Source organism: Lotus japonicus, chromosome 3 (genome assembly GCF_012489685.1).
Source record: "Lotus japonicus ecotype B-129 chromosome 3, LjGifu_v1.2".
Lineage (NCBI taxonomy): Eukaryota > Viridiplantae > Streptophyta > Magnoliopsida > Fabales > Fabaceae > Lotus > Lotus japonicus.
Genome location: NC_080043.1, coordinates 1,438,603 through 1,493,055, shown reverse-complemented (window position 1 = coordinate 1,493,055; position 54,453 = coordinate 1,438,603). Strand labels below are relative to the sequence as shown.

General features: G+C 37.0%; 2 protein-coding genes and 1 long non-coding RNA gene across 3 annotated transcripts; 1 reads left to right on the top strand and 2 right to left on the bottom strand.

Annotated features, from left to right (window-relative positions):
* The first annotated feature begins 8,621 nt into the window (after window positions 1-8,621).
* Window positions 8,622-9,283, top strand: LOC130749507 (uncharacterized). Its single transcript, XR_009022949.1, has 2 exons — window positions 8,622-8,959; window positions 9,067-9,283. It is a non-coding gene; the product is annotated as an uncharacterized LOC130749507 (long non-coding RNA).
* Window positions 9,284-9,565: 282 nt separating this feature from the next.
* On the bottom strand, window positions 9,566-13,638 carry LOC130749506 (D-glycerate 3-kinase, chloroplastic-like). The gene is given in 12 exon segments (XM_057602870.1): window positions 9,566-10,256; window positions 10,504-10,554; window positions 10,647-10,763; window positions 10,875-10,949; window positions 11,328-11,396; window positions 11,443-11,498; window positions 11,577-11,655; window positions 11,757-11,798; window positions 11,898-11,949; window positions 12,030-12,109; window positions 12,376-12,749; window positions 13,433-13,638. Coding segments are annotated over 12 exon segments (1,326 nt in total). The 5' UTR covers window positions 13,620-13,638; the 3' UTR covers window positions 9,566-10,112.
* A 1,588-nt stretch (window positions 13,639-15,226) lies between these two features.
* On the bottom strand, window positions 15,227-21,189 carry LOC130748908 (cyclin-A2-3-like). The gene is made up of 12 exons (XM_057602157.1): window positions 21,014-21,189; window positions 19,648-19,968; window positions 19,191-19,461; window positions 18,445-18,599; window positions 17,674-17,760; window positions 17,303-17,436; window positions 16,823-16,898; window positions 16,562-16,638; window positions 16,434-16,467; window positions 16,181-16,330; window positions 15,964-16,098; window positions 15,227-15,641 (listed from the first exon to the last, which is right to left on the bottom strand). Exons 2-12 carry the CDS (start codon window positions 19,918-19,920, stop codon window positions 15,588-15,590), a joined length of 1,446 nt encoding a protein of 481 aa, XP_057458140.1. The 5' UTR covers window positions 19,921-19,968; window positions 21,014-21,189; the 3' UTR covers window positions 15,227-15,587.
* Window positions 21,190-54,453: the final 33,264 nt, after the last annotated feature.

Sequence of the window (54,453 nt, the reverse complement as noted above, 5' to 3'; positions counted from 1 at the left end):
ACTTTAACTATGTTTTATTCAGGATTAATATGATGAATGTTTTAGTATCGGTGTAGTTTTTTTGTTTTTAGCCGTAATTCTGGTGTTTTAAAGGTGTTAGCTCATAGAGTGAGTGACGAAATCTGAAAAAAAATTAAATTCTCCATGTTTCATAATATGATGAAGGAGAACTTTAACCAAAATTTATCATGCTAAATTTGTGCAAATGTTTGAGTCTTGGTGGAAGTTTTCAATTTTTGTTCGAATTTCTTTAGTTTTAAAGTTAAATGCCCCTTGAATAAGTGACGAATTCCAAAAAAATTAAATTTTACAAGTTTCATCATATAATGAAGGGGTGATTTAACCAAATTTTTTCAAGCTAAAATTTGTGCAAATTTCTGAGTGTTGGTGTTCTTTCATAAGAACATTGAATGGGGGCAGAGTACCCAAAGTGTGAGGAAAGTGATTTGAGTGTTTTAGAGAGAGAAGTTCTAACCGCTAGAGAGAGAGAGAATAACTGAATTTCAATCTGAATATTTCTCAAATGAGCTCAGAGTCCTTTACAATTGGTAATCGTCCCCTATTTATAGGTGTGGAGTTGGGCTTGACACTACTAATGTATCTTAATGGGCCAGTTGAGCCTCGGGGAGAGAGGCCCAAGTCTCTGGCGCGCTCCCTGTTGAAAGGTTTTTTACCACAACTACTTTCAAATCCCTTTCAAGATTCAATTGTAGTATAGTAAAGGGTTTTGTCGTATCCGCAGAGAATTGCTAATACAAATGTCGTTCTTTAGTGAAATTACCTAAGCAATGAGTTCATCAAAGGTGGGTTGATTGTTTGGTCAAACGTTACAAAATTAAAGGAAAGAAGTAATAAAACCGGTTGTAATCAAGTTGGGAAAACGGTTGGAATCAGAGTTCACCAGTTAACCTCTAAGTATTCTATGATCTCACATATAAACTATGCTCTATGTTTGATTTCATCACACCATGTCTTAACTTCTTCATAGTTCCCTCATGAAAAAGATCATCAACTCACTAACTAATCATCAATTCCTTGAATAATTAAGAAAGCAAGTAGCATTAAACTAAGGTGTTAATTGACTATTGAACTAACCCTATTCCTAGATCTTATATTCAATAGATGAGATTATCTATTTCAGATTCAAGAACAAAGTTCCCACTTAAGCTATCAAATCCAAGATCAAGTTCTAGTTGATCAATCTAAAACTAGCATGAAGAACAAGATAACCCATTGAAATCATCACAAAGAACATGAATTAATACATGAAAATCAAGATGAATATATAGAAGTTAAAAGATTACATCCAATTCCAACACAAAGAGGTTTAACTATCCATTTCCAAGGATGCTTTGAAGCTTACGTAAAGAAAAGAAGAAGAAGAAGATGACCCGTGCCGTCGTCGGCGTGTCCCCAGTTCGACGGAAGGTACAAGAGCCCTCTATCTTCCTTCCTTTCTTCCTTTCCTCAAGTTCCCCTCTTTTCCCAAGTGATTAACTCTCATTTTCTGAATGGGTCTCTGTTTTTCTGGTTCTGGTTCAGTAAGTTCTCTTTCTGATGGGATTTTGGCCTTTTTATATGAAATTCATGACACAGGGCGCTCAGCTCTTTTTCCCATGCGCTGAGCTGAATTTGTTTACCTTCACTGATGGGTTTTGTCTCCAAACCGTCTCAGACCAGCCGAGCACTTTCAAAATCAGCTCAGCTCTTTTAAGACAGAACCATTCCACTAAAAATCAGCTCAGCTCTTTTAAGACAGAACCATTCCACCATAAATCAGCTGAGCACCTTTTGGAATAAGCTGAGCTCTTTTGACGCAAAATCTTCAAAATCCTTGGTTTCTTGCATTTGTTCCTCAAATCATCATTCCTACAACAAAAGTTGAGATTGGAATTACATTTTAAACACTTTCTAGCTAGAATTCACTGATCTATAAATTCTTAGCAACAGAGAGTAACTTTGATATAAATTTTCCATAAATCACATAGATAAGTGCCTTAATAACAATGGAAAACTAGGTAAAATTTGCACTTATCACTCCCTGCCTAAGGCAAAATGCCCCTGGGCGAGGGACCCTGGGGTCTCGCCCAGTCCAGAAGCTCATGAGAGTGTGGGTGCAGATGCTTTGTCGCAAGGTTCTTTTGTTTGGGAAGAGGAGGGTTTTAGTTCCGGAGACCCTATGCTTGAGCTTTCTCCGCCTCGGCCTCGGCCTCGTGGTCGGCCTAGGAAGAAGCGGAGGGCGAAGCCTATCTCCGGCGAGGCTTCTCGCAGGCCTAGGGGTCGTCCTAAGAAGGTTGTATGTGAGGTTGCCGCGTGTTCCGCGCCGGTTGATCCTCCCTCCCCCTCTAGCCAATATTTCACGCGCGCTAGAAAGGCTTATTTCTTAGGAAAAATGGCGGGTTTGGTTTTCCCTAGCAGCGAGGATGAGGCAATTCGAGGTCTGACAGAGTATCTTAGAGACAATGGGCCTGTGGGCGTGTAACGCCCTTGTATCATCGAGCTTTCTTTTTTGGCTGCTAGTTCTTTGTTTGGCTTTTGGGTTTTCTTGGTCGGTGTTTTTTTTTTGGGTTTTCTTTTTTTCTCGTTGGTTTCGCTCTTGGTTGGTTTTCGGTGGGGTTTTGCGGGTTCTTTGCTTGGTGCCCTCCTTGTAGGGGTTGTTCTTTGCTTTTATTCTTCAATAAAATCTTTGCTCTCAAAAAAAAAATTAGCACATTGAGTGAGTGACGAAATCTGAAAAAAATAAATTAAATTCTCCACGTTTCACAATATGATGAAGGAGAACTTTAACAAAAATTTATCATACTAAATTTGGGCAAATGATAGAGTGTTGGTGGAAGTTTTCAAATTTTGTTCGAAATTCCTGAGTTTTAAGGCTAAATGCCCCTTGAATAAGTGACGAATTCAAAATAAATTAAATTTTACAAGTTTCATCATATAATGAAGGGGTGCTTTAACCAAATTTTTTCAAGTTAAAATTTGTGCAAATTTCGGAGTGTTGATGAAATTTCTAATTTTTGGTCGAAATTCTTGAGTTTAAAAGATATTAGCCCTTGGAATGGGTGGTGAAATTAAAAAAAAAAAAATTCAGAGTTTCATTATATGATGGAGTGGAGCGTTAACCAACCTTGTTCAAGCCAAAATTTGTTCAAATTTTTGAGTGTTGGTTGAAATATTCAAATTTTTGTCGAAATTCTTTAATTTTAAATGTATTAACCCTTGGTATGGGTGACGGAATTCAAAAAAATAAAATTTTCCGAGTTTCATCATATTATTAAAGGAAGCCTTAACCAAACTTTCTCAACATAAAATATTGGCAATTTGTTTTGTGTTGGTATATGTTTACAATTTTTTGTCCAATTCGTGAGTTTAAAAGGTGTTAGCCCATGGATTTAGTTGCGAAATCTAAAAATTTTAAATTTTTTCAGTTTCATGGTATGAAGAAGGGAGACTTTAACTATGATTTATTCAGCTTGAGAGGATTGTTCTCATGGTTTATCCTTTTTATAATATAAGCATTTTGTTCTAAAAAAAGGATTAATATGATGAATTTTTTTAGTATCGGTGTAGTTTTTTTTGTTTTTAGCTGTAATTCCTGTGTTTTAAAGGTGATAGCCGATGAAGTGAGTGACGAAATCTGAAAAAAAAAAAATTAAATTCTCCACGTTTCACAATATGATGAAGTAGAACTTTAACAAAAATTTATCATGCTAAATTTGTGCAAATGATAGAGTGTTGGTGGAAGTTTTCAATTTTTGTTCGAAATTCTTTAGTTTTAAAGTTAAATGCCCCTTGAATAAGTGACGAATTCCAAAAAAATTAAATTTTACAAGTTTCATCATAAAATGAAGGGGTGATTTAAACAAATTTTGTCAAGCTAAAATTGCAAATTTCTGAGTGTTGGTGAAATTTCTAATTTTTTGTCGAAATTCTTGAGTTTTAAAGGTATTAGCCCTTGGAATGGGTGACGAATTTAAAAAAGAAAGAGATTTTTCAGAGTTTCATTATATGATGAATTGGAGCTTTAACCATCCTTTCTCAAACCAAAATCTGTTCAAATTTTTTAGTGTTGGTTGAAATATTCAATTTTTTGTCGAAATTCTTGAATTTTAAATGTATTAACCCTTGAAATATGTGACGGAATTCAAAAAAATATATTTTTCCGAGTTTCATCGTATTATTAAAGGGAGTCTTAACCAAACTTTATCAACGTAAAATATAGGCAAATGTTTTTGTTTTGGTGTATGTTTTCAAATTTTTGTCGAAATTCGTGAGTTTTAAAGGTGTTAGCCCATGGATTTAGTTGCGAAATCTAAAAAATTAAATTTTTTCAGTTTCATGGTATGAATAAGGGAGACTTTAACTATGTTTTATTCAAAATTAATATGGTGAATTTTTTTAGTATCGGTGTAGTTTTTTATTTATCTGTAATTCCTGTGTTTTAAAGGTGTTAGCCCATGGAGTGAGTGACGAAATTTGAAAAAAAAAAATTTAATTCTCCACGTTTCACAATAGGATGAAGGAGAACTTTAACAAAAATTTATCATGCTAAATTTGTGCAAATGATACAGTGTTGGTGGAAGTTTTCAATTTTTATTCGAAATTCTTGAGTTTTAGACTAAATGGCCCTTGAATAAGTGACGAATTCCAAAAAACATTAAATTTTACAAGTTTCATCATATAATGAAGGGGTGCTTTAACCAAATTTTTTCAAGCTAAAATTTGTGCAAATTTCTGAGTGTTGATGAAATTTCTAATTTTTGGTCGAAATTCTTGAGTTTAAAAGATATTAGCCCTTGGAATGGGTGATGAAATTTAAAAAAAATAAAGGAAATTTCAGAGTTTCATTATATGATGGAGGGGAGCGTTAACCAACCTTGCTCAAGCCAAAATTTGTTCAAATTTTTTAGTGTTGGTTGAAATATCAATTTTTTGTCGAAATTCTTGAATTTTAAATGTATTAAACCTTGGAATGGGTGACGGAATTCAAAAAAATAAAAATTTCCGAGTTTCATCGTATTATTAAAGGAAGCCTTAATCAAACTTTTTCAACGTAAAATATGGGCAATTTTTTTTGTGTTGGTGTATGTTTTCAATTTTTTGTCGAAATTCGTGAGTTTTAAAGGTGTTAGTCCATGGATTTAGTTGCGAAATCTAAAAAATTTAAATTTTTTCAGTTTCATGGTATGAGGAAGGGAGACTTTAACTATGTTTTATTCAGGATTAATATGATGAATTTTTTTTAGTATCGGTGTAGTTTTTTTTTAGCTGTAATTCCTGTGTTTTAAAGGTGTTAGCCCATGGAGTGAGTGACGAAATCTGGAAAAAAAAATTAAATTCTCCACGTTTCACAATATGATGAAAGAGAACTTTAACAAAAATTTATCATGCTAAGTTTGTGCAAATGATAGAGTGTTGGTGGAAGTTTTCAATTTTTGTTCGAAATTCTTGAGTTTTAAGGCTAAATGCCCCTTGAATAAGTGACGAATTCCAAAAAACTTTAAATTTTACAAGTTTCATCATGTAATGATGGGGTGCTTTAACCAAATTTTGCAAGCTAAAATTTGTTCAGATTTCTGAGTAATGGTGAAATTTCTAATTTTGTCGAAATTCTTGAGTTTTAAAGGTATTAGCCCTTGGATTTGGTGACGAAATTTAAAAAAAAAAGGATATTTTCAGAGTTGCATTATATGATGAAGTGGAGCGTTAACCAACCTTTCTCAAGCCAAAATTTGATCAAATTTTTGAGTGTTGGTTGAAATATTCATTTTTTTGGTCGAAGTTCTTGAATTATAAATGTATTATTAACCCTTGGAATGGGTGACGGAATTCAAAAAAATAAAAATTTCCGAGTTTCATCGTATTATTAAAGGAAGCCTTAACCAAACTTTTTCTACGTAAAATATTGGCAATTTTTTTTGTGTTGGTGTATGTTTTCAATTTTTTGTCGAAATTCGTGAGTTTTAAAGGTGTTAGCCCATGGATTTAGTTGCGAAATCTAAAAATTTTAAATTTTTTCAGTTTCATGGTATAAAGAATGGAGACTTTAACTATGTTTTATTCATCTTGAGAGGATTGTTCTCATGGTTTATCTTTTTATAATATAAGCATTTTGTTCTAAAAAAAAGTATTAATATGATGAATATTTTTAGTATCGGTGTAGTTTTTTTTTTTTAGTTGTAATTCCTGTGTTTTAAAGGTGTTAGCCGAAGGAGAAAGTGACGAAATCTGAAAAAATAAAAAAATAAATTCTCCACGTTTCACAATATAATGAAGGAGAACTTTAACAAAAAATTATCATGCTAAATTTGTGCAAACGATAGAGTGTTGGTGAAAGTTTTCAATTTTTGTTCGAAATTCTTGAGTTTTAAAGTTATATGCTCCTTGAATAAGTGACGAATTCCAAAAAAATTAACTTTTACAAGTTTCATCATAAAATGAAGGGGTGATTTAAACAAATTTTGTCAAGCTAAAATTGCAAATTTCTAAGTGTTGGTGAAATTTCTAATTTTTTGTCGAAATTCTTGAGTTTTAAAGGTATTAGCCCATGCAATGGATGACGAATTTTTTTTAAAAAAAGAGATTTTTCAGAGTTTCATTATATGATGAAGTGCAGCTTTAACCAACCTTTCTCAAGCCAAAATCTGTTCAAATTTTTGAGTGTTGGTTGAAATATTCAATTTTTTGTCGAAATTCTTGAATTTTAAATGTATTAACCCTTGAAATATGTGACGGAATAAAATGAAGAAGAACTTTAACCAGAATTTATCATGCTAAATTGGTGCAAATGATAGAGTGTTGGTAGAAGTTTTCAATTTTTGTTCGAAATTCTTGAGTTTTAAGGTTAAATGCCCCTTGAATAAGTGACGAATTCCAAAAATATTAAATTTTACAAGTTTCATCATATAATGAAGGGGTGCTTTAACCAAATTTTTTCAAGCTAAAATTTGTGCAAATTTCTGACTATTGATGAAATTTCTAATTTTTGGTCGAAATTCTTGAGTTTAAAAGATATTAGCCCTTGGAATGGGTGACGAAATTTTAAAAAAAAAAAAAAGGAAATTTTAGAGTTTCATTATATGATGGAGTGGAGCGTTAACCAACTTTGCTCAAGCCAAAATTTGTTCAAATTTTTGAGTGTTGGTTGAAATATTCATTTTTTTGTCGAAGTTCTTGAATTATAAATGTATTATTAACCCTTGGAATGGGTGACAGAATTCAAAAAATAAAAATTTCCGAGTTTCATCGTATTATTAAAGGAAGCCTTAAGCAAACTTTCTCTACGTAAAATATTGGCAATTTTTTTTGTGTTGGTGTATGTTTTCAATTTTTTGTCGAAATTCGTGAGTTTTAAAGGTGTTAGCCCATGGATTTAGTTGCGAAATCTAAAAAATTTAAATTTTTTCAGTTTCATGGTATAAAGAATGGAGACTTTAACTATGTTTTATTCAGGATTAATATGATTAATTTTTTTAGTATCGGTGTAGTTTTTTTTGTTTTTAGCCGTAATTCATGTGATTTAAAGGTGTTAGCCGATGGAGTGAGTGACGAAATCTGGAAAAAAAAAAATTAAATTATCCACGTTTCATAATATGATGAAGGAGAACTTTAACAAAAATTTATCATGCTAAATTTATGCAAATGTTAGAGTGTTGGTGGAAGTTTTCAATTTTTGTTTGAAATTCTTGAGTTTTAAAGCTAAATGCCCCTTGAATAAGCGCTTAATCCAATAAGTGGTATGAGAGCAAGGTCATGGGTTCGAATCCCCTGGCTAACAATGGGGGGAGATTGTTGGTTTTATTAATCCAGCATCGCCCTTAAGATTTGATGGGCTTAACATGTGTACTACAAGGAAATAAAGTTGCGTCCTCACTAACAACAATTGCTTTTGGCATAGTGATAAACGCTTAATCCAATAAATAAAACACAAGGCGAGGCGGAAGTGACATCATATCTTGTGTGAATATTAAAGCCGGTCACCTTGGAAAACCTTTTCTTTTAGTAATATAAGAGACTACTTTGAAAGTGAAACTAATGAAGGATGAACTCTTATGTATCTTTTTACCTTTCCCATGGTCCAAGTTAACTTCTTATAAAGCAACTTCCTTTTACCTTCCTTGGTAACTCCTCATAAATCAACTTGTTCCATGTCAGCAATTACCATGGAAGTTGATTTTTGAGGAGCAGATCTCACATAGGCATGTGCTCTACTAATTTAGTATGGCTGAGTATGCAGGTTTCTTTTATAGGTAGAAATAAAGGGTTAGAATTGGAGAGGAGCTGAAATTGAGGAGACAAAGCTTCAAGCTAATTGGTGTCTACTGTCCGGTCTTAAATTAGTGACCATGACATCTTCCAACAACCAAAAATCAAAACAGATCAGAAGTTGTCTTTAATTATGATTGGTTTTTGCAGGCAGCTGTTAATTAGCTGTAGGATTAGTGTGTGTGTGAATTTCCATTAAATTGAATGCCACCTATCCACGTTAAACTCTATGTAGAAAATTCCTACTTTTCTAGTGGTACTTTAAGATACATGAAATCACACATACATACGGAAAAACAAATGTATGAATTAATACCTTTTATAATTGATTTTAAAGATAAAACCAATTATATGAGAAGCATCAGTAGTTTTTGGATGTCAAAATTGTTCTATGAAAAAATAAGTCGATCTAAACACGATTTTGGGGTTGGTTTCATTATTTTCCCAACAGCAACCAGTAAAGTCAACCAATTCCTTTCTAACCTCCACAATAAATGATATAGCTGCGGAGAAGCCTTAAACAAGTTCACAACTTTCTCTGCTTTAGTAGATATATATGGACAAAGGTTGTTACATGAATTATCTTCTTCGACTTCAACTACAAAGATATGACAGGGTCTGCACCAGAACAACAGCAGATGTCACGAAACGATCATGTTCAGAATTGCCATGAGGAGAAGGGATGCCTCTATGCTTTGTGAGTTCATCTTTCTTTGGTTTCCAATTCTCTTAATTTTCATTTTCTCCCTTTAAAGTTCTCTTTGTTACACAGAATACACTGATTAATTAAGTTTCTGAATTCAGTTTTTACACGCTTTGTTGCTGCTTTTGCTGCTATGAGGGTTGTAAGTGCTGCTCGAAACGTACCTGCTGTTGTTGTCCCTAGATTACCTTTTCAAAAGGCATGGGTCAAGTTTATATGTTTCATCATTGTTTTTGTACGAAATGATGGTTCTGTGAGCTAAAAAGGAATAATCTTTGAAACACAGCTATTTACTTCAATGAAATTTACTTTTAATGATACTGTTCCAACTTCCATGAACATATGAATCTTTTGGATTTGGCTCATCACTTTAGTGGGTAAAGTAAGTCATCATACCATTAATAGTGATTTACCTAATTTGAAAAGCCAATAAAAACAATTTAATAAATGATGTGAATTGTGATGACTAACTTTAGAGGACATGGACCCAAATCTTTTTGCCTGTTAAGAAACCAAGGGCTGCAGCACAAGCACTAGTAGTAATGTAGTATTCAGGTCACTGGCATGATGATAACCAGGTTCTGCACAATTATGTGTGTTTATATCTCCGTTTGCACTAAAACAAACGTAATTTCACATATCCCAATGAGAATCAGGATTTTATAGCATTAAGTTCAACGTGGATCAATTTTGAGTTTATTGGAAATTAAAAATGTTTAAATTTCAGTTCAGTTCACCGTACGTAAACAGAAGTCAACCTCTCTTTCACGTTCACTGTGTTGGAATTCTCGATTCCGAATTCCAAACCACCCAAATGTACATTCACTGTTTCACCCAAACACACACCAAGTCTTGCAATAAAAAGGAAAAATGTCATTAACTATCAATGACTAGTATCTGGGTTTATATTTGAATAAACTACAAACAGCGTATTTAGTATGGTTCCTATAGCCCTTTATTCCTCAAGAAAAACCAGAAAGCATTAGCCATTATTATCTATTGATAAGAAACTTCTCTATACATTTGAAGGAAATTAGTGCAAATGCATTGACTTATCTCCACTGCTGATGAAACTAGTTGATGCCGAATGGCCATTTCGATTCTCAAAAGAATGGAAAAGCCAGTAATGTCTTATCATCTGGTTATCCTAGACACCTAGGATGGGGTTTCTCCCTTCATCTATTTCAATTGTGAGGAGATGTTGAGGATTTGATCCATTTGGACCCTCCGAGTAAAGTGTAGGAAGGTATGCATTGTATGCCGGCAGGTAGCGAGAAACAAAATCTCTCACCTGGAGAGCACAAATGATGAGAAATCTTAGCTCTTGCATTATTAGAATACTTCTACAATTGATTCTAAAGGAAAAATCAATTCTAGGGAGAAGCTTATATGAGTAGCTTCTCGGTGTCAATTAATTCTGAGGAAGAGAAGCTCATGAAATCATGTTATTAGTTACTAGAAGAAAAACGTTGCAGGCACTGAAGAGACATCATCATATATTCAAATTTAGTTAAACATAAATGCATGCAGCAACAGACCTCATCATCAGACATTCCAGGTTTGCCTGCATCCCTCATTGCAATCTCAGCCTGCAAATTCAAACAGCACAATACACAAATGTTACTACTAGGTTAAGAACACAATTTTTAAATTTCTGAAAGGGGATGCTAAAACAACCTACCTGCAAGCGCCACTGGTAGACACAACTCTGGTCCTTGATCTTGATGACTATCCACGACTCTATATATTTGTCCCATGCATCATAATAAGCTTCAAGATTTTTATTTATTGTTTCTAGCTGAACAATAAGCACAGTTGATTATTTCTTTTTACACAAAGACAATTCATTACCAATTCATCCCCTAAACGTGTATATTAAGAGAGAAAAAGGAACTTTACTAATTCTAACCTGGGGATCAACAGCCTTTACAGCTTCAACTGGAAGGGGCTTGAAACCAAGCATCCAACCCTCAAACAACACCACCTAAAATGGCCACCGTTGCGTGGAAATTGAAAAATCAACACTTTTGAACGGGTATTGACATGAGATAAAAACCAATTTTTTGGTGGCAAGATTAATACTATAATACCACATTACCAGGTGTCTTAGTATAATTTGAGTTCTGGCAGCAAATCCAATTATTTCAGAGGTACATTTCATCTTCCTCAGAGGTCAATGTTTTATTTCTTTTTAATATTAGGGAGGAGGAAAAGTTTTGGTAGTAAAAAACTTAGCAAATTTACTTCAGTAACCTGCCTCTTTTTTTTTTTAATTATCTGTGTTGGATAATTTTTTACCAAGTTAACCTCGCCCATCAGAATTCAGCAGCAGTTTGAAAGTTACAATTGAAGATTCTCTTACATTAAGGGGACCTTCAATTTCTGGCCATGTCGAAGGATCAGCACGGTCACCTCTCCCACTGAATGCAGACTGCAAAGCCAAGTAATTCACCTTAAGCAACTACAAATTCAAAAACCGTTTAAATATTTCAAATTTGCAATTTATCATATCTTGGTAACTTCATTGTCATACCTGGACACTTCAAATAACAAAAAGTCATACTTAAAATACAACAAAGTACAGAGAAAAAATTTGAGGGAAGAGATCCACCTTCTCTTGTCATTTTGGTTAAAGCTGACAGAGTTTCAATAGATAAAGCAAGATCATGGCTTCCTGCATTTCCACGATACTGGACGGAAACAAGGCAAACAAAAATATTCTAGTTGTCACAAATCATAATGTCCCTACATAATACTCTCTTGTGTACTTAACTTGTAGGTGTATAATTACCTCAAGAAGTGCATTTCCAGGATAAGCTTCTCTTAGTTTATTCTATAATCCAAACAAAATTTGTCAGTCAATAAGTAAACAAACAAACTGGGAGCACCAACTGAAAAACCAAATGGGGACAAGACAACAGATTTCATATACCTGACCTTCAGCTGTCAAATAAAAATCATCTATAGATATTGTTGCAGACTTCCTGAAAATTTTTCACATTGGTAATTCATCAAAGCAAAGGATAAATTCAAGTCCACTTCTGCTTCAAAGTTCAGAGCCTACCTTCCATTCATTCTGAAAAGAAAGTCAAGAGCAAAGACAACGGTAGTCTTTCCACATCCTTGAGGTGCACTAAATCCAATCTGAGTAATACAAAATGAAGAAGAATTAGGAGGCCCTTCAACAATATTTTTGAAAAAGAATTCTACAGTTATATCTTTCTTCTTACAGTTTAAGAGAAAGAGAAAGCAGTAGCAAGACAAGGGTTTATACTACTTCTAAGGAGCAAATACAGTTACATTACAGCTTAAATAAACCTTTATAATTAGTTGCATAAAACAAATACACACAGAACAAAGAAATTGTTGAGAGAGAGAGAGAGAGGTGTGGAAGTAAACCGTGTATATACCACTAAAGGAGGTATATCTTTTTCATCTTTGAACTTGGATTGATGCTGAGCGATCTGATCTTCACACCAGAGAAAGACCGGTACATAGTAGTGATACAGCCTAGCTTTTTGAGGTTCTGTCAGGAACAATTCATTAAGCTGGAAAATTTGGCACAGGCGCCGCCCATATGTAATCCAGTTATCGATGGACTCGGCCACCTTCTCTCTTGTCAGACCAAGTTTGTCAAGCAAAGGGCCTGAGCAAATGAATTCAAAGAGGTCTTGCACAGAGGAAACTTGGGCAGGTGTTGATGGAAATGCAGAATATGTAGGACGCTTCCTGTACTCGATGCTAGCAGCAGTGGAACTGTTTTGCAGCCATGAACTTCCATTGCCTGCAGGAACAGTATTGTTATTGTAAATTAAAGATTTAGAAGGCAAAATAACTTCCAACAACATCAGAAAATGTAGCTTTTAAATATCAAACAAAAATTGTCATGAAACAACTATCCCAATAGTTTAAGTTGTTGGGTAAATAAACGTGATTAGTTTTATACTATTCCCAATTAGCTCTTAAGTAAAAATGACAATGTACAAACTCCCCTACCTTATGTTGAAATTCAACTTTTTCATTAGAATAATGGGGCAACAAGAATTGCACACTAGACTACTTGAACATAGAGGATTTGATATTATGTCATGAACCAGTTATCTCAAAAGCTTAAGTCGTTGTAATCCGTGATGGTTTATGATATATTGCTAACAAAAATGGAGCTTCATGTCATTTTCCTCCTCCTAATTTGACTGAAATATCATATATCAAAATTTTCTATCAAGTTGAAGCTTTAACAGTAGAGTCATAACAGAAGGCCTAACAATCTGTTAATGTATGAATTTGTTCTACTCAATGACAAAGTGGACTTTCTTGCATCAATTATCAAGCAACCTGAAACAGTGAAACTACATAGAAAATCTTCATACATTCATATGAAAAAATTATCTCCAGTCACCCATTGATCTAATAAGACTAAATAAATAACAATTGAGTAATAACTCACTGAAATGGAGAAAAAAGTACCTGACTTTGAGAACATGGTGGGGGCAGAGAGGGAAGATAGAACAGAGAAGTGAGGGGAATTGGATAACCAATGTAATGTAGAATTGCTAGAATTATGATGAGGATGATGATGATGATGATAGGAACAAGCATAGTTGTTAATATTGGAACAAGAGAAAGAAGGTGAAATCGTGTTCAAAGTTGCCATTTTTGTGTGACACTTTCTCTCTCTACTTAGCAACAAAAATCAGCAACTTTTTAGATTAGCATCCAGGTAGGTTTTGGCTGGCAGATAGCACCATAAAAAATAATAATTTTTTTTCTACATCGGAAAACCCCATAAAAAATAATAATAATAACAATTAATTGATTTAATTCTGCAATTTTATCTGTTGTTATTGATTTACTATAGCCTTGCAGTACAGGGGAAATTTTTTATCTATGAAAAATGTTTGGAAGAAGAGAACCATGAAAATTCTGCAACCTATCTATTATAATTAATGAGAATCCGTCACAAAATTCGTGTTTGCGACGGAATGAGAATGCGTCACAAAGTCCTTGTAAGTGAGGTGAATTTAGCGGCGGAATATTGGAGCAATTCATTCCATCGCAAATTCCAACATTCATTGTTGAACGGAAGTAGTTGATTGTAAATTTGTGACGGAATTTGCGACAGATTTTCCCTACGTTAGTTTCTATCACTAGAAGTGGCGGAACCAGAAATTTTGGGAAGCCTAGGCAAATTTTGATTAAGTCCCTGTATTTTGCCCTACCTTTCAAATTTTGCCTAATCTCTCTTTTTCTTGGCCCAAAAGTCTACCTGGTCCAAAGAAAAAAAAATTATTGGAGCCCAAGCATAGGCCCTACCAAGCCAGGCGGTAGTTTCGCTATACTAGTTCCACATCAAACCCATGTTTTGTGAAACAGGGATCATGACTTATTGGTTGGAGATTCATGTATTTGCTTCTTGGTTGGGTACTGTCATGGGATAGGTCTGTTAGATTTCAATGCTAATTGTGGTAGCACTGACATGTAATGGTGCTGTAGTTTTGGTGGGTTTGGGTGGGTATCTTGGTTTGTTTTTACTTTGTTATTTCTTTTGTTTGTTCTGTGGGTTGGAGTACCCCTTGTACTCCCTTTAATGTAATTTTTGGCTTTTCAAAAAAAAAAAAAAAACTTTCAGTTGCAAGCAACCCAGCCACACCCTCTCATCTTGGACATCATCTGCAATAACCACCCGGGCGCATAACAAAGAGCTGCGTACATTAGCTGGAAGCCAAGTATATAAATCTAAGTTAAATTACAGCCCCACCATCACAAATATGCAACTTAGCCAAAAATCAAGTATGCCTTATTTTTCTCATTTAATATGAGAAAGAAAAGTTAGACAAATTCTGCTGTTTCCATTGATTATTGATTATTGATTTTTGGTGGTTTTGGATACTCTAGGAAGTTTGAACAGGATAACGATATAATTGTTAAATTTTCAATGTGCTCATTGACTCATAAATATACTAGAAGGTAAAAAGGCTGGTTAATATGCATATCACACACGCACAAGAAATAAGAATCGTTAATCCATTTCAAACAAAGACGTTTTCCAAGGAATTTGCAGTTACTTTTTTTATAGCACCTTTAGTTCTACAATTAGAAGTCCTATAATCACTTATGGTACCAAGCTAAAAGTGTAGCATCACTTGCCGTGCTTTAGATTGTGTGCCCCCACAAATCCAGACATGCTGATAGAATTTGTTTTCCTTGGTTTGAAATGTATCAACTTGGGATCTAAAAACCCAGCATTTTGCAAAAACAAGATAAATGACAAATTTCATGAGTTGATTACATGCACCGACGTCAATAGAACTTCCCCAAGAAGGGGATTCAATCAGTCTAAGGCGTCAGAAGTTACTGTTACACTCTGTCAACAACCACCGATACTTATCAAGTTCCTGGTGTTCAATCCATCTCAGAAAACTCGACAAGAATCCCAATCAGAAGGACCATCAAATGTATATACAGAAGATATTAAAGAATAGCATGGACAAATGAACAATAGTTGGGAGTGATGATTAGATGAGACATGTTTTGAATAAAAGCCAGGAACTTCTCTTGTGTAGTACATATCATCAGTTACAGTTAGGGGTCCCTTGCATTCGTTTGTCAACCACCTACATCTTCAGAACAGAGTTTCAAGCAGTTTTGGTGAAGTCAAAGCTGCTACACCTTTGAACTGAAACAAAAATTTGAACATCATGCAAGTGTAAATGGGTTGACTCAATACAAAAATAAGAATTGGAAATATTATTGCATTGTTTGGAAACCCTTTCTACAATTGATTCTGGGGAGAAACTTTAGTGAGTAGTAGCTTATGAGTCTTAGAATTGATTCTCATGAAAGGTATAGGATGTTCGGATTTGTGTTAGGCATATAATCCAAAACACAGTAACTGAAAAGCTCCACTTCATAGCTTTTTCACAGAAATGATTATGGGACTACCAACCACAGAACCAAACACCTATTTAGTTTTTTTCCCCTATCTCTCTGTGTCATACCTTCTCTTGAGTGTACTTTGTGCGGATTGCAGTTAAAGGGCAGCCATCAATATTCAGCTGTAGATCCTGTAATGCAAGAACTGTGGTTTTCATATCTGATGGTTTGTAAGAGGCATAGTGTTGAAGAGTTGGATTCTGCAAATAATAATAACAATGAAGGTCATGTTTCCGTGATGTAACTTCACATGAAAGGAAAGCGTGAAAGTTAAACACAAACCCAGGGGTGGCTTGACTGATCTAATGTCCATCTCGCAAGAAACACGGCGGATGCGGCAATCATAGACGGAAGGAAATTTAAGAAACCATAGTTCATCAATGTAAGTTCAGCTAGGTAATTGGCTAAGTACTCCAGTTCCAAGCTAGGGTTCTGCAAGTTTTTCATTAGGAAAGTGATTAGTAGTGATACTGAAAAATGAAACAATTTGGCCTGTTCAGGACCAAGCAGGATTGCCCCATATCAATATTTTCACCTTGGAAGAAGCTTGTGCAGCTCGAAGAAACCTCCTAAGAAACCAAGAATGTGTTGAAAGCATGAGGATCTTCAAATAGCCCTTAACTCTGAAAAGACTACTTAAATGATAAAAATGTCAACAAGTACCTGAGGAAAGTTTTTGTTGTGGGAGCAAACAGTTGATATGCAGAGGACTTCAACACTTCAGTCTCCATTTTTAGTACCTGCCACTCACATTACTTATCAGTACATTGCTCCAAAAATTCTAACAGAAACTCCAAAACTCATACTCCAATAATAAAGAGCAGCATATTAAAATAAATAACATTTTCAAATCCCACAACAAAACCCTGCTGAACTAATGTATTATGTATTAACATTTATTGTGAAAAAAGTAATGTGGTATACCTCCTCTTTTGTGTATGTGTTGTCCGTGATGAAGCAGAATTCTTCAATACGTGGGGCATTAATTTCTTCATATTTCCTTCAATCACAGAAAAGAAGACAAACATTTTTAAATGCAGATGCCAAAGAGTTATAATAATCTGAACAATATTAAGTTGAAACATTTGCTTAGTGATTACAGTTGATGCCAACTAGCACAGGGAAGAAGCAAATGTATAAAAACTAAGTTACATCCATCCATGGGATGCGGCATTCAAACAAAGGCTAATCACTTTGTAAACAAAGAAAAGCTCTTTCTTGAATGATCATTCAATGACATGGAAACAAGGATATAGTGCATTGTCCTCCTCTCAACACAAGCATTAAGGAATTGTTTGGTACCACACAACTGCATCAGAATATATAATACACATCTTTGCATATTCCCTGTTGATGAATACATATGAGGAGTAAGAGGCCAACTTTCATGAATTTGTGACTTACGACGCAATTAGCATGCAGGTAATTCCGAGCAGCTGAAGTCTTGGTCTTTCAATGTAATTTTTGGAGAGAAACCAATCAATGAGGTATACAGTGAGGTAAAGAGTGTCTGCTCCCAATTTGTATTCTTCAGAAACCTGAAAATGAAGTTGAACACACAAGGGAATTAAAAGAAGCATGCCCACTTTCTCAAACTTGATATACATATCTAAATTACAGTACAAGTGCAACTACAAATCATCTCCTACACATTAAGAGCAATCTCATTAGTGAATCAACTATGAAACGTGAGCCCAATTGAGTTCACGTTTTTCAGCAAACACCTGATAGTCTGAACTTGTAATCAACATATTAGAAAGTTAAATAATGCAAACCTCTACAAGCCAATCAACCAGTATTGCACGCATGCTTTGAGTGATATCTCGCTGTACTGTTTCCATGAAGCTAGGCCTTCTTGACAGCTGGAAAATAAAATATTTGGTGAACTTATGATAACAGGCAAAATTGAAGAAAACAGATGATAGAAAGGTTATGAACATTCTGCACTACCTTTCTCAAACAGTTAGAAACCGAGTATCTAGACAATACATTGATAAAGTACATGCTTTACAAATCACTGTGTATATTATAGTTAATAACTATGTGCTACAAAATTCAGACAGATTATTTTTTGCCAGTGCAGCATTTTATGCTAATACAGTAGTAGTTATTGATTACATGACATGAACAATCTTCAGTTTAGAAAATTCATTGACAGTAAAGGGATAGCAGTGAAATGAAACCACAGAAATCATCAAGCTGAATTTTTTTTTACAAGCTGCGTTATCTTAAATCTTGTTTAATTATCAGGTTTCATCAAAGTAATGGGTTGATATAAAGAGCCACCAATAAGAAAAATACCTTTTTGTCTTTCCACATACTAGTGTACTACTATTGGGTATATGGAACGAGTTTAAAAGTTGGCAGGAAGAGTAAATATGAATATACTCTTGTAACTTTCAACGCAAAGTTATATTATTATAGACAATAAGCTTATTTTATTATGCTTAATAACATGGCATGCCAAATGAACCCTAAGATTGTACCGGGCATAACATAACTGATGTATACTAATGGCAGAGCCTTTACAACAATACAACACAAACCTCAGCAACGCGGAAGTTGTTGTAGATATCAGTGGCATAGAGGCCGCACAGTTGAGGATCCTCAGAATCAGCATCTATATCAGTGAAATCTGGATCCTGTGACACATTCTGGAGTTCAGCAAGGCTACTTTTCTTGGCTGCAACAGTTTGAGAAGCTGAGACCAAAAAGAAGCAAGTGAATATTAACATCAAATAATTAGAAAGTGGTTTCGTTTATGAAGCCATAAACAAATTCATTAACCCAGTAAAATGTATTTTAACACATAATTATAAATTTTGCCACTGTAGAAGGTTTGAAGCAACAACTGTATATAATATTAAGAAGGAACTCAAGGAAGCATATGATCTTCAAATTTCTCTATACAAGCAAGCTTGATTACTTCGAACATACAATCAGCTGTGTTAGCAATAACAACTGACAGAATTATAATTATTGTAAAAGTGTATATTTCAATAAAAAAACATTTCAACTTGCAGAGCGTGGGCACAACACGAAGCCGCGTATCTATTATAATTGTGCATTATTTACAATGAGATCGCCATTTCAATTTTGCTTTAGACTCCTCAGACTTTAGAAGATCATGTAGTCATTTACAAACAGACAAGTTAAGCAAAATCACTCATGTAGCAACCTTAAAGATATAGCACAAAAACATTAATATTGTAAAATGATGTGTTTAAGTAATGCACAGATCATGTCCTACGATAAGGTATATCACATGCAGGAGAGAAAATTTGAAGAAAACCTTTCTTTTGAGATATCAACGGATAAGAGGATATTCCAGATGTCTGGCTGTCAAACATATTATCATCTGTGCCACATTGTTTGGAACTCGGCCGTAGAAAAGCATTGTCTTCGAAATTAAATGAACACATGGTATCTTCTGATCGAAGCCCCATTTGCGGCAAACTCTCTGCTTTTGAGTCAACTTGATGTCGTGGTAGCCCTCCACCAACACATGGTACCACTTTGGGAACATTGAGTTGAGCCGGCTTAGCAATCTTGCTTTTCTTAGCCTGGAAGACACAAAAATTGTAGAAGAAATGTTAGCGTCATAAGTAAGGGAAGACGAAGAGAGTGCATTTCAACTGATGAGATATGAATCCACCAATAAGTTTCAAGACCAATCATAAGATAGGTTCAAATGTTTTCTTGCTATAAATAGCTGGTGATTGTTCACAGCCAATTGGATGCATAGCAACCTGATTTTTAGTTGCATTGAAGCAGCTCCTGTATGAACTTTCAGAGCAAGTGTTAGAGACATCCTGAAGAACAGCCCTCTTCTTACGCGGAAGACATGTATTATCAGAAACCGCTCTTTTTAGGTTGGCTCCTAGGGGCTGCTTTTCAATTCCTTGTGGTACCCCCTTCAGAGGAGGCAACTGTCCAGATGCACGAAAAGCAGCAGCTCGAGCACGAGTCCATCGAGCAGGAACCTCACCATCTTTCAAAGCGACACTATTATCTTTCTTCATTTCTTCAAGATTCAGAAGAGCTGGACTCTAAATCTTGACTTGTGAATCCTGCAACAAGAAGACCCAATCATGAGCCAGGAAAGAAAAAGGGATACACAGAAGCAGCCTACATTAGAAAACAGTAAACACAGATAGAATATCAAGAAACCAAATACATCAAAAAATCCAAGTCAGGACTTTTAAGGTAAATGACACTTAACAACATTTTTTCCATAGATCAGCAACCTAACACACTTGACAACATTTTTTCCATTGATCAGCAACCTAACACACTTGACACTTGACTTGATGCATTCAGCAGCCTCTTGATCCATGTTTTAAAATGGACAAAGAACACAGCAAATCTTGGATTTGATGATACTATGTTATTCAATTTGAAGCATACAATCGACATCGAAACACCTTAAACATGCTACAAATAAGTTTGAAATTGACATTGAGAATTCAATTTACCTTAAATAGTACTAAGAGTAAAGGTCCAATTGAGTGACAAAGGCACAAAGAGAGCATTCATAGATCACGTTTTAAATTTTACAGCAGAGCATATCAGATTAGTCAAGAAAGATCTCTTCTCTTAAATCTTCCATTTTTGTACGCAAGATATAAGATGAGGGTTACAAACAGTAAAGTAAAAGAACCAAAGCAGAAAGGAAAGAAAACAAAGAAGCTAATTTCAGCAACACACACTATAGAGTTCAGATTAATTTTTTGAACCCCTAGCATTTCTTTGCCCATGCAAACCTACACTCCAAAAACGTGAAGATTTACAAGATTGCTGAATAACCAGTCAACTTCAAAAGCGTAAACAACACACATTGCCAAAAAAAACAAGAAACACAAGACAACAACAACATATGCAGGCTCCATCGGCAACGTGAAAAATGGAAAAGGAAAAAAAAACAAAATGCCCTGTTCTTTTCAATCTTATCAAAGATACCCATTTGACAATGTACACCCAAGATTCAATCTTTTCCATTTTTTTCCCATTTTAAGACATTTTCTCACTGACCCAGATAAGCATTTGCCCCCACAAACAAAACCCACAAAAAAAATGAGCTGAAGAATGTGGCATTTGAAGGAGCTGAAGAGTGACCTGGGGTCTAAGTTGAAACGAGCTCAGCAACTTCCATTGAAGAGTGAAGAAAGGTCTCACTGAGAAAGAAGGAAAGAGACAGTTCCCTAGTGTTGGTTGAGTACAGCTATGGTGAAGGAATAGGGAAAGCGGGATTGGGGTTTGGTTTAAAATCTCAGTGAAAAGGAAAGAGAGAAAGAAAGAAACAAGAAATGAATAAAGAATGTGTTGTTTTGAAAGAAAAAACAATATTAATTTGACCAAAGACTTGGTGGTTCGATTTTTGATGTTGACTCAATAAAGTAAAGGGACACTTCATTGAGTGTGTGAGAAGGCAAATGCTTAGGATAATAGGAGGAGGATGTTTCTGATTTATTGTAAGATAGACCTAAGATCTGCCAAAGTTTTTAAAGGTTGGTTGGTTCAAAACCCTTCCATTCCCTTTATCTTTCTAATCTAGTATGTGGATCGTGATTTGAAAGTTATTTCATGTTCTTCCATGTAGAAATCTTACGTCTATCTCGCTCTACTGTAATTGTGAAATGAGTGTGCTAAATGTCAAATGTATCTTAAATAGTAAAGTTAGGATTCAAACAATCATTTTTAATCAATACGATCTAGCTGACTTCCATTTGGTTTTTAATTCATCTTTGCATATACTCTAGTTCATTCATATCCTTATTATAAGAACAAATTAGAGATATAATTTTATCTTTTTTATAAAAAGCAACTTGAAATTAATAGTGCATTAATGATTGTTTTCACAATATATTTTTATTTGAATGGACTCTCCCCCTTTTCAACTTTTCAATGCATTAATGGTGGAAATGAATTAAAATAGCTAGTGGGTTAAAAGTAAAAGCATTAATGGTGAAAATAAATTAAAATAGCTAGTGGGTTAAAAGTAAAAATAAAATGGGAACTGCGAATCTGAAGGTATCACTTTTTTTTTTTGAAAGTCACATTTATTCTTAATATGTGTATTTTGTCTCAATAAAATGTTTCATTAAAAATTGATCTATATTTCTCCAAAACATTGCTGATATCCCAATCTTTAGTGTACCTAAATATTGTAAAGATCATTTCAATAAGAATTAACAGCAATAATTTATAACATAGACAATTTAAAATGAATGTTGTTATTAAAAAACATTTGTGTACCTTGGGATGGAAACCAACAACTTGTCACAATGTTCATACTATTTTTTTTTGTGTTTTAAGTGTATTGAACGCAGATAAAACACATTCAAACTATTAGGTAAGACATGCTGGGAAAAACATACTAGCAAATTTTCATTGTATTAGTATACATTTATAATTAAAAAAAAAAACAAAACAAATAACACATTTCATTTCTACTGTCCAAATTCAAATTCTCCCTACAAGGCATATTTACGTTTGTATATAGAAAGATAGAGAATGTGAGAAGTAATTCATGGCGGATGTTTAATAATGACTAGATCTTGACTTTAAATTTATCCACATCCCATTTATTTCTCATTTCATTTTCATTTATTTTCTCTTTTTTGCATATGATCTTACTTGGGTCTTCATAGTTTGACCACCCTCTTGGCCACCATAGAACACGCCGACACAATCTATAGCGCTCGTTGACCTAAGCAGACGAAGCCAACTCAATTTAACGACAAAGGAAGATGAAAATTGCATCAGTGACGACAGACAAAACCTATGATAATTGAGTCCAAGCTACATCAACATTGTCCTTTTTCATTATCCGACAAATGTCCTTATTACTAATCTGAATAGTATATATTCATTCCTTTCCTATTACATTACTCATATTTCCTATTTCTCTTATCTCCATATAAAACTTCGTTTGGTTGGAGGGAGGGGAAAAGAAAGGGAAAGAAAACACGGAAATCGAGGAGTGAATTTGGTCTAATGTTTAATCCAAGTTCACTCCTCGATTTCCGTGTTTTCTTTCCCTTTCCTTTCCCTCCAACCAAACATAGCATAAATGTGGATATATTGGATGTGTCATCTAAACTTATCCAAGAATAAGAAGACACAACAGAAACTTCAAATATTTGAACTTTTTTGAATACGAGATAAAGCATTATTAAGAAACGAATGAATTTAATGCGACGAGCACGTGACTTATCTGCTTTACCTCAAGTGTACAGCACGAGTGCCCTTCACGAGGCTTAATCTAGATCCCACACATGTAGGGCAACGACCCTTCCTCTTAAGTCCTCTTTTACACAAGCCTTCCAACATTATTAGTTTGGAATTATCAATTGATTTAATCCCAAATTTAAAAATTATGCTCATGTTTTTTTGTAGTGATGGTTGAGAAGCTCCTCATTAACTAAAATTATAGTTAAAAATAGCTTTTATGTATGAGAAGATAATCCCAACTTTTAATATGCTATCATAACCTACCTTATATCCATTAAAGTGAAGACTATCCCGTATATGAGACACCTGGATATGTTCATCTTTAGGATGTGTTGAAAAGTCACACATTGACTAGAGATATGGTCAAGACAATTCTCAACTCATAAGCAATTTTTTTAGTTGAGTTAGGTCTCTCAAATTCTAATAGTGATGTTTTGATATTTCTAAACATAAGAGCCCATATGTTGGTCATACAATGCACAAGTTATATACTAGTATTATACCATCTCACTAGTCCCTCTGTAAAGGCGGTTCAAATTTCGTTAAAGTCAAGAGGAAACTTGCCTTTCGAATATGACACATTTATTTTTCACTGATGTAACGAGTGTTGCTATTTTGTTTTGCTGAAATGAGTGTACGCTTTTGAGATTTTTTGTGTAGTTTTACTTGCACCCAAAAGAGAAAGTCACAAGTAATTTTATGAGGATTGAAAATAAGTTGACTCCTAATGTGCTAAGTCGTGCAATGTTGCAATTTTACACAACTTGCATTAACCTGTTATAACAGTTATAACAGGTCAACGCGTATTTTTTTTTTAAATTAACATATAACAAAATTTTAATGATATATTTAAAAAAAGATATATTAATGGCTATAACCAGTTAAAATAAGTGGTGTAAAATTGTACCACTATAACAATGGTGCATATTAGAGGAACCTCAAAATAAAATTAAGATTCATAAATATTAAATTTAATATAAGAGGGGGAAAGGGTGAACCAATTCAAAATTACTCAAAGAGGGAAAGTGTGTTAAGCCTTAACCCCACCACCCAACCCCCATTTGCCATTGGTCCCCACTTAATTAATATTTTCTGTGTGTTTTGACTTGTCAGCTCAGAGATAGTGTCAGCAAGTGACATAGAGTGTGCAATGACTATGAGCCAATAGTGCCAATAATACATATTAGGTTTATAATATTTCTATGAATATATGCACGACGTTGATGAAAGTTCTTTATTTTTGGATACAAATGAAAGTTTAAACAACACACACGTGAAGAACATATATGAACATTAAAGTAGGACTTCATTCCTTTTATATTATGACCTGGATCTATGAGTAGATTATATTACTTCTTGACATTTCTTAATTTAATCATCACATGATATATTTGAAAATCCAAATTGGATCGAGTTAATTGACTCCTTTTTTTCTTTTGGCTTGGATATATGAATAGCCGGAATTGATTCTTTTCGCATTAAGGAGCTTTATTTTCTTGGTAATTAAAATTGGCGATGATAAAGTATTTTGTCTATAGTCCTGTGTTATCCACCTTTTTTGTCGATCTCCTAATTGAATATTGATATGTCTACAGTCCAAATTAACACTTTTTATTTGCACATTCGAATTATTTTTGAAATAAAAAAGAGGTTTTTTGGTCCCAAAAAAGCATTTCTCTGGTCCTTGTGATCTTCATTTGCTTTGGGCCAAAGTGCTACTCAAGGCGTTGTCATATTTTTTATGAACCGTTGGGCTTTACGCATTGTTAATTGTTCCTTTGATTAACATCTCATATATCTCCCTAGTTTAACATCTACCTTTCATCCACCATGCTCAAATCCTATAATTAACATCGCACATATCTCCATAGTTTAACGTAGACCTTATGTACTTAAAATTGGAATGATATTTCTCTTCTAAATTAATATTTGTGTCTTTTATTAGACTTGTATTTCATACACTTTATTTACTTCTATCCGAACGTAATATGTTTAGCGAAAGCAATAAGGGATTTTTCAGTACTAGTTTCACAGGACTACTATATTTTTAGATGAAAGTTTTCGGGGGTTTTCTTTTCTTGGTAAGATTGTTCTTTTTTTACCAACAATCTTGGCAGGAAATTAAGTTTTCAATATCATATGATGGATGAATTAAAAAGTCAAAGAGCTGTTCAACAAAAAGAGTCAAAGAGGCCCAAATAATGGCCCACATTCTTTTTTTTCGTTTGTTTCCTTTGGGGCTCTAGCTAGCCCATTTTGCCCCAAAAAAGATATGACCATCAATGAATTTTTATAAAGAGAAAAATAAATACTAGCTAGTTTCGACCAAAAAAAAATAAAAATACTAGCTAGTTTACTTAAGAAGTTAAGATTGTCGTGTGTCAGCTCTCCGATGTACCAAAAAAAGATTGTCATGTGTCGATCAAAAAAAAAAATTGACGTGTGACATCAAATGATTCTAATCTATATTTAGACAATTATGATTTTTAATAATATTTATGTGCATCTTTAGATACACGATAAAATCACAATAAACTTAAATTACGATAAATATGAACAATTTTCCTTAATTTTTATAGTGGTTTACGGTGATTTTAATATTTTACCGTATATCCCAACACGCAATGTATACCACTAGCCATAGGACATCGAACTTGGTGGAATTCTCCAATGCCCCAAAATATGCATTTTTTAGGCCTATAGCTAATATTCTATTGTGTTCTCCGACAAAGATCAGAATCAAATTAAAACCCCTGAATCATGCAGCACTTGCTTCCCCATTTGTATATGACTTGCGAAAATTGTTATCATAGACAATGATAGAAAAGATACATTTGTCTATGCCGTGACAACTTCAACCACGACATAGGTTATTTAATGATGTTGATTTTTTATTTATTTTGAAGTAGAGATCGATCACTGCAACATCATCATCAGACCGCAAATTGAATAAACATGAGATACTGATCACGGCATGCTTGTGACTTGAGATTTAGGGTATAAACATTGACATTTGACAGAGCCATAATTTTGTATTAAGTTAAAACATGATTAATTCAGGGGTGTATCGATCGGTTGCATGTTGACATGATTGTAATGATTTTTCTCACATGTAGCTAGTGCATATATACAAAAACTGTAAAATCAAATATGTTATAAGAAGGTTTTTTTATACATAAAAAAGTTATGAGTAGTAGTTTTTGGCTACTTTGGCTTATAAATATGCAAGTATAGTTTTAGAGAATGATCCACAAAATAGAATCTCAGACAAAAAAATTGAAACTATGAAGCTTAAGCTGTTTTTTTTTTTTTGATAGGCATGAAGCTTAAGTTGTTAAGTAAGAGTCATATAAATGATTTTATATTAATATTTTTAACACGTTCTTCTCTCACATAAGTGCCTATTTGGATTCGCCAGTTTGAACTTGAAGCGTGAACAATGAAAAATTCAATAGATTATTATCATGTTATTTAAGGTAAATACTACATCTTTAGATTTTATTTTACTTATCAATTAACTTTATCTTATGAAATTTAATTTTTAATGAAAAATAGACGAGTGATGAAAACGAATGATGATGAAGATACGCGTAAAATGACTATGGTTGATGATGAACAAATCTCAGAAAATACAACTCTCAAATCTATCACATCCCTAATAATGGAACACTGCATTACTATCATATAACAAAATTAAAATTTTAACGGTTACATAAATCTTTATTTATTGAAAAAAACTCATTGTTTTCTTTAACTTGTGAAATAAAACTATTTGATCGATAAGAACAAATTAAACTAGGTGAAAACGGTCCAATTATTAATTTGCTGCCTCTATATATGGCTAAGAATCGGTTAATTAATCTTTGATTGTATATTAATAGAAATGTGTATCTAAAAACATGCAGAAGTTCACTTTTGTACACAAAGATTCTAGCGAGCTGTCTTTAGTGTTAATGGCGCTTAGATTGGTTTTGAAGGAATGCCACGGATATAATAAAAGATGTTTTAATTTCATTTCCCAAAATGAAGGCTATCTATGACACTGGAAATCTTGCCACCATTAACAATTGATGATCAATTTTCTTCTCCCTATATTACGAGGGACCTAAGCTCAGAGGGTAAATCTCAAACTTATTGTAAAGGCTGTTTTTATCCGTTGAACTGCAAGGATTTCATAATGTATTGGTGGTGTTAATTGAGTGTCATGATTAACTTATTGAATGAAATAACGCCATTAATTCAGGTGAGGATTACAAACACCCTTATTTGTTGAGGAGGGATTATGATTCACATAACTCTCCTTCATATCTGGGGAAGGGGGGTGATATGATGATCCAGGTCGGGTTTCGTTTATCAAATGAGAGGGTTACAACTTACAAGTTTCTTTCTAAAGCTGTAGTGAAGGGGACCGACAATTACTGAAGATTTCGTCTAACTTGAAAGGAAAATTTAATGTTAAAGGATAAAAAAAGAAAATCGTAATTTTGAAGGGATGAAGAACATAAGAAGAAAAAAAAGAGAAAAAAAACAAGATGCGGTCCGAAAAGCAAAAAGCAGATATAGGGACCAAAACTTATTTAGGTATAAAACTTTATTGATTTTCCTCAAAGGGAATTCTGATTGAGTTGAAAACATTCATTGCTTAGAAAATTAGATAGGATCGGCCGATTCAATCAGTTTGACCTGGAACTGGTATGGTGACTTATTTGGTTATTCGGGAAAATTGATAGATTGCAGAACCAACATGAAGCAGTTCAAAACCAATAAAATCGACCCAAGCTAGTGATGAAAATTAGATTAAACCACCTGAGATTTATTTATAGATCAAGGATCATATAAATTATATGAAATGAACAATCTATAATGAATAGATCAAGGACGTACTTCCAGCCACTGTCTGGTGCTTCCCCTAAGCTAACGACGTGGATGCTATCTGAGACTTTGAAAATGTATATGAGGAATATTTCATGTCATATTTAGAGCTAGTTTTGTGTCGTTTACTTTTAAGCACTCTCTTTTAATTTGGAACCATTAAATTTTGAATCGGTGTCATATTAACTTTTTTTTATAAGAAAATAATATTATTAAAAGGATACCCTTGTACTCCAACCCTTAATACGGTGTCTTATTTCGGTGTAGAATGAGGAGAAAGCTAGCAATACTGCTAAGTATCAACTTAAATGTTGGCTTTCATTTTACTAATTTTTTCAGGCTTGCTTGGTCATTCAAATTTGCAAATTAGAACTGATTGGCTTTAAACTGAAGAGCTCATGGGACTCGAATTTATATTGTCTTTTGTACAGTTCGCAATTTTTGTGCATTATGGTGTCTATTGACTGTTTACTAACTTCAATAGAGTTTGTTACGATTATCTCTGAGCCTTAGTGGGAATGGCTTTTGATGCACTTTGCTATTGTTGAGCAGTGTTTGTTTTCTTCTAAGGGGACTCAGCTGTGAGCTCTGCACTGATTGTTGTACTTCCTTTTTATGAGATTTTCATATGAACTAAACCATGATATGGCAAAAAAAACAAAATTCTAGAGGTTCACTATGCTAGGAGTTTGAGTTACATACATTTAAAAAAATCTTTACAATTGCTACCAAAAGCTACATACGTTTTTCCAAGACATTGGTATTTTTTTATTGTGATATTGGCATGCCCAAGAATTTATGTTGTCCTGAACCCAATTTTTGAGACAATCGAGACTTCCTTATTCTCAATGGATTTGTGTTTTTGGGCTTAATTTTTAAACGCTACAAAGGGTTAGATACCATTTTTCATTCACAATTTTATTATAAGATAGCATAAATGAATTTGGCTCACCTTAAATGAGAGACCCACTTAGCTATCATAAATGTTTATTAAGAAATCAATGGTTGACATTTAGAGTTCTTTGTTTCCGCTTTTTCTTGAAAATTCACGTTTTTGACTAAAAAAATCCTCTTTGAAAACTTTTAGGCGTTTGTTTGAGCTTTGAAAAAATTTATTATATTAAAAAAAATTGAAATCATATTATTTGGAAAAGATACTTTGATTAGTTTATCGGAAAAATCTATTATAATAGATGAAGGAAAAATAAAATGTGATTTTAATTACTACAAGCAAACAAAAACCAACTTAAGTTTTTCTTAAAATATGTAACTGATAACTATTCATTTAAACGTTCTTAAGCCGATACATTCAAAGCTGTAGCTATTCGAAACTAAGATTGTTGGTTTAATTGTTGTGTTGAAGTGTAATTTGGGTGTTTCTTATATGGGTTGTGGTTAGCTGTCATCCAATACACTCAATGAACAAGTTTATGTATCCATGTGGTTTGTTTTGTGATTTGTATCAATTTGAACAGGTTGTCCTTAACTATCACACCGAGTATGTTTTGCCATATAATTCCATCCTTTTCTTAATTTAATATTATTTTTGACATAATTCCTATGTTGCCATAGCTCTAATAAAATTTAAGTAGTTATAAAATCAGATAAAATTACGTATTAAGGGTCCGTGCATCGCACGGGTGTTAATCCTAGATTTGGATTTGGTAGGATCTCAGTAAAATCCATGGAAGACATTGTGAAGATGCTGAATCTCTAGACCTGCATAGCTAGGAGAGATTTGGGAGAATTATAATTTATTTTTTCTGAACTGAAACAAAATGCATTTACTTCCATTTTCAATCTCATGACAATTAACAGTTTTATCATTAACTGCAGTATTGAGAGAGAAGTGGTGTATTGAAAAAAATAACAGGTGAGTTGAAGCACTTCAATTGGATTTCAATTGGATAAAGAGAGAGTACTTCAGTTTCAAATAATTTTTTACCACTATATATAATCTAATAATCTAAATTCACAAAAAGAGGAAACATAGTATCTTACCAGTGCTTTAGAAACATACTGAAGAGTAGTTAAAGAATATGAAACATATTATCCTCAAAAATTAAAGACTAAGAACTGTGTGTTGTTGTTTACCCTCCCTCACTCCCACAACCCACAATTCCCGGTATATCTTTCAGATATAAACTTCTTCAGAAAATTGAAGGACAAAATTCTAACAAAACAATCAATTTATCAAGTACAAACTTGTATTTAAAGAGACTAACAATGTTATATGGAAACAATATACTCTGCATCAGTTTATAGAGGTATAAAGTACTACAATGTTAGATGGCTCAATTTATAGAAAAACTCTCAGCAGTTTCGTAGTCCAATTCAAATTGGAAATAAAAAAGAGAAATTTAACATTTCAAATCATAACAGCTGTAAAGAAAATAGAGGATACATTAGGGGATAGGAAAAATACCTGTAAAGTGATCTCCATAGGGCAGAGCAGAGAAGAGAAAACCGAATAGCCCAGGGAAGGAGTAGAGGATTGTTGCAGAGGCTACACGGTAGAGGCAGGAGAGGGACGGGCGTTCGTACAAGGGAGACCGCCATGGTGCAGAGGCTACACGGTAGAGGGAGGAGAGGGTCGAGCGTTCGTCCAAGAGAGAAAGCCATGGTTTGGCGAAATAGTAGGCCCTTAGGGATCGGACATCGATAAGTGAACGCTGGGACAGCTGGCCGGTGAGAGGGGTCAGCTCCTACCTCTGAGCCTGACGGAGATAGGCACAATAGCTTCACTGGCGACGACGGCGGCCGGAAAACACAGTAAGAGGGAGGTAGGTTACTGAACACCCTAAACCCTAACCCTAACTGAAGTTAGTAGATGAGATACTCCAATCAGCCCAAGAATCCAACAGGCCCAAAAGCAAGAGATCTGTAACAAAAAAAAAAATGGCTCTGATGAACAGTGAAATTTCATCTTGCTTTTTAAGTTAGTAGATATCACTTAGAGCAACTCCAACGCTGGTTTCTTAACCCAGCTGGAGTTGCTAAGATCCGTTTCTTATTTTGTGGCTGCATTGGAGTTTGCTTACTTGGCACTTTTGGTTTCTTAGCAACAGTGCAGAGTTCCTTCCACAAGGAACTCTGCTTTTTGGTTTCTTAGATTAAAAAAATGATATTTTCTCTCACTTTGCATCAACGGATTTCAGAGGGAAAGAAACAGAATGAACATCAACACACAGCTAATGAAATGTTCAGAGGGAAAGAAACAGAATGTGGAATCAACACACACAGCATGAACATATACCACAATTCCATAAATTTTATTCAACAAAATAAGAAAATAATTACAAAGCTAATGAAATGTTGTGAAGATGAATTTTTTACATAGAAAAAATAAAAACCAAAAAACACAGCAGCTGAAAGGGTCGGTGGAGCTCCGATCCGGTTGTTTTTTGCTCCAATCTGGAAGGGAAATGAGAGAAGTTCAATAGAAGAGTACAGGAACTGACGAAAATCAACAAAATCAACATAAACTTGCCTCAAATCGGCTTGCATGTGTGAAAAGAAAGCTCTTTTGAGAGATATCAGGCCTTGAGCGCATGGAAGAGGGGCGGTGGAGGCTGATTCGTGGGTGGATCGTGGCGTGGTAGGAGACAGTGAGTGGGTGACCGAGAAAGGAGGAAGGAGACAGTGAGTGGGTGAGCGAGAAAGGAGGAAGGAGGCGGCTAGGTGGAGAGGGAGAGAGCTTGAGGAAGAGAGCGTGGAAGGGAGGCTGCTAGGGTTAGGAGGAAGGGGATGAGTGAGGAGGCTGCTGGGTTAGGAGGAAGAGAGCGTGGAAGGGAGTGGAAGGGGGAGGCTGCTGGGTTAGGAGGAAGAGAGCGTGGAAGGGATTGGAAGGGAGGCTGCTAGGGTTAGAATGAAGGGGATGGGAGAAAAGAAAATGTATTTATAGTGGGTGACCAGCTGAGCCGGTCATCCCACCGTTGTAGACCGGCTGGAGCCGGTTTTATGCCCGTTTGGGTTTTTTTTTTGAATTGACCGGTTTGACCGGTTTTCTTACCGTTTTTCAATTCTCAGCATCTTTACCTTATATATAGTCTCAGCAATAACAAGAACAACAACAAGTATTGTATTCATTGGCCCAAACCAGTATTTAACCTTCAATTCCCAGCTTCTTTACTCTCACAATTTCTCTCTTGTCCAAAAATTCTCAAATTTCTCAAAATGTCTAATCCTTATGAGCAATATTATCCACTGCTCGACAATGAAACACCTCCTACCAGTGAAGGTTTGCAACCTTCGCCTATGTTTCCGCCACAAAACCAACCTCCGCAGATGATTCACCCGCAAAGCCAACCTATGATGGTGTTCCAACAACAAAACCAACATTCGCAGATGATTCGCCCGCAAAGCCAACCTATGCCGATGTTCCAACAACAAAACCCACATCCGCAAATGTATCAACCACAAAGCCAACATCCGCAGATGTGTCACCCTCAAAACGAACCTCCTCACACCGGTGGTAATGTTCAAAATCCTTCGTATCAAATGTTTCCACAATCGTTCTACCATCAAAACCAACCTCAGGGTCAAATGGGACCATATCCACCACAAATGCCTTATCCAAACAATCCACAATATTGCATGTATCCACCACAATACCAAGCACCTCCTACTGGTAGCAGCAGTAGTTCAAAAGTCTCAAGTACACAATGTGAGGCTATGCCCGATGAGCCTGAATTTTTTACTCAACGGGGTCTAGATGATATTGATCTTGAAGAATCCGGAAAGAAACGCACCAAATGGAGTGGTAAAGATAATATACTTCTTCTTCAATCATGGCTCAACGTTTCTACCGATCGGGTCGTGGGAAATGAGCAAAAGTCAGATTTGTTCTGGAATAAGATTCGAGCCCAATATGAGGAGTACCGCGACGATGCCTCTCCTTCGAGGACATGGTTATCCCTGAAATCTCATTTTAATAAATTGAATGCTGATCTTCAAAAATTTGTCGGTTGCCACACTAAAGTCGTCAATCATTGGAAAAGTGGACACTCAGATAAGGACATCATGGCTACGGCGCATCAATTATATCATGTAGATACGGGTAAAGATTTCAAACATGATAATGAATGGCGGTTGGTGAAGGATGAACCAAAGTGGAAGGGAACATTTATGACAACCAGTTCAACGAGGCAGAAGAAGTCAGGAGATGGGGTGTATGCAACATCGTCTGACCGGAGTGCATCAATTGAGGGCGACGAATATGAGGCCACACAACCAGCAACCCGTCCGTTGGGAAAAAAGAACCAGAAAAGGAAGGTCAAAGTAGGAGACACAGCTTCAAGTGATCTCGATTATGTTCCTAACTCCGAGATGATAGCCATCGGGAAAGCTAAACTGGGATTCCTTGCGAGTTTTGAGAAGCTCAAGACTGAAGAACTGGAGGTGAAAAAGGAAAAAAACAAACTTCAAAAGGCGCGGTTATTGAAGGAATACAAAGATATCCTTATGGAGGACACATCACAAATGAACGAGGTGCAGTTAGCAACGCATCAGCGCCTAGTTGAATTCGCCATGAAAGAACTAGGAATGTCTTAATTCTTGTTGTTGTCTTTCTTAGCGTGTGCCAATGTTGTGATTTTAGCATTTCTACTTATTGATTCTGCATTTGTGTTGTAATTTTAGCATTTCTACTTATGTGTATTGCATCAGTGTTGTAATTTTAGCATTTCTACTTATGTGTATTGCATCAGTGTTGTAATTTTAGCATTTCTACTTATGTATTCTGCATTAATGTTGTACTTTCAGTATTCGAATTTTTCTTAATGTGTACTGCGTTTCTACTTATGTGTTCTATATAGTCGTTGGGGAAGATAGCCGTTGGGGAATATAGCCGTTGTAGAATATAGCCGTTGGGGAATATAGCCGTTGGAGAATATAGCCGTTGTTGTTTCTCTTATTTATACATGTCATATTTCATTCATCTCAACATTCAAGAGTTGTTTTGTCCTCTCATATTGTCTTCCTCCTATCCAATTACACTGATAGTTTCTCATTGTGTCATAGAATGGATCCAAACAATATGGCCGACTTGGACATTTACGACGTTGTCATTGACGAACTTATCAATGACACGACTATAGAAGATATGATGCAGGAGGAGATGGAGTTTTATCAACGACGTGCCAACACCGTTAGGCCCAAGCGAACAAGAAAGGTGATAGAGAGAGATCGTGAAGCTGGGAACGAGCGCTTGTGGAATGACTACTTCTCCGAAAATCCTGTGTACACGGAAGAGCTTTTCCGACGAAGGTTTCGAATGCGAAAGCATGTGTTCCTCAGAATTGTAGGGGCCCTTGGGTCTCATGACCCGTACTTTTTAATGTCTGTCGATGCAGTTGGAAGACAAGGCCTGTCACCATTACAAAAGTGCACCGCCGCTATTCGTATGTTGGCGTACGGATCACCTGCTGACAGTGTTGACGAGTACGTTCGAATTGGTGAAAGTACTGCAATTGAGTGCTTAAAGAATTTTGTGGAAGGTGTGTGTGCAGTATTTGGTGAAACATACTTGAGGCGCCCGAACCAGGAAGACATTACCCGCTTACTTCAATGCGGCGAGTCTCGTGGATTTCCAGGTATGTTGGGTTCTATTGATTGTATGCATTGGGAATGGAAGAATTTTCCAGTTGCGTGGAAAGGTCAATTCACCCGAGGTGATCATGGAAAGCCCACAATCATGCTTGAAGCAGTGGCATCACAAGACTTGTGGATTTGGCATGCATTTTTTTGGCATTGCAGGTTCTAACAATGACATTAATGTGCTAAATCAATCTCCGGTTTTCAATGAGGTTTTGAGTGGAAATGCTCCCATGGTGAACTTTAGCGTGAATGGAACAATGTATAACATGGGATACTATCTAGCAGACGGTATATATCCCCCGTGGGCTACATTTGTGAAGACCATCCCAATGCCGCAAGGAGAAAAAAGGCAAAAATTTGCGAAAAGACAAGAAGGAGCAAGAAAGGACGTTGAACGTGCATTCGGCGTTCTCCAATCTCGGTTTGCAATAGTTCGTGGTCCATCACGCTTTTGGCATCCGAATGAGATGAAGTCAATAATGTATGCTTGCATCATATTGCACAACATGATTGTTGAAGATGAGCGCAACACGTACCGAGGTAATTTTGTTTATGATCAGGTCAATAATGACATATTGGATGCTGAAGTAGTAAGTGGTCCTATTCCCGCTTTTAGAAATATCTTGGAAAGAAGAGCACATCAAATTGATAGGTCAATTCATCACCAGCTTCAAGCAGACTTGGTGGAGCATATTTGGCAGCTTCCCGAAAACGAGAATAATGAAAATTAACCTTCAAGTGTTATTATGTATTTCATTTCAAATGTATTGTTGCTTATTTTTCATTGTCATGTATTTTCTTTCGTCTTTATTTCTATCATTCAATAAAATTGTTTTTGCTAGAAATAACACAATGTACTTTTTTATTTTTGTTTCAAGTTAACATGCCGATATTTAAATTTAATTGTTTTAAATATTAAGTAAAATTAAATTTAAATTAAATTCGTATTAATTTTAATTAAATTATTTTTAAGTTGAAGTATTGATTTAGTATTAAATTTTAAATCTAAATTGAGTGAAAATAAATATTATTAATTTATGTTGTATGGTGGGACACGGGTGGGACCCTTCAAATAGTAATTTAAGAAACCATGGGTTGGAGCAAAATCTGCTTCAGTTTCTTAGGAGTTTCTTAAGTCTGATGTGGCAGACAGGGCCCACAGGAATAGTGCTGAATAGTGCTGAATAGTGTGTTAAGAAACCAGATAAGAAATTGTGGGTTGGAGTTGCTCTTAGATCAACTATATGACTTTGGTCCTTATTATATTAATTAAGTACATAAACCGTTAAGTTTTTTTTTTTTTTAAAACAGAACATTAATAGCACAATGATTATTAACAATTTAACATAATATAGGGTAGGCATATACCGATTATAAGCAACATCTAGTTAGCTGCATAGGCTTATTATGAATGAATATGATATGGGTCGTCCCAATTACGTTGAAACATGAAGCACCCTGCCACTTTTATCGTGCTACATTCTTAATCGAAATCATTTCCAACAAGTATAAAGCTATAAGAAGTCCAATCTCTCCAAACTTGGATACTGTAGGTCTGTAGGAGACTAGTCACTATGTTATCAAATCAAACAATTCGTCATCGGTTATGTTTTTCACTAAAATCGGATTAACCCGAAGCTAAACACCCCTCTCATTTTTTTCTGACTTATAAGATTTTCGGTATATATTTTATTTAAATTGTTTATTTTTTGGTTGAATGGCCTTTTCTAGATATAGACTGGAAAGTTATCCAGATACGAGCTTAGTTTAAATATGACATATTAAATCAAAATGTATAACTTTATTAAATACAATATAAATAAAAAAAATTGGGGGTTCAATTCATATTGGCTAGTGACCCAAAAGGTCCCGACGACTCACCATGTTTGGTCCACGTGAAGTGCATGTGCAGGCAGACTGAGCATTACAAGAATGTTATGTGTGATATGTTGAACACACACGAGGCCATGTTCCATTAATACAAGTCATGTCATGAGCAAGTTTACAAGAAAGAGGGCCACCACTGTTCATCCTCTGTTGTTAATCAATCACATTATATAAATATTATATTTGGTCTTTAAAATGTAAGGGTTGGAAAAAGAAAAAAAAATTGTTTAATGGTCTAGTATTAAATGTCAATTAAATTAGTTTTTATGCTCAGATGAAACATCAATTCAGTTAGTTCCGGTCGACATTTGATAAAATCAAGGACCGCGAGAATATTTGTTTCATTAAGAGACAAACTTATATTTTGTTTACGGTAATTCGTTTGATGCTTATACTATTTATAAATGAAATTGACCATTCAATTTCACTCTATATTCATGCTCTGTTTTTACCCAATTTTTTAAAAATAATATAAAATAAATAAATTAAATCTGTGCAATTATTAGTAAAATAGAAATATAAACTAATGATCATGTATCCAATTGAAAGGCACAAGGAAGAACAAATTAAAATCCACTCCATCCATTCCTACATTTGTTTATTATCATTGATTGATATGATTTTTAATATTATCAATTTTTTGGTATGTCTGTTGAGGGCTAAATTACCATTTTGTGCATGCATGTCGCTCCATTATGTGATATTGTTGTCTTCTGCCCTATGTAACTTTGAACTTTTGGAACCATGTGAGACATAGGATTTATGTTGTGCATAAAAAGTTACAACACAGGACTGCGTTGAATGGTTAAAATGTCAAATCGAAACCCAAAGAAGTATAATTTCCTATGGTAACTAAGAATTTCCTTAGACTACCCATACCCTTTGTATTTTGTTAGCTAGAAGATAACATGTGTATCCAAAAATACTTTAGGCTCTGGTCCACCATGTTATTTGCTCCTTAAGCGTGAATTTGAATCAACATTTTCATAATAGTTTTGATTAACTAATTTTAATAAAATTGATTATAATAAAATAAAATTAAAAGTGTCAATTTTACGTGTAATTAATATAATTTTAGTTGATAATGCAGATTGGTTTGCATACCAGTTTGTGGGTTTGGGTTATTTCTTTGGGGAGGTTTTGTTTTAAAAGGTCATTTTAGATATTAGAGTACTTTTTTTCCTTCATTAAATTTTTTTCCTTAATAAGTTTTTCCTAGTAAGGTTTTAATGAGACTTTTTTTCTAAGATAATTGGGTTCTTTAGGGCCCGTTTGGTGACCAGGACAGGATAGGATAGGACAGGATAATAATCATATCCTGTTGTTATCTGTTGTTTGTTGCGCCAGCAGGATAGGATAACACTATCCTGTCTCCTATCCTATCCTGTCAATCATGTGTAAAAGTTATCCTAAGGGGGGAGCTAGGATAGAACATGATAGGATATCAGTTATATATTTTCTTTCAGTATCTTAACTTCAAATTAATTTATTTTAATATTATATAATTTATAATTTATAATAATATTAATTAATAAATATAAAAATATTAATTTAACTAAAATAAAAAATAAATAAAATTATTATTCATAAATAGTAAAATAAACTACTCACTTACAAATATTGATTTATTAATAATAATAGACTAATTTTATATTTTCATCTTCTATTATTTAAAAATTATGAATCTACTTATATAATAATTTAAATATAAATTATTTTTGAAATAATAATATTTTTAATTTGGTTGATTTTTACTGTTTATCACGTGTCACAACTAAGTGAAAACCATTAATTACAAATATTGATTTTTTAATAGTAATAGATTAATTTTCTATTTTCATCTCCTATTATTTAAAACTACTTATAAATTATTCTTAATTTCAAAAGTAATTTATATTTAAATTATTTAAATATAAAGTACTTTTGAAATAATAATATTCTTAATTTAGTTAATTTTTATTGTTAATTATCACGTGTCACGACTAAATGAAAACCAATTGGTTAACTGTATAATTTTATTTAAAATATATGTTATCTTCAAAACAATAAAATAGGCTAATTAATAAAATTTAAATTAATTGTATTTATTTTAAAATATAGACTATTCATGAAAATGTAAAGAAATTAAATTTAATAGAATGAATAATTTTTAAATATATATTTTATTCAAATATAAATCTGATACTTTTTTCCTTATCATATCCTGTCCTTATCATGTGCATCTCAAACACAGGATATGATAAGAGTCTATCCTGCTCTTATCATATCCTGTTCTTATCCTGTTCACATATCATATCCTATCATATCCTATCCTGACCACCAAACGGGCCCTTAGGGGATTTGTTTTGCTTGTTCTTTTTTGTTGTTCCCCTCTTTCATAAGAGGGTTGTTCTCTTGTTTTTCTCTCTTTCAATAAAATATACTTTTCTGTCAAAAAAATATAATTTTAGATATTTATTTGACAAAAAATATTCAATTACAAATCATTTTATACCTCAAATGAAAATTATTAATTTAGTAATATATATATGTAGTTTTAGTACAAATAATTTGTAAATATTATCAGTTTCATATTTAATCCCAAGTTTTTTATATAAGTTGGAAGATCATGGAGAACCAAAGGCCAAGAGAGAAGAAATGACTTTTGGGAAATTGGCAGCCAAAAATGACTTTTGAGAATAGCATATATATGGACTAAGCGAAAAATTCCTTGGTTGAGATCAAAGAAACATGCTGTTTACACGGATTTTTGGTAAACAAATATCCTCTTAGTTCGACTAAAGGAAGTTTAGATTTCAGGGTCCTTTTGAGAAAACGCTTTGCCAAAGTGTTGTGTGTACATGAATGTGTTTTCGACAATAACAAGCAGCTCAGATGAAACTGGAATTTATTGAATACGAGTCGATTACAAAACAGTCAAACAAACTAAAATAACATGAAAACTACATGAACTGCAGATTTCGACAAACAAACTGCACAAAAGAACTGAAAATCAACAAGCTGAAATGCAGGGAAACTAAAGTGTTGGTTCTGCAACGTACTCCTTCATCATCACGTTTTGCTCCTTGAGTCTCATTGATGCGGACATTAGAGCTTTCTGGTGAATTTTTCAGAGTTTGAGTTGGGAATCCTCTTTCTGAATTAGATTCTCCTATTTATAGAGTTTCGTGCTCTGCGTGTCCTTGACGGTTTTTTTCTCAGTGGATAGGTTAGTGGGTCTGGTTTCTCCCACGATCTGATGCTTGCTCCGGGAGTTCTGCGCATGGTGGTGGAGATCGTGTGCTTCAACTGCTCCAACCGTTTCCTGGCCATGTTTTCGACCATCGTGGGGGGAATTTGACTTGGTCAATGTGGCACGTGTTACATGTGCCTGTGTTTAGCAGTAATTGTTGTTGTCGAGTTTTGCCGCCCCATTAACTTGGTGCAACTTCCTCTTCCTTTCTTTAGTCAGAATTCGACTTCCTCGAGAGTTTTGGGCTGAATGCGTTTTTCTTTCTTGGGCCAAAATATTGGGCCAACAGATGCCCCCCAAAAATGTTGATTCTCGACTACCAGTCCTTGGAGAGATCAAGCATTTTTCGCCCGTGCATTTCGACGGAGCTTGACGGCTGTTCGCGACTTTTCCTTTTCTGATTTCAAGTCCCATCAGAGATCCAATCGTTTGACTTTTGCTCCAATCAGAGGCTTTGACGTCTGACCTCGTCTGCCGTGTGCCGTCTCTACTTAGAGTAATCATGGCCTTTTCCTAGCCTTTTCATTAGGGTTTGCGGTTATATAATAAAATAACCGTTGGATTTCAAAAATTTTATGCATCACCCTGTAATGCAGCTTCACGTCCGACTATTCGCTTGCCTATAAATACGCCATTGTTGGCCTTCTTCAAGCTTTACCGTTCTTTCAATCACTCACGCTTTCAAATCCTCAAGCTTTCGACTGATTTTGCTTGTGACCGCCTTCCATCGTTTGGTTTCTGTTTTCCCGGTGTATTCTCTGAACATTTCCATGGCTTCTGGTTCTGGTTCTGACAATGTCATCCCTTTGGCTGCTGCTTGTGAGATGAATGAAGCCAAGCGCACTCCCATTCCAGATCCATCGTATGACGTGGAGAAACGGGCTATCTGGAAATCCCAGGTATTTATTCCTATTTCTGTGAATGGCAATTTACGTGCCATTTTGGGCCCTTTGAAGAAGGCGAAGAAGGGCAGGCCTAACAGTCTCCCTGAGGACTACGAGCATTTTCACCCCAGCATTCGTGGGGATGAGCTCATTCTTGCATTCCAACCTTCTTACCGCTTCCCTTTTCTGAAAGATCCCAAAAGGGCTTTCAGGTCTGCGCCTCCTAACCCCTCTGCTGGTGAAGGAGCCTATCTGAGATGGCTCAATAGGGTGGAGGCCAGTAAGTCTGGGCATTGGAAAGTGACTGGCATTTTCGACCTCATTCAGTTGTCGAGGTCGCCGATTACTTACAGCCCTGCCATGCTTCTGAGTTCTCTTTTCTTTTGGGAGCGGTCCACCAATAGCTTTCATGTCCCCTTTGGGATGCTTTCTCCTACTCTTCTCGATGTTGCTGCCATCACTGGCCTTTGGGTGGTGGGTGACGATTATCATTCTTCTGCTGCTCCCACTGATCCTATCGCCATTCCGACAGATAACATTGCTTTCAGTAAGTTTATTAAAGATCATTATGTCGAGAATGGTGAAGTCTCCGATGCTGAGCATGTCGCGTTTCTACTGTATTGGCTTTCTGCCTATGTGTTCTGCACCAAATCTTTGAGGATTCCGGCTAAACTCCTTCCTTTAGCCAATCTGTTGCACGAGGGTCGAATTATCGCCATGGCTAGGCTCGTGCTCGGTAATCTCTACCAAATGATCAATGAAGCAATCGCCGATATTCGAGATCCTAAGGTGGCGTCTTTGAATGCAGCTGGTCCTTTCTGGCTTCTTCAGCTTTGGATGAATGCCGTTTTCGAACCATCTCTTCCAGCCAAGAACTCTCCTCCTGTGGTGTCTAACACAAGGATCGACGCTTTCAGGCTTGAAGCTCTCACCCCTCCTTATGATGCCTCCACGTTCGAGTTTGACTTTAAGAAGTATTTCACCATGTTTTTCGAGCTGAAACGTTTCCGCTCGAGCTTTGCACCGTATCACAAACCCTCTTACGGCCCTCGGTGGCTAAGGAATTCATATCCTAATCTTCCCGGTTCGGAGAACCTTTCTCAACACCAAGTCGAGCTTTGGCAGACTATATTGTCTCCCAGGGTGTTAACCATCAACTTCGCCAGTAATGATTTTACTCTTTGCGGTTACAATCCTCAGCTTGTGTCTCGACAGTTTGGGCTGAGTCAAGATTTGCCCAATACCTTGTTCGACAAATCCCTCATCCTCTATCCTGGTACCATCACCAAACGTAGTGTTTTCGACACTACCATTGGTTACTATAACAATGAGGAGCTACTTGGTCTTAGTCCTTTCAGTTTCACTCCATCCTTTTACGTCACCCAGTCGTTTAAGGCGTGGTGGTCTGCTTATTGGCATGATATTTCGACGCCAATCGAGGATTGCTTCCAGCGCATAACAAACGTTTTTCTTTTGCAGAGGCAGGCCCCAAAGAAAACCAAAGGTATGCATACATCTGAGATCAACGCTTTTCAACAATTCTTCGGTGTAGTGTACTTTCCGGGTCCTCGACTTCAGGAAACGGTTGCCAAAGCAGCTCAAGTTCTCAGGCGAATGTGGGAAGCTAAAGCCAAGAAAACCCGATTGAGCCTTCCTTCTGATGAAGACGGTCTTTCTTTTATTATTCGAAAAACTGGCTTTAGGTTCCCACCACTGCCTACTTGTAAGTATGCTTTGGCTTTTCCGGTAGTGCTTCCTAAGTGGGTTGATCATGTAAGTATCAAAAACTTTTACCACAGTGCACTGCCCCCTCGGAAGCGGGTGACCTGGACCAAGCGTTACCTATGGAATTATCCTCTCCATGTGCCGGTTGAAATCTTCAACCACATATCGATAAAATCGCTTATTGGTCAAGGTAATCATTTCGACCTGGCATCTTTGCGATATTTATGGCTTAATCCTCCTTTGTTTTCTTTTTGTAGCTGAACCAATTCCTCGACCGACCCCTCAGGCTTCTCCTCGGGTGGCCTCTGCGATTGTCGAAGTGGAGGATGATGATGATGATGATGTTGCCTTGGCTGATAAGCTCAAGATTCCTAAGGTAATACTGAACCTTGTGAAACTCTGACTTTTACTCGACGTGTATATCTTTGTGATCATTTGCTTTTGTTTCAGAGTCGAAAACGGGGAGCCACCCCAACTACTTCTGCGAGCCAAAAGAGGGCTAAAGGCGCTGGTGAATCTTCTGTGGGAAATCCCTCCCCGGCTAAATCAGCAGTCGACGTGAGGAAGTGCAGCAAGGTGTTGAACAAGGTGTTGATGAGCAGGCTTCTAATCCTCTGCTTCAAGGTACTACACCAATTCCTGTCGAGATGGCTCAAGCCAAGAAGACCTCCGGGAAAAGGTCTAGTCGCAAATCTGGCAGCTCCTCTTCCCGCCATTCTAAGAGTTCAACCAGTTCCAGTCCCCTCAGAGCATCTGGCCCTAAGGTGAATCATTAGCTCACATCTTGTTTCAATTTGCTTCCTTTTCCTCTTTCTCAATCATTTTTACTTTGATTCTTCAGAGGGTTGGCATGTCTAAAATGGCTGTACCTCGGGCCACGTGGTTTTCTTCTAAACCTCCACCAATTGCCCTATCTAGTTCTTCGAGCGGTTTAGAGTCCTCTAGCTCGAGTTTAGACTCTACTGAGTCAGACCCTGTGTGGGACAAACTGACATTCTATTTTAACTCGAAACCAATTGCTTGGCAACATCCTGGTTGTGAACCCTATTATACCAAAGAATGTCGAGATAACCTTTCTAATTTTCCTCCACAGGATATGCAGAACCTGCCTTCCCCTGCTCGTGAAGAAAGCGTGCCGCATGATGAAGTGCAGGGTGGTGAGGATCCAATCATTCAGCCTGACCAAGTGATTGGCGTAATGCCCCCACCCAAGGCTGATGTTCTGGCCTCTGCTCATTCCGAACCTTCTCCTCGACAGCTTCAAACTTCCCCTCAACAGCCTCGACTTTCTCCTCAGCGATTTCAACAAGATGCTAGAGCCGCTTTGATCTCACCTCATGCTAAGGGAGGTTCAGCTTCTTCTAAGACGGCTGCTTCTTCTCATACTTCTAGTGAAAGGCTCAGTGCTCTTTTGGTCGAGGATCCTCTTTCTATCTTCCAGAGCTTCTTTGATGGTACTTTGGATCTCGAGTCTCCGCCGCGCCAAGCTGAAATTGCTGAGACTGCTCAGTCTGGTGGAGTGCCCGATGATAGCCGGATTGAAGCGGCTCTTGTTAAGTTAAAAGGGCTGGTTTTCGATACTGGCTTCATTGGCAGTGTCCGAGTCACTCCTCAATTAGGCCAAGAAGTGAAAGAACTGCTTGCCTTCCTCTTAAGCCAACAACTTGATCAAATTCAGGCAGATGCTCTCGTCGAATTGCAGACTCTCGTGGTCGATGTTGTGGCCACGCTTGACAAAGCCATTGCAGTGGAGCAATCTATTGAAACTAAGAAGGCACAAGTGGTTTCCAATACCAATGGCCTATTGCCCGCAAAAGAAGAGGCTCTCAAGCTGACTGCTAGGAGGACTCTCATTGCAGCTGAGTTGTCGAGTGTTGATGCTCGACTGGATGAGCTTCACAGGGAGGTAGCCAGACTCGAGAAGCAAAAGGCTATGTTGATTGATGAAGGCCCAGCTGTGAATTCTCAACTGAATGCGCTGGCTGCTGAGTGCACGAGCGTGATGCTCTCGACATCTCAACTTTCTAAAGAAGTAGCAGCAGAACAGCGTATGAAGCAAAGCTTGGATTGTAGGATTGCTGCTGCTGGGGTTCAGCTTGAAGCCTTCAAGTCGAGAATTTAGGCTTCATAATTGTTGCTTTATTGTAATGGCCATGGATCTATTATGGCCTTTGTTGCCAACTTTGTAACAATCATTCCTGTCCTGTAACTCTATTCGATTTCTAATTAATGAATGACTTTGTATTGGCAATGCTCGACATGCTTTATTTCTCGATTTGCATTTTATCGTTGAATCAGCTTTCGCTACATTACTCCTTGCATTGAATTGCTAAGCCTCACCATTTAACTTGGTGCTTAATCTAACCTTTCAGCTTCCAAGTTTCTTGGAAAACCACGATAATTTATAACGCTTTTATCACGTTTCTGTTCAACGACTCAAGAACTTCCTTCACTTGTGGTAGTGGTTGACGTGGCTTGCCGTGTTTGGCTGACGCTTTGGTAACTGCATGCTTGCATTAATACGTCTGTTTGTTACTTCCCTACTATAAATGAAGCAGTTTTCTACTCGTCTTTCAACAGCAACTCTTTTCTTTCCATTCTTCCCTTCTTTCTGCGATCCAAGAACCTTTCATTCTTCACCATGGATAGCAGACTAATTCTTCGTCGTATCAAGGATTTGGCTTTCCAAGAGAACCTTTTCCAGAACCTGTATGACTCCTCTGCTGGCCTTGATGAGCTTTTAGGGCTCATTGATCAACTGCTTCATAGGCCAATCGTTGCGCGCGTTAGAATTCCTCTTCAGGAGTTCCAGGGGCTTCTTTTGGAGGCCAAGCCTCTGTTTGAAGAGTTCCGGGAACTTTCAGTAATGGTGTTCTTTCAAGAACACCAAATAGATGAGTGGAGGGAGAAATTCGATTTTCTCCAGGCCTCTTTGGATCAGCAAGATCCTGAAGGTCTTGTTCAGTCAGTTGTCGCGATTCTTGCAGCCTCCCTTGAAGACATGGTTGCTCGTCAAAAGAAGGCTCGACTTGAGGGCCAGATGGTGGCGCTGGTGGGTCGATTAGCACCCATGCAAGCTAAATATGACGGATACAGAGCCATTTTTCCTTTTTAGGTTTCTAGTTTTACTTGTATTTTGCCATACTTGTAACGTTTTTCGATTAATGAATATAATTTGGCAATTTTATCGTTCATGTTTCATTCAATTTTACATTCGTGCAACATTGGCTTATATGCTTTTAAATATTTGCCATTTATCGTAACACATTGACTCTGATTGCCCAATTCCTTAATCACGTAAGCATTATTGGGTAACGTTTTCTTGACTGTAAATGACCCTTCCCAACTGGGGGTCCATTTTCCATAAACTCTATCCTTTTTATCCATTGGGAGAATAACTTTCCACACATAATCCCCTGTAATAAAAGATCGATCTCTAACCTTTTTGTTGTATGCTTTAGCTATGCGATCCTTTTGCCTTGTTAAGACGTCTAGTGCCAAGAGCCTTTCTTCGTCGAGGTTGACCATTTCATCTAGCATCATATTCCAGTAAACGTCGCTTGGGATTTCTTCTTGCCTTTGAATTCGACATGATTGCAAGTATACCTCTGCGGGCAATACGGCTTCTTGGCCATAGGCCAGTCGAAAAGGCGTCGTTCCTGTCGCTTCCCTTGGTGAATTCCGGTAAGCCCATAGGACTTGGCTTAAAGATTCATGCCAGCTTTTTGGTTTTCGACCCACATGCTTCTTGATCAAGCTTATTAGGACTTTGTTGGCTGCTTCTACTTGGCCATTAGCCTGAGCGTAGTAAGGGGTCGAGGTTAAAAGCTTGATGCCCCAAGATTCTGCGAAGGCTGCCACTTTGCGTCCCACAAACACCGTGCCTTGGTCCGTTGTAATGGACTCTGGCAATCCAAATCGATATACAATGTGGTTTTGTATGAACTCGATCACCGTTTCCTGTGTTACGTTTTGTAGTGGGATGGCTTCGACCCATTTAGTGAAATAGTCGACTGCCACAATGATATACTTGTGCTGCTTTGATGAAGCTGGGTGAATTTCGCCAATTAAGTCTATTGCCCATCCCCTAAAAGGCCATGGCTTGATAATAGAGTGCAATTCACTAGCTGGCACATGCTGGATTCCTGAGTGTTTTTGGCAATCTTGACAACCTTTTGCGTACTCGATGCAATTTTTCATGATAGTTGGCCAATACAAACCTTGTCTAAATAGAATCCATTTCATTTTGGCCCCTGCTTGGTGAGCACCACACAGGCCATCGTGAGCAGCTGATACTGCTATAAATGCGTCGTCTTCGCTTAAGCATTTCAACAGTGTGCCGTCGACGTTCTTTTTGAACAACTCGTTGCCTAAAATGGTGTAACTTAGAGCTCTATACTTGACTTTTCTATCAGTTGACCCCACTGGGTTCTGCAGGTATTCGACAATTGGCTTTCTCCAATCGTCAGGAGTTAGATTATCAATGACCATAATGTCGAGATCTGAAGGACTCAGTTTTTCTTTGATCTTGATTAACTCTGTTAACTTTAGTCTATCTATCATATACCCAGAAGCAATCTGCGCCAATTCATTGGCTTCTTGGTTCTCTATTCTAGGAACATGTCCTATTTCAGCTTCGTCGAATTTAGCCAACAAATTGCTTGCTTTCACATAATATTTGGCTAGATGCTCACTAACGCACTTGTATTCTTTGGTAAGCTGCTTTACTACCAACTCAGAATCCCCTTTCACGACGACATTCTTTGCCCCGAGAGCTAGCAAGATCTCGAGGCCTGATATCAGTGCCTCATACTCGACCTCATTGTTCGAGCAATTACTCTTGATCCTAAATTTGAATTTAGTGGGGATGCCCTGCGGGGACATGATAAACATCCCGATTCCAGTTCCATTCTTATGGCTGGAACCGTCGAAATATAACTTCCAAGGCTGTATGCCCACATAGGTTATGATCTCTCTAGGCATGGTGTGATCTGCCAAGAAATCAGCAACCGCCTGCCCTTTAATCGCTTTTAATGAGGTGTAAGTTAATGAATATTCGGTTAGGGCCAAAGCCCATTTACCAATTCGACTATGCAAGATTGGTTTGGATAACATGTGCTTTATTATATCATAATGAGAAAAAACCATTACATCGATTGGCTTTATATAATATTTCAACTTTACACAAGAGAAGTACAGGCATAGACACAATTTCTCGATCATAGTGTATCGAGTTTCTGCGCTATTTAACACCCTACTTAAATAAAATATGGCTCTTTCGTTGCCATCTTCATCTTCCTGAGCCAGCATGCTCCCGATGGTTTCATCTGTGGCAGAAATATACAGCTTCATTGGCCTCCCCTTGATGGGTGGTACCATTACAGGTGGATTGGACAAGTACTTCTTGAGTTCATCGAATGCCTTTTGGTGCTCTGCCTCCCAACGGAACACATCTTCCTTTTTTAGTCGAAGAAGCGGAGAAAATGACTTGGTCTTTTCACTGAGGTTGGTAATGAATCTCCTTAGGAAGTTAATCTTCCCCAATAACGATTGTAGTTGCTTCTTGCTGGTTGGTGGACTTGTGTCGAGAATGGCTTTAGCTTTATTTTTGTTGATCTCGATGCCCTTTTTGTGTACCACAAAACCCAAAAAATCACCTGCAATAACACCAAAAGCACATTTAAGGGGATTCATCTTTAAGCCATATTTCCTCATCCTCTCAAAGGATTTCCTCAGATGAGATAAATGGTCATCCCTTGATGGGGACTTTACCACAATATCATCAATGTAAACCTGCATGAAAGTTTCAATAAAATCATGAAAAATGGTATTCATTACCCTTTGGTAGGTCGCGCCAGCGTTTTTCAATCCGAATGGCATGACCACCCACTCGTATGTCCCTAAGGCACCAGGACATCGAAAAGCTGTTTTCGACACATCCTCTTCTGCTATGAAGATTTGATTGTAGCCTGAGTAACCATCCAACAAGCTTAAGTATTCATGACCAGCAGCTGAATCCACCATCATTTCAGCAATAGGCATGTGATACTCGTCTTTTGGAGTGGCAGCGTTAAGATCTCGAAAATCAATGCAAGCTCTCATCTTGCCGTTCTTTTTAATCACTGGAACCACGTTGGCTAACCAGTCCACATATCGAGCCGTTCTGATAAACTTACACCTAAGGAGCCTTTCAATTTCTTCCTTGATTTTTACCAACACATCTGGATGGAACCTCCTGGGTAATTGCTTGACTGGTTTCTTGTCTTCTTTGATGGGTAACTTCAATTCCACCAATTCTCGACTAAGGCCAGGCATTTCATCATAATCCCAAGCGAAACAGTCTTTGAATTCCTTGAGTAATTTCACCATCTTATCCTTTAATTCTGGGTCAATAAGAGCACTAATGTATGTTGGCCTCTTTTCTGAGCCATCACCCAGGTCCACTTCTTCCAAAGGGTCTTGTGCTTCCATTTTCTTGGACATGTCGACCACTGGCTTTTCGAAGCCTAATGGGCCGTCATCGTAGATGCAATCTAGCCTCAAATTGCAAAGGTCCTCGAATTCGCATTCATCGACACTCTGCTCGTTTTTCCTTATGCACGTGTTATCCTTCTGTGCTTTTGCCTCCTCCTGAGATGTCATTTCGACAGGAAGAATTGAGGCATTGGCTTCGTCAGTAGCCATTTCTTTGGCTATTCTTGCGGCCTCTAAGGCCGTCCTTATTCTGTTTTCGGCTGCGTAAGCCGAAATTCGAGCTAGGCTCGAATTAATCATCTTTAACCTCATTTTGCCACTCAGTTGTGGCATCCTTTTCTTCATCGCTGTGCCATCCACTCATGGCATCAGGTTTGTATGCTTCATTAAGGTTTAAACCCCTGATGGGATCCAACGTCACCGAGTACTCCGAATACGGGTTGAAATATTGAGAGGCCACTGTGTCTAGAGGAGCAATTGTGGCTAAACTCTTTTCGAAATTTTTCTTGCTAACGTAACCTGTCTCCGCTAAGTAGTAGCTCTGATCTGCTTGCACGTTCTCGACGACTCCATCTGCTTTCCAAATGGAAATACGTTGGTGCAGAGTTGAGGGCACTGCCCCCACGCCGTGGATCCATTCTCTCCCCAATAGCAGGTTGTAGTTGGCTTTTGAGGGCACCACGATGAACAATGTGGAACGGGCCACCGTTCCTACGGTTATGTTCATCATAATTGCTCCTAAAGAAGAACCTGTTTTCCCTTCATAGTCGGAGAGGACCATGTCGTGAGGGATTAAGTCTGCTTCAGTTTTGCCTAGCTTCTTGAGCATAAACTTAGGCATTAAATTGATCGTGGCCCCTCCGTCGACAAGAACTTTATTGACTCCTTTTTCGTCGACTTTGGCCCAAACGAATAACGACTTCAAGTGGCTTTTCATCTGCTCCGTTGGCCTCTGGAAAATAGCTCTTTCGTCTTCAACGAATCCTTTTTGCATCACGTAGTAGCACAAGGGGTTGTCATCTGGCTCCTCCTCGTCGTAGTAGTCTTCTTCATTCTCGGTGACCTCCGAGATCCTGTCGAATTCAGCGGGTAAGATAGACACTATGCAGATGATGTTGAGATCTTCCCCATCGCTATCATCGAAATCGTCGAGCATGTCTTCATCCTCGTCCTCAGCCACATCTTTCCCTTTTTCTTTGGCCGGGTTTGGGGGCACAACTGTTCCCTGTTTGATAGCATGGTCGAGCTGGTTGATGATTGACGCCACACTAGGTTCCTTGTGAGGGTTGTCTTCTGGCTTTATGTCCCATAATGAACGGAACTTGCCACCTCTTTCTCTCTCAGCTTTTCTTTTCCTCAGGAAACGTCTGAATTGAGTTCTAGTCATTTGCTCAGGAGCATAATAATTCCCAGAGCCATAGGAATAGTTCCGCGACACACGGGAATTGTTGATGTAAGATGACCCCTGGCCTAAGTCGATTTTCTGCCACTTGGGGTATGGTTTTGGTCTTGGGGGTGCTGGCCTAAACCATTGATTCTTTGGCAAACCAGCATCAGGGACATAAGTCTTGTCCTTGATTCTTGTCCTCTGGCCTTTGTGGCCATCGAGTTCTTGATCCCTCTCAACCCACTCCTCGTGGGGATACTTCAACCTTCTAGACACAGGCATTTTGCTCTGGTAATGCCTCTTCATCTCAGAATCTTGATAGGCTTTAGCTGCTGACTTGTCGAAAACGGCACTACATCGAGGACAAAGCATGACCTCTTTCTCGCTATCTTTGCTTCGTGACAAAAACTCGACAAGAGTTTCCCCTGCCTTGGGGTAAACCTCCTCTAGGCTCACCTCTTTCACGACGTCTGGTTCTTCGACAGCCGTGTTTTCCTCCTTTGCCTCCTCGAGTGTCAGGCCCAGATTCAGCTTCTCAGAAATGTCAACCATGCCAATGTAGAAAGGTTCCACGTAGTTGGCTTCAGCTACCTGCAGTGGGTCGGAGTCAATCTTCATTTGGATTTTGGCTTTTTCGTCATACTTGAGCCTTCCCGAGTCCAATGCCCCCTGCACAAGATCCCTGAAACGAACACATTGTGAGGTCCAATGACCAAAAAAGTTGTGATATTTGCAATATTTCTTCCCCTTCCTTTGTTCAGGAGAAGGAAGTTTTTGGTCTTTAGGGACCACAAGCAAACCATCAGACACAAGTATATCATAGATTGCATCACATTTGGTCACATCAAAAGTATAAGTTTTCACAGCAGGAATCGTGTTCTTGGGGTTTTCCTCCCCAAGTTTGTTTTCACGTGGTTTCAATGCTTTACAAACATAAGGATCCCCTGGCTGAAGTTCAGCCAGATTGACATCATTTAAATCGACGTCTGCAGGGACTTCTCGATAGACACATGGATTTTGACATACTGAATCCGCGTCTATGTACGCTACCTTCTCCTTCTTTGGCCACTTAGTAGTCTTGGCCCTTTCCTCGGACTTTTCGGCCTTTAGTAATTCGATGTGCCTCACTCTATCTGCGAGTAAAGACATATCTCGAATATACTGAGTGTCGATTTTCTTTCTAATGGAATACTCTAGACCACCAGCGGCTAAGACAACTAGCTCGTGTTCAGGGACATGGGTGAAACATCGAGATTTAAGCATCCTAAACCTGTTTAGGTAATCATCAATAGACTCTGCTGGCTTTCTTTTAACACTAGCCAGATCCTTCAAACTTACTTTGCACTCTCCCCTAAAGAACTGTTCATGGAAAATTCTTTCCAACTGAGCCCATGTATGGACTGACCTAGGAGCGAGGGTGGTGAACCAGGTGAATGCATTCTTGGTTAAAGAACTCGGGAAGTACTTCATTTTTAAATTTTCATTGATGGCTAGGTCTCCTGCTTCGATTTGGTACCTGGCTATGTGTTCTACAGTGGACTCTCCTGAATCCCCCGAGAACTTAGTGAATTTGGGGACCTTCCAGCCTCGAGGAAGTTCTGATTCGAGAACCTCCTCTGTAAAGGCTGACACAAAATGGGGTCTATTCGCGAAACCCACGTTGAAACCATGTTGGTTCAACAGTTGCTCCACCACAGCAGCAACATTTTGTTGCCCCCCAGCGTTCTGGTGTCGGATTCTTTCTAGCACACCATCAGCGTGTTCTTCCCTGTTTACCATATATACATTTTGCAATGGCGGCTGCACTGCCTCGTACAAAGGGTTTGCCCTCATCTCTTGGTGTTGCGGCACCTGATAGCGCACAGGGGCAGGGACATGGTTAGGCAACGGGATTTGGTTAATCCCTGGCGCCGATTGGATCTCGACTGGTGCCCCCAGGGCTGTCGCCAAACGATCCATCTGTCGTGCCAAATGCTGATTATTGGCATTATTATTTTGGAGCACAGGGTTGATTAGCTCACCTATCTGTCGAGATAACATGTTAACCATTTCATGGTTACTATCATCTACTTGCTGCCTAATGGCTTGAAGTGAACCAGTGTTCATACCTGTAGATAAATAAATTTGTGAACTAGATCCAGGAATAGAAGGGCTAACTCGACTCCCCAAATTTAGCATTGTTCCATTTGCCCCAAAAGGGGGTATGCCGAATGGAGGAACATTTTCAGGGAACGTCGAATACGTGCCTTGTATGCCTTGCATCATAGACGTAGGCATACCATAAGGCATGTTTTCCCTCGTAACTGTTGGAACAATTTGTGCCTGTACTGATGTAGATACAGGCATTTCTGCAACTGCAGAAATTGCTACATTCTGGGTTGGCATAGTGGTGCCATGCCCCATTCCAGTAGACACTTCTTCATTATTATTACCACTACTTCCCCCGGGACTACCCTGATTGCCCACGTTAGACCCTTGGGGGGAAGTCCTCCCTCGATTGCTTGCCATACTTATAGTCTTACCACTTCTCAGGTGCATATAAATCACAATCAAGGCAAGTAGCAAATACCAAATAGCATGCAGCAAACAAAACATACAAAACGCTTCTGTAAAACTTAGTTTTCACAAAAATGGTCCCACTGGGCGTGCCAATTTGTTTACACGGATTTTTGGTAAACAAATATCCTCTTAGTTCGACTAAAGGAAGTTTAGATTTCAGGGTCCTTTTGAGAAAACGCTTTGCCAAAGTGTTGTGTGTACATGAATGTGTTTTCGATAATAACAAGCAGCTCAGATGAAACTGGAATTTATTGAATACGAGTCGATTACAAAACAGTCAAACAAACTAAAATAACATGAAAACTACATGAACTGCAGATTTCGACAAACAAACTGCACAAAAGAACTGAAAATCAACAAGCTGAAATGCAGGGAAACTAAAGTGTTGGTTCTGCAACGTACTCCTTCATCATCACGTTTTGCTCCTTGAGTCTCATTGATGCGGACATTAGAGCTTTCTGGTGAATTTTTCAGAGTTTGAGTTGGGAACCCTCTTTCTGAATTAGATTCTCCTATTTATAGAGTTTCGTGCTCTGCGTGTCCTTGACGGTTTTTTTCTCAGTGGATAGGTTAGTGGGTCTGGTTTCTCCCACGATCTGATGCTTGCTCCGGGAGTTCTGCGCATGGTGGTGGAGATCGTGTGCTTCAACTGCTCCAACCGTTTCCTGGCCATGTTTTCGACCATCGTGGGGGGAATTTGACTTGGTCAATGTGGCACGTGTTACATGTGCCTGTGTTTAGCAGTAATTGTTGTTGTCGAGTTTTGCCGCCCCATTAACTTGGTGCAACTTCCTCTTCCTTTCTTTAGTCAGAATTCGACTTCCTCGAGAGTTTTGGGCTGAATGCGTTTTTCTTTCTTGGGCCAAAATATTGGGCCAACACATGCCTTCGAAACCATCTCACTAATAATATTGAATACAAAAGCTACAATCTAACTTCTAGCAAAATTGATTGTGAGATTAAAATCAATTCTCTAAAATAACTTTCAAATATCTATATTATCATTTAAAATTGATTTTACTCATTAAAAATGATTATGAGCTTCTCCAGTGTGGAACTATACACCCACTGCCCACTTAGCCGCTTCTGCGAGCTTGGATTGTCAAGGGGGTTGTTGGGAGCTCCATTGTTCAATCCTCCCCTCTAGAATGTTCACTTACAAAATCTTTCGAGAGACCCAATTAATATATAAAAATTGAACAATTTTGTGGTGGATCATAAACCATGTTTTTTTTCTATTTACATTTAGTAAATATAATTACTTATAATATTATATGTTCGTTAGGTGGTAAAATTAATTTGTAGAAATTTAAATTTTTTTTAAGCTGTAAATCGAAGTTTTTAATCAACCATCTAAAAGAGTTATAAAAAATGTTAGCGTAATAATATTACTCTGTTCATCTGTTGTCTAACTAAAAATATTGTTTTTGTCCTAGCTTTTCTAGATGGGCAATTTGGTAACAATGGCGGCAACCCCCTATTGTGACTATTGTCGTTATGCGACGAGATACATCAGAATTAACCATGTTGGAAGAGTTTTTGATTAAATGTTTTTCTACTTGAGGACAAGACAGAGGAGGCACATGTTGGGGTAGGGGTCCCTACTCTTTCTTGGAACTATTGGAGTTGTGGATTGAGAGGCTGAGGCCTCTCCTCATTCAAATTATACTCTATATGTAGAGGACAAGGTTGTTCTTTACTTTCT

Coding starts and splice junctions, on each gene's coding strand:
- LOC130748908 (XM_057602157.1), bottom strand. CDS start 19,920: ATGAAGAAAGATAATAGTGTCGCTTTGAAAGATGGTGAGGTTCCTGCT. Junction 18,600..19,190: donor GTTGATATCTCAAAAGAAAG/GTTTTCTTCAAA, acceptor TTTTGGTCTCAG/CTTCTCAAACTGTTGCAGCC. Junction 16,331..16,433: donor CTGCACAAGCTTCTTCCAAG/GTGAAAATATTG, acceptor AAAAACTTGCAG/AACCCTAGCTTGGAACTGGA.